General features: G+C 31.1%; 5 protein-coding genes across 11 annotated transcripts; 3 read left to right on the top strand and 2 right to left on the bottom strand.

The window, feature by feature from the left end:
* The first annotated feature begins 19152 nt into the window (after positions 1 to 19152).
* On the top strand, positions 19153 to 22254 carry LOC25481907 (wall-associated receptor kinase 5). The gene is made up of 3 exons (XM_013610317.3): positions 19153 to 20246; positions 20561 to 20737; positions 20969 to 22254. The coding sequence occupies exons 1-3, from the start codon at positions 19301 to 19303 to the stop codon at positions 22045 to 22047; spliced, it is 2202 nt and encodes a 733-aa protein (XP_013465771.2). The 5' UTR covers positions 19153 to 19300; the 3' UTR covers positions 22048 to 22254.
* A 6448-nt stretch (positions 22255 to 28702) lies between these two features.
* Positions 28703 to 31200, bottom strand: LOC25481906 (molybdate transporter 1). Its single transcript, XM_013610316.2, has 2 exons — positions 30864 to 31200; positions 28703 to 30193 (listed from the first exon to the last, which is right to left on the bottom strand). Exons 1-2 carry the CDS (start codon positions 31111 to 31113, stop codon positions 28998 to 29000), a joined length of 1446 nt encoding a protein of 481 aa, XP_013465770.1. The 5' UTR covers positions 31114 to 31200; the 3' UTR covers positions 28703 to 28997.
* A 2702-nt stretch (positions 31201 to 33902) lies between these two features.
* Positions 33903 to 36388, top strand: LOC112419297 (zinc finger MYM-type protein 1-like). Its single transcript, XM_039827214.1, has 2 exons — positions 33903 to 34382; positions 34448 to 36388. Exons 1-2 carry the CDS (start codon positions 33903 to 33905, stop codon positions 36386 to 36388), a joined length of 2421 nt encoding a protein of 806 aa, XP_039683148.1.
* A 14125-nt stretch (positions 36389 to 50513) lies between these two features.
* LOC25481902 (probable E3 ubiquitin-protein ligase RZFP34) lies at positions 50514 to 58961 on the top strand. 7 transcript variants are annotated; one of them, XM_039831921.1, is made up of 14 exons: positions 50514 to 52545; positions 52642 to 52788; positions 52995 to 53225; positions 53315 to 53402; positions 55763 to 55822; positions 55937 to 55969; positions 56046 to 56138; positions 56400 to 56477; positions 56633 to 56676; positions 57324 to 57364; positions 57474 to 57556; positions 57809 to 57900; positions 57987 to 58098; positions 58513 to 58767. In XM_039831921.1, exons 3-14 carry the CDS (start codon positions 53059 to 53061, stop codon positions 58621 to 58623), a joined length of 1002 nt encoding a protein of 333 aa, XP_039687855.1. In that variant the 5' UTR covers positions 50514 to 52545; positions 52642 to 52788; positions 52995 to 53058; the 3' UTR covers positions 58624 to 58767. The 7 variants fall into 7 exon arrangements, with proteins under 7 accessions (XP_039687855.1, XP_024630998.1, XP_024630997.1 ...); XM_024775230.2 differs by lacking the exon at positions 52642 to 52788 and having other exon boundaries at positions 50514 to 50702; XM_024775229.2 differs by lacking the exon at positions 52642 to 52788 and having other exon boundaries at positions 50514 to 50872.
* Positions 58962 to 66053: 7092 nt separating this feature from the next.
* On the bottom strand, positions 66054 to 68970 carry LOC25481901 (FCS-Like Zinc finger 10). The gene is made up of 3 exons (XM_013610311.3): positions 68815 to 68970; positions 67129 to 68043; positions 66054 to 66669 (listed from the first exon to the last, which is right to left on the bottom strand). The coding sequence occupies exons 2-3, from the start codon at positions 68013 to 68015 to the stop codon at positions 66519 to 66521; spliced, it is 1038 nt and encodes a 345-aa protein (XP_013465765.1). The 5' UTR covers positions 68016 to 68043; positions 68815 to 68970; the 3' UTR covers positions 66054 to 66518.
* Between the last annotated feature and the right edge of the window lie 3119 nt (positions 68971 to 72089).

Below are 72089 nucleotides of genomic sequence, written 5' to 3'. Positions count from 1 at the left end.
ATTATACATATTTTTCTTCAATCAGCAATAAATAACATGTTGAAAACATAAACAAACTCTCTCTCTCTCTCTTGAAGGATAATATTGTAAAAGCAATAGTAATTACAAACATATTTAAGACAAATATTCACTATCTTAATTCCCGTTATTTTTATAAAAGAGTCATATAATTAGGGACGGAGGTGGTAATACTTTAAATTGGAACATATGGAGGTCTAGGTGCACATAAGTCAATTGGTAGGGAAAATGTATTAAAATACACATAGGGCAGGACTCTTTAAGACCCTCTCATAAAAAACCTCAAGACATTGTTTAAGGAAAGTAAAAAAGATAATTTTTCATAAAAAACTGTGTAGTTATGACTTTAACAAATATTTAACTTGTATTGTTAAGACAATTTCTTTATTTAGGGCTTTTTAAACAAAATTTTAAACATTGTCATCATTACTCTAATTTTAATATATTATCATTAGATGCTAAAAATCACTTTATAAATTCACTGAATAATTGATATATTTATTCAATAATATAATATAAATTAAATATGTCAATTTGTTCAATGAATCTAAATAGTTTTTTTTCTTCTTAAAATATACAGTAACAAATACAGTTTGATATTTTTTGTCAAAAAATAAAAAATAAAGTTTGATATTTATGGCTCGATCTAGACGACATTACTTGGCATTCTGAGTGAGAAGATTAAGTTGACTTATGCTTGAAAATGACTTAATATTTTTGTCGGCCAATGGGTATATATCTACGAACATTGATCTATTTGTGACTGGTTCGGTTCTCTCATATGATAACTACTACATGAGAAGGATAAGTTGAACTATTAATTGAATCGTAAATAAATTGTGCAAAACTGATTTATTTATTTTGTCAAGTAGTCTAGTGGCTAAAACTCACACAATTAAATTGTGGAGTGTCTAGGGTTCGAATCTTGACCCCTGCATATAATATGTAATATCCCTACCAACTGAGCTAAGCTCACGGGGATTGATTTTATTGATTAGTTTTGTGAAATTATTTCTGATAATATTCGTTTGATTTTAATTTTTTCATTCGTTTGATATGTAATAAATGAACAACAATTTTACTTTAATCGATCTTCCAAATTAAGCTAAGTACAGATAAGAGACAAAAACTAAACGACAATACAAAAGTCTAGTAAAAAAAAAAAAGATAAGTCATACGTACGTACATAGTGACGAAGACTTTGAATATTTTTGCTTTAAGAAAACTTATTATTTTCAAAAGTACGACATTTTCATGTTTTCAAGTTTTTCTAAGCCATTAATTTCTTTTTAAAGAATATACATGCAATGCAACATTGTTCTTTTTTCTTTTACAATGTATAATATTTACAGGGGTTGGAGTTCGAACCCTAAGCATCTCATTTCTCTACATTTAAAATATTTGAATTTTAACCACTAGATTACTTGACAAAAATGTAATAGAAATTGCCCTTAAAAAAAAATCAAGTAATATATAGAGGTTAAATTTTTTACATGATTACACTAATTTTTCTTTTTGCAAAATGATTACACTAAAATTGTATATCCTTGGTGTGTGTAAATATATATATATAAACAATTCAGTTTTTTTTCTTGAGGGAATATATAAACAATTCACTCACTACTTACCGATCGAGACTGCACTACACTATTTGCCATTATTAGTCGGTTAGAAAAGTCACTCAACGGGTAATTTGCAAATTTCGTCCATTTTGTTTGATCATAAATTACATTGTTCACACGGTTAGAGAGACTTCGTAAGTTTTGGTCTACAACGCCCATTTTGAGACCAATAATTGAGAAAGCAAACTATGACAAAGTCAATCTGGTGAACTAGTCTCATCTCAATATGTTACCATCAACCGATTTAATAATCAATCAGTTGATCTACATTTATTTGATTTAAAATAACCTTACTATATTTTTCAGTCTTAACTTAAATTGTATTACGCTATCTTCTTCTCAATTATAAGTCGTTTTAGAAACTATGATTTTTACAGTAAAATTTTGTTGACGATTATTGTTGGATAGGAGTTTCAACGGCGGCTAAAAGGAATTTATCGGACCATCTAACTTAGTTTTATGGTTTATGTGATTTTATGAAAAATGTTCGTTTAGCTTTTACTATTATTTGACATTCAGTTGTGTGTGTAATTTGAAAAGAGAGAAATAGACGCATCTTTCAGCATAAGGAGGAACAACTTCATTCCTTAGGAAAAAAGGTTAAGCTACATGCATTTTGATGGTTTAAATCAAAATATATTATATTCGATTTTGACTACAACCTCTTGAGGCTTAATCCTAATCTTTGCCTAACTGTTCTAACTTAGTTTATCTCTTTTCTTGTTCTTGTTGGTTGGTTGTTATGTTTTCATGTTAACCTTGTAACATTTTTAAGTCTTTTTAGACAAGGCCTGTGCTGGAAGACTTTTTTCTTTGTAATATATTCTATCTTAACTTTAAAATTTTTTTTTTTTTTTTTTTACCTATTACTCCTTGTTACAAATGGGATCAAGTAATACACATTTTATTACTCCTTTATGCAAGTGGGACCAAATAGTACACGTTTTATTACTTTTTTAAACGTGGGACCCGTTAGTTACCAATGAGAGAGATGATCCTTATATAGTTGTCCGTTCCTTAACGGGGACTCGTTTTTTCTTCCTCTAATGGAGGGTCCTTAACGGGGAGTGGTCCTTGTTAAGTAAGGACTCCCCATTAGAGATGCTCTTAAAACTTTGTTGGTGGTTGATTTTAAGTACACATGCCAAGACTTTCTAAACCTTTAGGCCTACGCTGACTTTAATCCTAGTGAACCATTGAAATTCAACTCAGATAAACCATCTCATAGAAAAAAACTTAAATCAACTATATACTTCTCACATATCTCTTTCTTTTCACACTCTCGTCTTTTATCTTTTCTCAATTTTTTGTCATAATCAAACACACTATCCCAAACTTTTATCTTCTGTTCTCGTGAACTTAACTCAGTTAATATGGACAATACATAATATATGTAAAACTCTGCCAAAAAAACTTTTATCTTATGAAAAATACCTTAATGTACTTATACCCAAATACATCATGCATATGAAATTAAGTCTATTAAGTTTTAGATGGTTACATAATCATTTGTGGATGACGACTACATCGACCATAATTCTCTTTAATATAAAGGTTGTGATGTAGCTATAATCATTTGTTTCTTCTAAATATAAATTTTCCTTGCAACCTGCAAGTCAACTCAACTTATTAAATTAGCAACTAGTTTAGAACAAAAAACAATAGCAATTAGCCCTACCAATTGAAACAAGAAATACTAATTAAATTTGAAGTGTTATTATAATAAATAAAGGAAACACCCTTATGAATAAGACTCTGAAAGGAATATGCTGTTTTTTGCGCATTTTTTCTAAAAAAGAAGCAACGAAGACTCTTATGAATAAGACTCGAATGAATAAGTCATAGTTTTATTTGAAAAAAAGAAAGAAGCAACAAAGGCCAACAACCACCATTAACAATTTTGTCTTTCTAGAGGCCTGTTCTCTTTCTCTTGTTAGTTTTGTGAATGAAAGTGGTGAAGATGAAGCATGTGTATGCGTTAACTGTTGTGAATTCGGACTCAATATCACACCAATACAAACTATGATCTGTGGAGTAAAGGAAAGTCGTAACCAATTTCAAAGTAAACACAAGCAACAACAATAATAACAACACCTAGATCTAATCTAGTAATCAAAGTGAAAAGCACAAAACTACAAGCAAAAGATAAAGAGAGAAAATAAACAAACACACCAAAGATTGTTTGGTCCAATTTGACCTAATCTGGTGGAGAGATTGATCTCTCCAATCCACTATCAATGAGTTCTTACAAAGAGATACAAATGAGTTACAAGAATTTAGCTTCAATAGATTCACAAAGAACAACCCTAATTTCTACCCATTTTCCCAATCTCACCAATGAACAAGACACTCAATGATTTTCACTCACCCAAGGTGTTTACAATGTTTCCCAATCCAAGAGAACTCTAATCAAAGACCCTCAACCTTAAAGTTATCTCCTTTGATTTCCCAAGTTTCTCTCTCTTCAATCTCTCATTCAAAATCTGCAAAGAATACTTATATAGGAGTCTTCAGCTGTCAAAATCGTGTCACGTTTTCGCAAATCGTGACACGTTTGGTGCGTACAACCCAAGGTATGACCAACCTTATCTTGAAAAATGTACTCAGCAAGCCAAAAATCGTGTTATGTTTTCCCAAAATCGTGTCACCATTGGACAATCTGCAAAACAACTCACGGCATTGCGAAATCGTGACACGCTTCACAAATTTTCCTTTCATTAACCATGGTGAATTTGGTAGGAACAGTTGCAGCTGATTCAACACCATTAAATACCTGCAGTCACACTTGTGGAGATAAAGAAATTCCATATCCATTTGGCATAAACGACACTTCGTCAAATTCAGATTGTTTTGTGGGCGGAAGATTAATTCAGCTCCATTGCAATGAATCCAAAATATACATGGGTGATAACTTGGAAGTGTCAAACATAAACACCACCAAAGCTGAAATCGACGTGTTATTTTACGTCTCTGAGTACTGCAGTGTTGATAATTATACTTATACTAAAGTTGGGCTTAACAGTGGTACATATACCATTTCAAGCAAAGAAAACAAATTTGTAACCGTTGGTAACAGTTACGGTTATTTTAATAGTTACAGTGGTAACGATATTGCATATTCAACAGGGTGCTTAACAAGAACTTTTGGTGATCAAATAAATGATGGAAAATGTTCGGGTGTAGGGTGTTGCCAAATTGATATTCATCCTAAAATGAGGAATGTAAGCATACAAGCTTCTAATTTCAACACTTCATCCAAATTTTGTAGCTATTCATTTGTTGTTAGGAATGGTAGCTATGATTTTTCATCCACTCATTTATCACAAGGTTTACCTTCAAGAGATTACCGGTGGTTCTTGACTGGACCATTAGCAAGGAAAACTGCAGTACTGCTTCTTCCAAGAAGAATGGAGTCAACTATGGGTGCAAGAAGAATAGCTATTGTGATGACAAGGACACATATTTTGGTTACCGCGATGCCATTGCAATCAAGGTTTTGAAGGAAATCCTTATCATCCCAATGGCTGCACAGGTCAATTTTTTTATTCCAATTTTGGCAATTTACATTTATTTTTGTTCTTTTTTAAAAACTTGGTATCGGTTCAATGACATACTAAAGGTTCAATTCCACCGTCCGTGTGCGACGGCCTAATTTAAAACTCTCTATATGGATTAGCCCACAAAATTGGCATTGAGGGATCAAACTTGAGACCTTGAAACGTAAATATAAAGGGAAAACCTGGAAATGTGAGGGTTAATTTTAATAACGGGGTGTATCATGAAAGTTCTATTTAGTATAGTAATATAATGGTTAAATTGTATTTTTGGTCCCTTAACTATATATGTAGTATCGTTTTAGTCCTTTAATTAAAATTCGATTTATTTTCGTCTCTTAACTTTTCTCCGTTATATATTATGGTCATTTCCGTTAGTTTTAATTCAAAAACGTTAGGTTTTCTTCATTTTCTTCTGAAATTTTTTTGGGATTCTTGTTCTTGAAGGTTGGTGGAGATGATATGAAGATGAAAATTAAAGAGGAGAAGAAGATGAAGAAAACCTAACGTTTTTTAAAACTAACGGAAAGGACCAAAATGTGTAAAGAAGAGAAGTTAAGGGACCAAAATAAATCGAATTTTAATTAAAAGACCAAAGTGATACTACCTAAATAGTTAAGAGACCGAAAATTCAATTTAGCCTAATATAATTGCTTGAAAACATGGTAACTTATTTTATGGGCTTACAAACATTGACGAATGTAAAAGAAACTTACATAGATGCGATGCTAAAGCAAAATGTAAGAACACTTATGGGAATATGTGAGTGTCCAAAGTTGTATTCGGAGATGGAAAAAAGGAAGGAGGGTGCAAAAATTCAATAGTATTACCTACTGTCCTTTTATTTTATTTTTTGAGGGGAGTATTACCTACTGTCCTTGGTAAGCAATTAAGCATGACCTATTTATTTTGGAAAATTACTCTTCTCACCTATGAAATTGCCCATTCACTACACCGCTCGACATTTTTCAATAGCAAGTAACTGTCGCCGACACTTTTAAGATCGGTTTAATCGCTTTTTAAGTCGGTTCAACTGATCTTAAAAGTGCAAGCATAGTTAACTACCGCTGATGTAGCGAATGAGCAATTTCTTAAGTGAGAAAAGTAATTTTCTTTATTTTGTTAAAATTCATTTTTCTTTTCAATTTTTCAAACTCCTTTTACATTTCTTTTCATTCACTATGCTATTGTAATGTAATTTATTATAGAATTAATGTGTTGTAAAACATGCACTTCCATTTTGGGATGTTACAAAATTCACTATGCATTTTGGGATGTTACAAAATGCACTTCCATTTCATTATTTTATAAGTTTTACATGAATATTTTATTTTGCAAAAAATAATCCAATTAATTTTGTAATTGTAATGTAATTTGTTTATAGAATTAATGTGTTGCTTACTTGCTTGCATGTATCCTAGTTGTTATTTAAGATATATTAAGTAAAGGTAAAGATGGAAATGTTCTATACTTCTGTTGTAAGGAATAGTTTCTTCAAGCACGTTGATTATATGGACCTTTTAGACCAAGAAAACTGACAGGTTTTCCGTAGATAGAACCCTGGAGCGCTCTTTCATATAATTTTTTTGGTCTCCGAGCCAACCATTGGATTACTCATTTGGGGACAGGTTTCCGGTGCAATTGCTCAAATCGGTGAGTTTGGTTTTGATCGTAGAGATTGAGAAGAAGAGATTTGAAGTCAAAGATGCAAGAGCAAAGGTGGGGTGGAGTTGTAATGGAGGAGACACTGATCTAGTTGAAGACACGACCCATGCAAACAGAGGCCTAACTACCTAGCCATAAGATTATGCGTATCATAGAATCAACACATAATGCAACAGTTATGTGTATTCTATTTAAATACTCTCATTGGTATATTAATGAACCTAATATATGGACCAAAATTATTATATTAGTGCACCAAAAGCTAAATATTCTTGGACTAACATTCACAAAGGATCATGTGAATGAATCATTAAAATTGAATTATGTGTTGGCAAATGGACTGTACATTTAGAAAATTTGAAGATATAGAAATCACTAACCAGTAGCGGCAAACTATAATCACTCACTTGCTTTCATAGTTGAATGCACCACTGATACAAAAGTTTCAAATCACCTTTTAGGGACAAAAGTTTCAAACATGCAGAACCTCCTGCAAATGTAATAGGAGAAAACACAGCAGAACCTTGGTAATCAAGTCATGGTGATAGAATAAACAAGGAAGAGAAAACAAAAATGAATGACATGAAAATCCAAAAAGAAGATGAAGAAAAAGTGGGGGGACAAGGACAATTTCTAGTTGCAGTTTTTGGAATACACAAATTAATAGTCACTGGTATAGACCTTTCCTTTTGTAACTTAAACTAACAGAAATTACTTCTAATACACAAATTCACAGGTGGCACAGCAAAATCACTGCATCAATCAGTATTCATTTCTTTTATTTTTTTAATGAATGTATCAATTAATAGTCACTGGTAAATTTATTTAAAACAGATGAAATATTGTAGCAGGCTATGGTGATTGTGAGCTAAAGCAACATTGATATCAAATAGTTAATCAACACCATCTATATGAATGATAACTTATGCAAAGGATTTTGAAGTCAAAGGAAAGTATACTGAACTGAAAGAGTAGCGATATCTTCCAAAAATTAGATACTATGCTTCCTCAGTATCATTAGTCTATCTAATTAATCTGTGTAAACCTGGACAACACATGGTCGAAAAGCATATATTTGACCATATCAAAGCATAAAAAATAAATAAAAAAGTGGTTATAACAAAGATAACAACCAACCACAAGTCACCTATATATGAAGCACATACACAAACACGACACAAATAACAATTTGAGAAAATGAAATAATTCAAAGCTTGGACACCAGATATACTTTCTATAAAAAAGTGTTTGTGCCACATAGCTAAGTCATAACAGATCAACATGTTATATGAAACAACTACTATTTTAAGAATTTAAAATCTTTAACAAAGAAATAGGAATGATCAATTTCCCTAAAAAAAAAGGGATGATCATTATCAATAAGCTAATTAAAAGCAATATAAAACTGGATCATCTACTTGAATGAAAGTCTATTCTCTCCTATTACAATAAATCAATCATTTAAATACATTTAATTTGCATAGCATATGTAGGTCCTGTTTGGATAAACAACTTATTTGAAACCTATAGCATAAACACTTATCATGATAAGCGCTTATGTATAAGTCATTTTTATAACAAAAGAAAAATAGTTTAATTGTTTTAGTATAATCTATAAGTTGTTTTGATAAGTACGTATTTGAATGCATGACCAAAATTGTACGTAAATTTATTGTTGATGATTCCTTCCTAGAAGATGAGCCATGTATCATATCTATCAATGTAATAATGCAGAGAGAATGTGTAGGTAACCCTAACCTAATTCAGTGGAGTGTTACGCAAGTTATGCAAGGAGGAAATGTTCAACTGAGAAGAAAGTGAATGAGTGGTAGCATTGAATAAATTTGAAAGATCATGCAAGATGAAAAATCACTGAAGATAATAAAAGGGATGGAACAAGAGAAAATGCTGCGGGATGCACAATTTGAACTCATTTCACTGTCCATTTTCGGTGTTCAATTTTTTTCCTGAGAATTTGATGCTTTTTATTTTTTCGATGTGTAGAATGCATGTACACCCACCTAAACTAAATTCTTGAAACGATTTTGCACACACATAATTTCAATTTTCATATATGTCTTGCGTGAGTTTAGATTAGTGGAGGGTGTAACCAAATTGCGTTTTCGAAAACTGGGCACTACGCCACATTTCTTCAATTATATAACTAGTTACAAACCCGTGCGACACGGGTTGAATAACGTATTTTTTTTAAATTTAGTTGTGAAGGAGAAATCTTATAAATTACGGAAAATTGTTGTCGTTTATAAATGTGAAAATCAAAGCTGTGTAAACCAAGAATTTGTAACACAAAGTCTAAAGCACTGCATAAAAAATAACATAATAATTATTGCAATCTCTTATTCCTTAAAGTTAACCCGAACGCAAAAATTTTCCCTAGATTTAACCTAACTTCTTTGCTTAATTTTACTGTATTAACCCTATTTAATTTAATCAAAATGTTAATGTTAATTGTTAGGGAAATCAAAATAACAAATCGCTCCTAATTTTTATCCTTAATTTTACTAAACAAATTATATTAACCCTAGATTTAATTTATGCAAAATGTCAGCTCATTTATAAACGTTAACCTGTGACGCAATGTTAACCCTAGATTTAACCTAATTTTTCGTGTGACTTTACTATATTAACCTAGATTTAATTAATGCAAAATGTCATCTATTATTTCTAAATATTAACCCGTGATGCAATATTAACCCTAGATTTAACCTAATTTTTTCGTGTGACTTATATTAAACATAGATTTAATTTATGCAAAATGTCATCTCTTATTTCTAAATGTTAACCCGTGATGCAATATTAACCCTAGATTTAACCTATTTTTTCGCATGACTTTACTATATATTAACCCTAGATTTAATTTATGCAAAAAGTCATCTCTAATTTTAACCTAATTTTTCCCTCCACACTTTTGCATTTAATGTTTATCTAAAGTAAAATAAAAGTATGTTCCCAATTATATGCTGTTTTTTTGGAAAGGAATAACCATTAACCCGTCTCGCTATACTTAACTTAATCTCTTACTTATAAATGTTAACCCGTCTTGCTATACTTAACTTATTTTATTTCTTAAAGTTAACCCGAATCCAAAAAATTTCCCTAGATTTAACCTAACTTCTTTGTTTAATTTTACTGTATTAACCCTATTTAATTAACCCTGTTTAATTTAATCAAAATGTTAATGTTAATTGTTAGGGAAATCAAAATAAACAAATCGCTCCTAATTTTTCTCTTTAATTTTACTAAACAAATTATATTAACCCTATATTTAATTTATGCAAAATGACATCTCTTATTTCTAAATGTTAACATGTGACGCAATATTAACCTAGATTTAACCTAATTTTTTCGTGTGACTTTATTATATTAACCTTAGATTGAATTTAAGCAAAATGTCATCTCTTATTTCTAAATGTTAACCCATGACGCAGTATTAACCCTAGATTTAACCTATTTTTTCGCGTGACTTTACTATAGTAACTCTAAATTTAATTTATGCAAAATGTCAGCTCTAATTTTAACCTAATTTTTTCCTCCACACTTTTACATTTAATGTTTATCTAAGGTAAAATAATAACCTTAGATAATCACGGCATAAAAAAAAAATTCTTCGAAAGAATGTAGAAGCAACTGAATTTGGGAGAAAAAAAAAATTAAAAGTTATTAAAAATATAAAAATTAGAAAATAATTTAAAAAAATTGGTTAGGGGCAAAAATGGAAATTCATAGGCCATGGTTCAAAAAAAAACTTAACCAATAAATAGATTACCAAATTGCCCCTTATAGAGCCAAAATGGTAAATTCAAGGGACATTACTTTTAATATAAGTATATAGATGTCATGTATATGGTCAAACTTAATCTGAGTTCATACAGGTTTTCAGAATTTATCGGGAGCAATTGAGAGATCTATAAACTCAGAAATTTAATTCATGTAGATTTTCAAATATTTGCATATGGATTATTTGGGGATTATGATTAGAGTGGGAATAGGTTAGGCCGAACTAGGCTTTGCAAGGCTTGAGTCTGGCATACGGCCTGTCATAGGCTTACTTTTTAGGCCTGAGCCTGACCTTATGAAAGCCTCGTACGGCTTGCTAGCCTGTTTAAAAGTCTATTTTATATGAATATCTTTTAGGGTTAATATGTTTTTACCCCCCTGTAATATAGGTCACTTTTGATTTTGCCCCCTGTAAATTTTTTTTTTTTGATCCGGTCCTTGTAAAAAAATTTTGTTTTGGAAAACCCCCTTAGACCAGTTGACTGTGCATTTTTGCTGATGTGGCATGTTGTGTCACCTTTTACCGATGATGTGGCGCGCTGACTGTATAATTATTTTTATTTTTTATGGGATACACGTGGCATTTATGATTTTTTTTAAAAATTTTTTAAAAAAACGAAAAAACATTATAAAAATTCTGAAAAATATTAATAAAAAATTTAAAAAAATCTGAAAAAATTAAGAAATTCTAGTAAAATCTAGAAAATTTAATATATATCGAAATTTTCAAAAAAGTTATTAAAAAAAATCTGAAATAAATTATAAAAAATCGAAATTCTATAAAAAAAAATTAATATATATCGAAATTCTATTCTTCATGATCTAATGTTATGTTCTCTTAATTATGAATATACTTTCCAATATTTTGATTTTCTGTATAAAAAATCAAAAAACAAACTTTTTCATTTCGAAAGAAAAATCTGAACTTTCATTTTTAATTCTATTCTTATTAGATTCATAAATTTTGAAATATTTTAAGTTGATGAATTTTTTATTTTTTTATAAATTAAAACTTCTTAATTTCGAAAAAAAAAAATGATTTTTTTTTCTTTTCAGAATTTTTAAATTTTTCCTCTATTGAAAATAATATGGATATATGAATTTTTTTGAAATATATTAATTTTTTCAGATTTTATTTTAGTAAATTTTCTATATTTTTTTCATTTTACCAAATTTTTTAAATTATTCCAGAATTTTTTTACTAAATTTTCTAGATTTTTTCATTATTTTTCATTTACTAGATTTTTATTAATTTTTCCATAATTATTTTCATTTTTATTTTTCTAGAATTTTTTTTTATTTTAAAAAAAAAAAATCATAAATGCCACTTGTACCCCATAAAAAAAATAAAAAATAAAAAAAATTATACAGTCATCGCGCCATGTCATCCGAAAAAGGTGAGGAAGCATGCCACATCAGCAAAAATGCACACTCAACTGGTCTAGGGGGGTTTTCCAAAACAAATTTTTTTTACAAGGACCGAATAAAAAAAATATTTACAGGGGGCAAAACCAAAAGTGACCTATATTACAGGGGGTAAAGACCTATTAACTCATATCTTTTAATAAGCAATGTAATCAACTTTAAATAGATTAGCGAACTAATTTATCTATTAGATTAAAATCTATTTTGATAATCAACATGAATTTTTAGGAAATTTGACTATATATCGTATCATATTTCAATTCTAGTTTATAATAATACATTTAAATATATGTAAAAAATTAATGTATACTAATAACCTTAAATTACTAAAAAGGGTAACAAAATTTTATTTTAATTCAAAGTACAAAATATAATATAATAATAAATAATATTATTGATATTTACTTAAGTAAGCCGGCCTAATAGGCCTAAAAGGCTTTTTGAATGGTATGTGGCCTGACATTTTAAGCTAAATAGGCTTTTAAAAAAGCCCAGGCCTTCTCTATTTAAGAAAAAAGTATGGCCTGGCCTAACTTGTCGTAGACCGGTCTGACATATTCTCATCCCTAATTATGATAAGATATTAGTGAACTTTGGGTGTAACCGAATTTTTTATAGGTGTAATAGATGAAAACTAAATCTTTCGAATCACAGTTACCTCATTATTCAATGTAATTTTTCCTCTTTTTTTGGTGGTGGTCGGGTTCGAACCACGAACCTTGCATATATTATGTATTGTTTCTGTCAACTGAGTTAAACTCCCGAAGACGATGTTATATTTTTCCTCTAAAAAAATGTATTTTTTCCTTGCTAACCGGTGTCCCGGATCACGGTTAAGAAATCCTCAATTAAAAATTTTCGGGTTAATAGTGTTTTCACCCCTGTAATATAGGTCATTTCCGGTTTTCGCCCTTATAAAATATTCTGTTTGAATTGCATCCTCGTAAAACTTTTCTTTTCTGGAAAACACCCCCCCCCCCCCCCCCCCCCTCCCCCATCCAACTCAGCAAATTCGCTTACGTGACATTTTTTTCTTTTTTTTAATTTGCCATGTGTAAAAAATATATCCACATCAGATTTTATTTTTACAATATTTAAAAATCAATTTTAAAAAATAAAAAAATCCAAAAAAATATTAAGATTTTTTGTAAAATATAAAAAAACAAAATAATAGTCATATTTGTTTCCAAAAAATTTAAAAATCGAAAAAAAAATAGATTTTATTTTTCAAAAATTAGAAAAAAATCAGAAAATATAATCATTTTTTTTAAATTAAAAATATTTTTTAAAAATTCTGGAATTTAATTTTCAAAATAAAAAAGAAGCAAATTCAGATTTTTTATTCAAAATTTTTAATAAAATATTGGGAAAAAAATCATTTCATTCCACAAATATAAGATTTATGATTTCTACCTCCTCTAAGGAAAAGCTTAATTCTAGGAAAAATGAAATTTTCACGACTTTTTTAAAACCGTCTAAATTTGTATTCAGATTTTTAAAAATTATATTTTTTTTCCAGAATGTTTTTAAAAAATATGACCATTTTTTTAATTTTGAAAATTTACTTTTTTTGTATTTTGAAAATTAAATTCCAGAATTTTTTTAAAATCTTTTTAATCGATTTTTCCAAAAAAAAAAAGAAGACTATTTTTCTGTTTTTTTTTATATTTCGGAAAAAATCTTAATATTTTTAAAATTATTTTTCGATTTTTAAAATTTTTGAAAAAAAAAACTGAATATTTTTATGATTTTTTTATTTTTTAAAATATTTTAAAAATAAAATATGATGTGGATATTTTTTTTACACATGGCTAATTAAAAAAAAATAAAAAATGAAAAAGAAATACCAAATCAGCGCCACGTAAGAGAATTTGCTGAGTTGGATGGGGGAGGGGTGTTTTCTGGAAAAAAAAAAAGTTTTACAATGATGCAATTCAAACCGAAAATTTTATAGGGGTGAAAAACACTATTAATCCAAAATTTTATCTTAAAAATGTAAGTTTTTACCTATGATAAAGTAAAGGCTTAATTGATCTGCCGGTCCCTTAACTTATTTCTTTTATTCAATTTAGTCACATAAGTCTTAATCTCAAACATGTCGCTTAACTTATTTTTTTATTCAATTTGATCCAATTTTGATAATTTTAATCTTCTAAAAAGATAAACCGTTGGATTACGAAGGTCTATCAGATTTTATAGTGTATCACCAACACCTAATCATCTTCACCTCTTAATGTCCAGATTTTTTTTTCTCTCCAATTCTTCATCCAACCACCACCTCTATCATCATCATCAATTTTCCTCACCATCATCAATTTTCTCCACATCTTCAATACCCAATAAATTAACAAATTCAAAAAAAACAAAAATTGTTAATCTGTTCATCTTTTTCATCATAAACTTCATCTTCATCTTCATCCAATTCAAATTCAAAAATTGAAGAAAAAATTCATAAATCTTTAAGAAAAATGATGACTATTGCTTCAACAGTGATGCTCACTTTCTCTCTTCTTTTTCTTTACGATTCTATCTTAGACAACAACAATTGAATTATCTCTTCTTCAATTAATGGGTTTTAAATTATTTTTTTAAAATAAAATCCAATTTCTCAGTAAAAGAAGAATTAATGGTTTTTTTTTTATAGATGGAAGAATTACTGAGTTCTAATTTCTCACTAAAAAAATTTGAAATCAATCTATATACATACATATTTGTCTTCAATCCAACATATACAATTTTGACCAAATTTAATTTCTATCCACATTGATATAAAGCACTAAAATCAGAGAAATCAAAATCTAAAAAATCCAATTTGCAATTAATCTTCTCTGTGAAAAAAAATTACAACGAGAACAGATCTGACGGAAATATGGACGGTGGTGGTTGTAGGAAGCGGTGTGCGGCAAGATAGACAGAGTTACGGCGGCGCACGGCATACGACGGCAGGCTGAAGGAAGACAGTTGTGAGAGGTGAGATGGGGGTGAGGAAACATGTCTAATATGAGATTGATTTTTTTTGTGTTTGTTAATTGCGGATTTGGTGTGAACAGGAAAAAAAGAATTTTGCAGAACTAAAACGAGGTGTCGGGGGAAAAAAAAGTGAAGGGATCAGGTTAGTGTTAAGAGAAGAGGAAGAAGATGGAAGCTATCCATGACTTCTTCTATTGTTTTTTGAAAGTGTCAACCAACAAGAACCTTAGGGTAATGTGTGTTGTTGTTGAAATGATAGATTTTTGAAAGAAAAAAAAAAGTTGAAGATGATGAAGTTGATGAAGGTTGTATGAAGATGGAGATGAGGGAAGAAGATAAAACAAACTAAAATAAATTAGGTGTTAATGATACACTATAAAATCAGATAGACCTTCGTAACCCAACGGTCTCTTTTTTTAAAGGATTAAAATTATCAAAATTAGACTAAATTAAATAAAAAAAAATAAGTTAAGGGACGTGTTTGAGAAAGTTAAAATTTATAGGACAAAATTGAATAAAAAAAATAAATTAAGGAACCGACAGATAATTAAACATAAAGTAAATTATACTATCTTTTTGTAAAAACTTATCTATTTTAATTGGTTAACAAATGCTCCTAGAATAGTAAAGTGATCTCCGAGGTAATTTTTTATTTTTTTACGGTAAATTAGTCTACCTAACTAGTGGGGCTAATATTTAGCAAAAAGAAAAAACAATGTAACCAAAAAAAAAAAAAAAACTATTACATGTTTTTAAGAAAAACTATTACTCCCTCCGTCCGGCAATAGATGGCCTATTTGAAAATGTGCAATTTTGACCTAACTTACTTTGACCATATTTTTCCATTAATATACAAAGATAAATAATATCATATAAGATGTCGTTAGACTCGTCTCGATAAGTATTTTCAAAATATCAAATTTTCGTAATTTTTCTAATATATTATTCAAGATATTTAAGCTCAAAATTATGCATTGGTATACGTAATTGGGTCAACTGTGTCATGTATTAAGAGACGGAAGAAGTACATATTATTTTTAGATTTAATTACAATTTTAACCCTCTTGATTTTCAAATTATGCGATTATATCCTCTTAATTGCGGTTTTAACGCTCTTGCATAAAGAGATCAACTTAGTTTGCATACTTAATAGTTAATATATTCTCCGATATAGGTTTATAACTTCTCACTCGGGCTCATAATAATTGTAACATTACACTTTTACTAAATGATACTAATTTTATCATTCAAATCAACCAAATTAATTGTATTCTTAAGAACCAAAAACAATGAAAATGTGACAATAAAATTGGAGAAATGATATTTGTATCAACTTTCACTCTCATACTCACAATATATTTTTACTTTATCTCTATCGTTTTAATTTTTGTGTCAATACTTATTTTTTTTGTAAATCTATGATTGTCACATAAGTTGTCATACAAACAATTGTTCAAATCACACACCTCTTAAATTGAGGGCGATTATATTTATACATCTTACTTTTCTTACACTCATTCAACACCTTATTTTCTCTATCACATCACTCATATACAAACATTTTTTATTTTACTCTCTTTCTCTATTTAGTGGTAGAATAGATTTTGAATGTCCAACGAATCCTTTAACATTGGGGGTATTAAACAACGATAAATACCTCGTACTCATAACGCAACATAGTTATAAAAAAAAAATTGTCAAAAAAGAAACAACCCTTATACATGGACCTTGGCCAGACACCCCTTTGATCCCAGAGACAAATGGAACATGTGGCAAAAATGACGACGGCGAGGGCAGCAGTGGTGGAGGGTTATATATATATATATATATATATATATATATATATATACCGTCCCAAATTATAAGCAAATAAAAAAAAATACTCTTATTAAGAAAACTAAAACATAAGAATTTGGAATATAGTTTTATTGTGCTTTTTTTGGAAAAAGTTTTATAGGAAGATGTAAAAAAATATTCATTAGCTTTTGGTTATGAAAAAAATGAAAGAGAGAAAAAATTGAATGTAATTTGCATTTAATTTTATGAGAATAAACAAAGGTCTTTTTTGGGAAAGAGATTTTTTAAAAAAACAAAATTAAATAGGATAAAAGTTTGTCTTTTTTACTTATATTTTAGGATAAAGAAAATGAGTTTTTTTTCTTATATTATGGGACCGAATGAGTATATATAAATGAGGGGGTGATGACGATGAGTGATTCTGATGTGAAAATATTAAAATACCCCGTCGCATGGGATGTATATTAGGGGTATGGAAAAAAGAATGTCTATGGATAATCGTTCAAAAAGAAATTGTTATAATAAAATAAAAAATATTGCAAACGGTGCCAAGTTTATTTTGTTGGTTTTTGGAGAATTCCAAAAGTGGAAATAGATATTTTTGGAGAGTGATATTTTTTTCCCTCACTTTAAAGAGTTTTATTAACTAGCCATTTTTTATGAATTTATTAACTAGCTTTTAATATATATGTTTTCTACAAATTGGATTTCATGTAATTGGTGGAAGAAAGTTTGGTGGTATAGCTTGGTGTTCTCGTTGAGGTGTGCAAGGAGTCGTTTTCATTAAAAATATTGCATCTTTAAATACGTCATAAACCTCTCTATATGTGTTGAGTCGGGAGCACAAAGGTTTGATGTTGGTTTGGCGTATAGTTGTTTGGGTTATTTGGAAGACTAAAATTGATTGATTTTTTTTGGAGAAAAAATATTCGGTCGTCGAGGGGGTAGACTATATACAACATGTCTCTTGGCAATGGTTATTGGCAAAGAAGAAAAGGGCACCATGCTTGTTTTATGAGTGATTGGTGCATCCTAAAGATTGTATGTTGAGAAGTTAATTTGTGGGGTTAGGAAGAAGTGTGTCTTCCGCGGATGCTTGTGTTTCTCTCTCTTTCACAAGCATTGTGACATTGTGATTGATCAATGTCACCCAACTCTATGTCATTCAAGTGCTATCCGTCTTCCGCCCTTTTCTTTTTCTTTGTTTTTAGGGTCAAGTACCCCTTGTACTTTGTACTAAAAGGTACTCGAAGTACTCTATGTACTTTGTCTTTCCTTTTGTTAGTTAATAAATTTAGGGTTAATAGTGTTTTTCACCTCTGTAATATATGTCATTTCCGGTTTTCGCCCCTATAAAATTTTCGGTTTGATTTGTACCATCGTAAAAATTTTATTTTCCGGAAAACACCCCTAATAGGCCATTTTCAGATTTTTTTTCCTAGAAATTTTGGTTTTTGAATGGCCTATTAAGGGTGTTTCCGGAAAATTTAAATTTTACGAGGATGCAAATCAAACCGAAAATTTTATAAGGACGAAAACCGGAAAGATATATATTACAGGGGTGAAAAACACTATTAACCCATAAATTTATTTCATTTGCTGTTCAAAGTACAAGGGGTATATTTGTTTTTAAAAAATATGTATTCAAGAGCTATTATTAATCGATTTTAGAAACAAAAAATTTCATTTCGTTCTTTATATGAATTATACTAAGTTTTTCTATATTTTATCATAAAAAAATATTCAATATTTTTTTTTATAAAACTCGGTATCCGATCCAATAATTGACTAATCCGATGTGACCAATCATGTCACCTACTTGCGGGGGCCCGTTTAAAGCCAAAGCAAGCTCTGTATGGGAGGGAATCGAACCTGAAACCTCTGGAAGAGCAAACTCCAAGATCCTAAGCCAACTACCAGGCCAACCCCAAATGGGGTTAAAAAAATATTCAATATTATAAGTAGTAATAATTAAAAAAAATATTTCGTAAACATTTAAGGTGAAAAATAAAAGGGAAACTACATGGCAGAGAGTCAAAGAGAATTACTGATAAAGTTGGAACAAATTAAAATGACTTCATACTTAAAAATGACTTCATACTTTTATTGGCAACTATGAGACAGGGAATTATACATATATATCTATATATCAAATTGTCGAATATGTCATAACATTATCCGAGTAAACCATCAAGTTGGTCCTTGTTTTTGTAAGTGATTCTCAAATTAATATCTGACTCTATTAATATTTTAAAATAGTTTCTGTTTTTATTAAATGTTTCTCGATTAAGTCCCTCATCATGTGAAAAAAACATAGAAACATGGGTCTAATTGAGAAATATTTCAAAAGAGTTCATGTCATTGTCAATATTAGCTATTAGCAATATCGATTGACACAAAAGAAAAACTAATTAAATTTGAAGTGTTATTATAAATAAACGAGGCACCCTTATGCCACAAGACACTAAAAAGGCCTATCATTTTTCTTCTACTAAATTTGTGATTCAATTCAAGGCAATGCATCCATTGATAATGGTTTCATTAGCACTTTTGATAGAAACAGTTGCATCTGATCAACCTAAACAAGTCCTACCAGGCTGCAATTACACCTGTGGAGATTTAACAATTCCATATCCATTTGGCATAGGAAATTCAACAGCACAACATCATACACCATGTTACATGGATTCAAAATTTGAACTCACCTGTGTAAACAACTCAAAATTAATTCGGCCTAGGGGTATCGAAGTCCTGGACATAAATCCCCAAGGTCAAGTGGAAATGAAATTTTCAGTCTCACATCTTTGTTCGAATGGTAGTAGTAGTAGTAATAATACTGAAGAAGCAAATAGAGCTTATCTCATAGTTTCTCCTCACACAATTTCAAGTACGGAAAACAAATTCATAACCGTTGGTTGCGACAGTTACGGATATCTCAACAGTAATTTCACAGGTGGCACTTATTCAACAGGGTGCTTAACAAGATGTTATGATTTTAAACCTAAAATAGTAATTGGGAATAACACTGGAAAATGCACAGGTTTAGGGTGTTGCCAAGTGGATATTCCTTCTAGTATGAAAAATATCACAATTGAAGCATTTAAATTCCCAACTTCTACCCTATCTAAGGAAAATTCTTGTAGCTATTCCTTTATTGCAAAACAAGGATCCTATAAATTTTCTGTAGACCATATAAATAATCTACCTAATGAAACTTTCCCCTTGGTTATTAATTGGGCTATTACAAATGAATCATGTCAAATAGCTCACACTACAAATAGCTACGCCTGCAAGAAAAATAGTGAATGTGTCGATGACGATCCAGATTATGATGGTTACAGATGCAAGTGTTTACAAGGTTTTGAAGGAAATCCATACCTTCCTGGAGGCTGCACAGGTAACAAACAAAGCATAATATCGTACCACTGTTTTTGTTTTTGCAGTTTAATTAATTGATTGTGCTTCATATTTTCAATGTTTTATTGAATTTGGTTCCTCTTAATTGAGTCATTTTAAAACTCATAAGAGTGGTTGATTGCACTAATTTTTTTGGCAGTGATTCATCAGAGTGAAAACTAGATTTATTATCATAATGATTATAAAGATTTAAGATGAGAATACACACCAGAGATATTGAATTTCATTTTTGTATCAAATCACATGTATAGTAAGTAGTAAGATACTAATGACCATGGTTTTATGGTTTTTCAGACATTGACGAATGTGCAACAAAAACTCATGTATGCAAAAATAAAGCAAATTGTAATAACACTTTGGGGAGTCACACTTGTTTTTGTCCCAAGGGGCAAACCGGAAATGGAACAAAGGAAGGAGGGTGCCAGAAAGTTCATCTAAATGCAACTCGAATAGTACTTCCTACTGTCCTTGGTAAGCAACTAAGCATGCCTAATTGTATTTTACCTTCATTTTTTTCCCAAATTGGCACAGGGGAGAGTCGAACCACTAAAATTAAAAGTGGGTATATTTATAGAAACCAAAAACATATTTAACCTTTTTTTTTATTATCAAATCTTATGAGTGTTCATTAAGTATATCTATGCTACTAATATTAGTCTGGGGAACAATCCAAAAATTGGATTTAATATATTTTGAATACAGGAGCAGGAGCATTATTTATGATTTTCTTCTTAATATACCAAAGAAGGAAATTTATCAAATTGAAAGAGAAGTTCTTTAGGCAGAATGGAGGTTCTATTTTGGAACAAAAACTTCTTCAAAGAAAAGACTCGTCTCAAATAGCTCACATTTTCAAAGAAAATGAACTAAGGAAAGCTACTAACAACTTTGATGAGAGCTTAATCATAGGTAGAGGAGGTTTTGGTACAGTTTTCAAAGGGGAACTTGATGATAATAGAATTGTGGCTATCAAAAAGTCCAAAACAATAGACGAAAGCCAAATTGAACAATTCATTAACGAGGTGGATGTTGTCTCTCAAATAAATCACAGGAATGTGGTCAAACTCTTGGGGTGTTGTCTAGAAACAGAAGTTCCTTTGTTGGTTTATGAGTTTGTTAGCAATGGTACTCTTTCTGAATTTCTTCGCACACAAGGTAAGACGAACGATCTTACTTGGAAAACTCGTCTTAGGATAGCTGTTGAGGTAGCTGGAGCTCTGTCATATCTGCATTCAGCTGCCTCAATACCCATTATCCATAGAGATGTCAAGAGTGCTAACATTCTCTTAGATGGAACCAACACCGCTAAAGTGTCAGATTTTGGAGCATCAAGGTTGATTCCACTTGATCAAACTGAAGTAGCCACAATGGTGCAAGGAACTATTGGCTACTTGGATCCAGAGTATATGCAAACAAGCCAATTAACTGAGAAAAGTGATGTATATAGCTTTGGAGTAGTTCTTGTGGAGCTGCTAACGGGGGAGAAACCTTTTTGTTTTGGTAGGCCGGAAGAGAGAAGAAGTCTTGCTACGCACTTTTTATCTTGCTTGAAAAAGGATAATGTGTTTGAAGTTATTCAAGATGGTTTGTGGAATGAAGAAAACAAACAAGTGATCATGGAGGTGGCTGTTCTTGCGGCGAACTGTTTGAGACTTATAGGGGAGGAAAGACCAAGCATGAAGGAAGTGGCTATGGAATTGGAGGGAATGAGGTTAATGGATAAGCACTCTTGGATCAATGCAGACCTTAATGTAGAGGAGAGTCCACTACTTGCTTCATGAATCATCATCTAGCATTTATGAATTTGGTGATGATAGAAAAGAATATTTGTCGAAATTAGTTATAATGATTTTCCTGCAATTATGTTGTATCCTATGAATCACGGTCACTCCTCAGATTAGGCGTGTCCCGGTGTCGGACATGTGTCGTGTCGGACACCGACACTTGTAATTACACTGAATTATGTGATTTTTTAAAATAATTATTTGTGTCGGCGTGTCAGTGTCCGTATCCGTGCTTCATAGGTTGTATCATGATTAGATAGTTGACCTACATGTGTATATCTCTCTCTCTCAAACCCTCACCCACATATAGCAGCCGCCACACCCCTCCCTTGCGCCGCCACCACAGCCGCTGTGTTTTCTGCAAAAACGTTGTTTCCGCGCCCTCCTCTTTGCTCCGCTCCATTGCCATTGTGCCCTTCAAACACGCTTCCACGTCCAAACAGCCGCGAACCGACTTCCATGCGACCTTCCCTTCGTGCAGTCATCTGATCAGCCATTCACCGTCTCCTTTGTTCCTGCACTGATCTAGTTGAAGACATGACCGACGCAAACAGAGGCCGCCTAAAGGCCTAACTACCTAGCTATAAGATTATGAATATCATAGAATCAACACATAATGCAACAGTTCTATATATTCTATTTGAATACTCTCATCGGTCTATTGATGAACCAAATATAGTTTAGTCTATCATAAATGGACCAAAATTATTATATTAGTACAGTTATATATTCTTGGACTAACATTCACAATGGATCATGTGAATCAATCATTAAGATTGCATATGTTTAAAGAGCTGTGTAATGGTAGATGCAATATACATTTAGAAAATTTGAAGATATAGAAATCACTAACCAGTAGCGTCAAACGATAATCACTCACTTGCTTTCATAGTTGAATGCGCCGCTGATACAAAAGTTTCAAATCACCTTTTATGGACAAAGTTTCAAACATGCAGGAACCTCCTGCAAATGTAATGGGAGAAGACACATCAGAACCTTGGTAATCAAGTCATGGTGATAGAATAAACAAGGAAGAGAAAACAAAAATAAATAACATGTAAATCCAAAAAGAAGATGAAGAAAAAGTGAGGGGACAAGGACAATTTCTAGTTGCAGTTTATTGCTTAACTCACCAATGTTGGAATATAACAGTGGATTAGCATATAAGTGAGCATATCAAAGCACAAAAAAAAGGAGTTTATAAAAAAGATAACAACCAACCACAAGTCACCTATGAAGCGCATACACAAACATTGACCGGTCGATACTTATAACAATTTAAGAAAAGTGTATGTGCTACATAGTTAGGCACAACAAAACAAACCTGTCATATGAAAACAACTACTATTTTAAGATTTTAAAATCTATAACAAAGAAATAGGGGATGATCTGTTTCCCTTAAAAAGTTAGAGATGATCAATATCAATAAGCTAATTAAAAGCAATATAAAACTGGATCATCTACTTAAATAAAAGTCTATTCTGTCCTATTACGAAAAATCAATCATTGGAATACATTTAATTTGCAAAGACACTTATCATGATAAACGCTTATGTATAAATCAATTTTATAGTAAAAGTTAAATTGTTTTCGTATAATATAAGTTGTTTTCATAACTTATGAAATAATCTGAAAACAACTTATAAACAATCTCATAAGTTTTTAAAAACCGTCTCACAAAATTTACCCATAAACTCAAATAAGTCAACTTTAGACCTAGAAACATTGCACAGCATTTAATGCATGATCTAAAATGCAAGTGAATTAATTGTTCAATGTAATGCAGAGAAAATCTGTATGTAGGTAACCCTAACCTGCTTCAGTGGAGTGATACGCAAGTTATGCATGGAGAGACATGGAAAGCCATTTTTTTTTTTAATCCTGTCAAGAACGAATGGGAAATTGGAAATATTTAGAGCAACTAAACATGTCAAAATCAATTATGTAACTCTAAATTCAATTTTGACTCCATCACTTAAAAAAAGAAAAAAAAATTGACTTCTTTAAAAATGGAAACAAACATGCGCTAAATCATATCTTACTTTTTCATGTAATCATTGAGCCAGTTAATTTATTTCTTTTTGGTGTTTGGGGTTCGAACTCCGGACCTTTACATATATTATGCATTGTTCATAGCTAAGATCACGAGGTAGAGTCAGTTGATTAGTCTAACTATGCAAGTTTTTTTTTCTTTTGTTTCGGAGAGTAATCGTAAATTACAAACATCCTAAATCAGAGTATTACGGTGAAAAAATATAATATAATTTATTTTAGTGGCTCACCCAAATTTTTTATTGGCAGAGTAAAATTATACTCAACTAAAATATAAAATCTTACACAAAAAAAAAAAACATAAAATCTAATTTGTAATAAGCATTAAGCACAACGTTTAAGTGACGAAGTTTGAATAACATGTTAGGGAGTGTACTTTAAAAATTGAATTACATATTTTACAACTTATGTAAATTACGAAATTGTTTTGTTTTATAGTACAGCTATTAATTCGGAGAATTTTTAGTTGACATAACAAACAATATAAGGGAGGTTGAAAGCCCCTGCAAATTAGAATGTTTGTAAACCTCCTCTAACCAATCAAGTATTACCGTGAAAAAATATCACATGCCTGAGGTTTGCAATCGTGGAAAACTAAAACCGCTGCAACATTGTTTAAAAGAGGACAAATTGTACTTGGTTATATCCTAAAAGCGACCCTTCATAGAAGAAGACAAAGCTGATGTGGCTTCTAATTTCTCAGAGTCTGGAGAGCTTAGAGTCTGATGATCCAAAGTCTTGTCTTCAATAGTTTTGGGATGGATTCTTCACTTCTAATCACATTGTTGATTTCTGATTGACCTTTTTTCAAATCATCTATACGATCGTTTGCTTCTCTTGTGCTTCATATGCTCTCATATATGTTTAGACCTTGATAAATTTTAATTTATGGTCATGCACACTTAAACATATATTAGCATATTCGATTGTTTTTCGATACTTTGTTATAATCAAAATTTTAGAGACATTGTACAAATCTAATTTTGTTCCAACAAATTTTACCATTGAAATCAACCAAACTAAATCATTTTCTTAAAAACCACGTGCCGAAATGTGACTGTTAAATTGAGATGGATGAAGTCATTTATGCTACACTATACTTTCATCGTTAGTCTTTTTAACAAGTTCGTTAAAATAAAGCATGTGTGACATTTTAATGTTGAGAAAACTTACATAGACATGTGAGATATGTCTAAATCAATTCTCATCCCACTTCTTCTTTCTTGAACCTAAATTATCAAATTCAAATATTTTAAAACCAAATTATCTTATTATTCGCAACAATGTCTTCAATTAGCATGAACGGTTAAAAGTTATCAACCTAAAATAATAAGTCATTTATATCTAGTGTGAGACGTTATAAAAGGACACTAGAATGCTTGTTCATCTTTAATTGTGTAATAAAACTCTTAGTTCAAACCACACAAAAGAAATACATGGAGGATTACAATACAACAAGAAGATAACTAAAATACTTCACATTTCTAACAAAATATATCATAAATGAGTAATTCAGGAAAGTAAAACTTAAGTGACCAGTCCAAAATAAAGGTTAAATTATAAAGAACTCGGATGTAACTTTAAAAAAAAATAAAAATAAAAATCAAAGTTTACTTTATTGGTTTTTGGAGAATTCCAAAAGTGGAAATAGAGTCATGCCCCCAACACTTATTGTTGGATAAAGGCACGCCCATGTAGATTCATCTTAGAACCCAAATCGTTATTACTTTATTAATTAGAAACAAAATGAAAATGTATTCTTTTTGACCATATGTTGTTCTTTGTTCTTTCACATGGACTTCATAAAGCTTTCTCCGATCGTCATCTACATAACATAATTATAAGTATATACCGCACAGCCGAAAATAAATCACCTAAGGGATTTTTTTTCCCTCAGTTGAAAGGAATTTTGTTAACTAGCCATCTATTTTTATGAATTTGTTAAGTAGTCTTTTTTGCAAAAAAAAAAAAATTAAAAAATTGAACGGCTATTGCAAAATTGGATTTCATGTTGGTGGTAGAAAGTTTGGTGGTGGCGTGTGACAAATGATCATTCATATATAGAGTTTCTTTAAATATTTCACTAATTCATATAAGCAAAAATTCATTTTTTAGATTCATTAAATAATTGATGTATTCTTTAAAAAAAATTGATGTATCTAATCTATTTTCTAATAGGCTAAAATATGATTTTAGTCCCTGCAAATATGATTGTTTTTGGTCCTTGCAAATTTTTTTTTTTGAAAATAGTCCCTGACTCCATTTTTGTGATGATTTGCATACGTGACACATGATGACTGAACCCATTTTGTAGTTTTTGGTCCCTGCAAAATATTTTGTTTTTTAAAAAGGTCCCTGCAAAATTTTTTGTTTTTGAAAATAGTCCCTTCAAAAAAAATTGCAAGGACCAAAAACAAATTTTTTTTTGCACAGGGACTAAAACCAAAACGAGGCATATTTGCAGGGACTAAAACCATATTTTAGCCTTTATAATATAGACCAAATATATGAGTCCTTCAACTATCATAAAAAAAATTACTTATGATAATGACCGGAACCGAGGGAGTATGTATTGAGTCGGGCCGGTTTGCGGTAGTACAGAAGATAACCAAAGAAGCAAGTATAGCATAAAAAAAAAAAAATTTACTCTAAATTTGTTGGAGCCCTACGAAGCCTTCATTTGGGTTCAAATACAAACATGTATTGGTGAATTATGTCAATAGACAAATGTTTGATAAAGGCAGCCATGTTCATTTCCTTACGAAGTTGGGATAGAGTCATGCCACCACCATTTATTGTTGGATAAAGGCACATTAGATAGGTCGCAGGCCATCAATTCAAGCCCCTATCATACCAAAATTATTTAAGCACTATCTTCAATCTTTAGTTTTTTTTAGTGGTCAGGGTTTGTATCCTGGATAACTGAGTTAAGCTCACGAGGACATCTTCAATCATAAGTTGAAAAGGTTCTAATATGGACAGCATAGTCTGGCGTAAATGATATGGTACTAATCATAATTTTATTATACATTGCTAACCATAATGTGGACAATGTCATAATGTTATTTAATGGAACCAAGATTAAAAGTTGTAAACTAAGTTTGAGCTAAATTTTTTGTAAAAAAAAAAGTTTGAGCAAAATTTTATTTAGCAGGTTGAGTTTATAAAAACAATTCAACTCCTTGCTTTCGTTTTAAACTATGGGTGCATTTGATCTGCAAATTGATAGATATTGGACATAACAGTACATGACAAGTGACTGAGTTACATGACAACTTTTTGTACTCCACTGTATTCGATAGTTCATGCACATGACAAACAGTTTTGTATTGTAGCTTATTTGATATGTTTATGTACCTTATTCAAAGGAAAAACATTAAATTTCACAAATTTTGGATATAATATTTGGGCGTATAATATCTTAAATCTAAGTAATTGAATTCAAGTGTTTAATGTATTTTAAGGTCAAATTGATCATGACTCATGAACACTGAGTTCAATTTCTTTATAGCCAAAGTATGAAGACTAAAAAAAAATTGCATATCCCAAAGTTTGATTCTTTTAAGTGGCCATATCCCAAAGTGGAAACAAGTATAATGTGTATGGTAAATGTTAGGGACATAATTCCATTAGCTAATATGCCAAATCCATTCTAAATTAATGGGAAATTCAATCTGAAGTATATTATATGATTGCTGATATGCCTGTGGACTATTACTATGAGTGCAAGAATAGTTCTGTGTAACTACTCTAATCTTTTCATGTTAAAATGTTTTAGATTCTAAGATTAATTTTCTTGAACAAAAGATAGAATCTTTTGACCTACATTTAAGACTCTTTTGGACTAAAGATTGAAGACAGTGCTGGGTAGATCTTTAGCCCAAATTTTAAATACATAATTGAACTTTAGTTGAAAGTTTAGAGACAAATTATTAAATATGCATGGCTTTCTATTTCTTCATAGCACATAACCGAAATGATATCTAAGTGACATTTCATATGGATGGAAAAGCGAGTCAACCCGCCTTCCAGACGATAAGCATGTCTTAAATAAGGCGGGCTAACTTGGCAAGAAACATGAGGTAGAATTTTCGAACCAACATATTTAAGGGTGAATTTTCTGTAAACGGTTTAAAAGATATATAAAGATCATGACATAAGAGGTTGTACAACCCTACTAAACAAACATGAGCCCGTGAAGCTGGTCAACTCCAACTTTTCCGAATTCTATGGATTGATGTTCCCTAATTCACACACGGCACTCCATTTGATTTGTAGAGTTATGAAGACAAACATTCTATATATGAATAAACATTTTTTTGACTCCTCTAAAGCTAGAGACTAATTCTTCGAGGTAGAGAGATTCACTTAAGGAGTTGCACAAGTTATTTGTCAACTGTGTCACACTATGTTGGTTGTGTGGATAAACTTACTATTTATGGAACTACTATTCATGATTTTTTGACAGAATTCTTGACTAAGGTTTATCAATGAAGATTTTTACCTTAATAATTGATATCTTCCATGTGAAATTAAGTTATTAGGCCAAAGAAACTTTCATTCAACAACAAAAAGATTAACTGTAAAAACTTCCTCCAACTGATTCAAATTCTTTGTACTTTTATTGAGTGTATAAACATTAGGTACGCGATAGCATACATAAGTTACATGGAGCAAAAGCCAGAAATAGTAGTTACTACTGCTAACTATATGATCTACATTTTTTACAGTTACAATATACAGAGTCCTAGAAGTAGAACCCTAGCAAGACCTCACATGACAACAAAGAAAACCAAATTCAAGAAGAAAAAAAACTCAAACCTCACAGAAAATCAACATATTATGAAAACCATACACACTAAAAATCTTTACACATAAATAAACTCTCTTCAAATTTAGTTTGGACTTTTCTGGTTCCAAATGGTAGAAAGTGGTTTATCATTACTCCAATTCCTTAGCTTAAGTAACACATAAACAATCATTCCAACCAAAAATCCAAGAGCAGCACTTGATCCAACCAATGAAACAGCAGTGCAAATAAGTGCCACAAAAGAATCTTCTTTACTATTCATATCCCTAGCACACATAGCAAGTTCAATACCAGCAAACAAAAGTAACACACCTAAAATCCCAACTGGAAATTGTTGCAAAATGTGTGCCAAAGAAGTTCCTAAAACCAATCCCAATACCAATTTTGCAAAACCAAGAAGTGCAACACACCCTCCACTCCTTCCTCCAAATTTATACTGTCCTGCTAGTCCTCCAGCACCATGACAAGTTGGCACAGCACCAAACCAAGAACCAACTAAATTCATTAGTCCAACTGTCACTGAAATTGATGTAACTGAAAATTCCCTTTCAGGGAAAAGATCTGTTGATAATTTACAAACAGCTATCACTGAGTTCAACATTGACAATGGAAGTTGTGGAATTGCACCTTTAATAAAACCTTTCTTCCAATTTTCTTTAGTGAATTTCATTACTTCTATTTTAGAGGGTCCAAATTTAATTTCATGCACAACTTCACTTCTTCTTATAAAAACCAAAACTATTCCCAATACAAAGACTATAAAAGCAGAAGGAAGTGAAAAAATAATCTTTCTTAGTTTATTCATCTTAGTCTTTCTTCCACCTTCATCACTTCTTTGAATTTGGCCATCCAGATTACCATCTTCGGGAGCACCGCAACAACCGCTATTTTTCTGGCCAGCTCCATTCACAATCACAATAAAACAAGCACAAACAATGGCTAGAACCAAACCATCTAACCCAAACCAAGGTCTTTGGCCTAAAGATTTAGACTTTGGAAGATCTTGCACTTTTCTCACATATTTAACAGCTGTTAAAGCAAATGACAAACCTTGTGCTAGTTGAATTCCCCTCACAACAGATAAAGGAACTAACTTGTACACCAGCTGCATCAATCCTGTGATACCAAGAACGAAGAGCACGCCACCGGTCAAGATTCCGGCTGTCATTATCTCTGGTACACCGAAATCTTTGTCTGATAAAGCCGCGGCAGCGATTGATTTCATGGGCTGGACAGGCATAGGCACCCCATACATGACACCAGTGATGATGTTGTAGACACCTGTAAGATTCCAGACACGGATTACATGAGAAAAAGAGATTATTTGTGTGCATGCATGATGCATCATATATACATAGATACTGTATATGAAGTACTCTTGACGTAGAGTAGTTTTGGATTTAGAAAGAAAAATAAGGGTGTTATCGGAATATTAATATGTGACTTTTGTTACTTAAATGAAAGCAAATCTGAGTTTATTTTTTAAAAGACAAATGTTAATTAGTGGTTGGATTAATATTTACTCGTTTGTCCATATTTAAAATAGAATCAACAACATCTTAAACCTTAGCTCAAACCAGTCGAGCTTCTTGGAGGATATATGTAATGACTTTGTTTATATAATATCTTTACTATCGTATTTACAGTCACATCAGTCATGTTTGATGTTATAATTGTGATCGTAACATCAAGATTTTTTATGTCTCCGCAATCATACTTACAGTAATATCAATTGTATTTAACCTTTTTTTGTTGTTGTAAGATCAATGATTATCACTCAACTACGACTGCAATGTAAAATCTTGAAAAAACTCATCGTAGCCTCGGTAACAAAATATATACTAATAAAAAGTACATGTATATAATCTAAACTTTGAACCAGATATTTTGCTATTCATGGAGTATGTTTTAATTTGTTATTCATATAAACAAAACATAGAATAGAATATACCTGTGAAAATCAATGTGGTGCCAAGGTTGAGGTCCTTAGCTAGAGTGAGAGCCAAGACTATAGGTATATATGTACCAAGGTCACCCATGGCACCATTAAGTTCGGCCCATTTCGAACGGAAAACTAAGTTCTTCTTCAGTGTCTGAACTGCATCTTTGGGTTTAAAACTTGTGGCTGAATGGTTTGTTGGAGTGATTTCATGAGCTTCTGGATCTGATGTTTGAATTGAAGGAGGGTTTTGGTATGCCATATTGAGTATGATGGTTTAGTCTCAATTGTTTAGAGTATATAGTGGCTAAAAGAGAGGCTTCTTAACCAATTAGAGAAAAGAATGTGAACTGGAATGTGAATTGTTTGGTTTATTTATAGATTTTCTAAAGTCAATGTTGGCAACAACTTGTCATTTAAAATTACTAAATGAAAAAATAATGCAAAGGAAAACGTAGAAAACTTAACCATTGACAAATAACTTGTCATTTTAATATTTACACGAAAGAAACGTAGGCTAGCAAACAAAAGTACCAAACTTTTTACATTTCACTTTTTTAATTTAATGATTGAGTCATCATTATTTTTACTCTTTTTTGTTTTGTTAAATAGTTTAGGAGTTAGAATCCAATTTTTTTAAAGTAAAAAAGTGAGGTGTTCAGAGTTCGAAATTCGACCTCTATATAATAATATATTGTCCATGAGTTATATACATGAACCTCTATTTTGTTTTTATTACTATTACTTTTACAAATTTTTTTCTCTATCTCTTTTGTTTATGACATATGTTAAAGTCATTCCATATTTATCATTATGTTCTTGGAAGTGATTTTTTTTTGTATGAAATCTTGTAAGCTTTGTACCCATTATAAGTGGATATTGGAACTTTTGTCTAGTAAATCATTACTTTTCTGATCATGTAATTATTTCACCATCTTTCTGGAAGAAAAAAAAAATAATTGTTTTGGATGCTTAACCAATATCTCTTGGCATTGTTAAGCATTCTCCTTAGGTTTTTAACAATTTTAAAAAAATTGTCATTAAATGTGTGTTTGCTTCAGTTTTTAACAACTTTTGTCGCACGTTTAAAACACTTTTTGCCGTTGTTTTGAGAAGCTATTGTTTGTAGCTTCTGTGTAAACGTGAATTCCTACTATGCTTTGCAAGACGAGAAAATTGTACAGCCCACCCAAACAAAGGTTAAAAAAGAGCACGACTCTATTTTTGTTTTTTATATGACAACGTATGGACAATTTTACATGATTAACAAATAATACAGCTAGCAGATTACAAGTATTGATGAATCTGAATTAGAATTTGGAATAAATATATATATATATATATATATATATATATATATATATATATATATATATGTATGTATATGTATATATATATATATATATAGGGATTTGCTAGAACACACTCACTAGTTTTTATGTTGGAGTGTTTTAGCAAATTATAACTAAAAAGTTAATAAATACACCTTAAGGTGTAAGTTGCTATAACACACCTTTTAAAAAAACAAGTGGGTGTGTTCTAGCAAATCCTATAGGCATTTGCTAGAATACACCCACTTATCTTTTAGAAGGAGTATTTTAGCAAATCAATAACTAAAAAGTGGTTAAATACATCCTAAGGTGTAGCTTTGCTAAAACACTCCCACATAAAAATTAATGGGTGTGTTCTAGCAAACCTCATATATATATATATATATTATCTGCGCCAAGTGTACAAGTATAGGCAGTTTTTATTAATGTAAAACTCTTAATGTCGAAAAATAATTAAATCAACAAGTCGCAAATAATTTTATATTATAGATGCATATGTAGTGTACTATGTTGTATAAAAATATGAACGAATCTCGTATTGCTAGTTGGTTGTTGTTGAATCTTCTTACAAGAATATGAAAAATGATAAAGTATAAACGAATTATACTATTTCTTCTGTTCTAAATTATACACGCTTTGGTCATTTCACACAAACTAAAAAATGTAATTAATGTTGCATGAGAAAGAGAAATTATAAGTAATTTTATAAAATTATTCTTCATCAACGAATTAAAAAAGTGAAAATAATAAATAGTTGAAGGTATAGTAGAAAAAGTAGTTTTTAATTCTTCATTTGTATTGTAAAATGATTTATAACTTTTCACAAATTTTTTCTCCAAAATAACTTATAATTTGAGACGAAGAGTATTACTTAAGTACCCTATTATTTTAAATTCTAATTACTTAAATAATATTTTTTTAAGGATACTTAAATAATAGTTGTAACCACAACAATAAAATTCCCAGCATACGAATGACAAAAATTATACTGTAGTATTTAAACCAGGGCCGGCCCATAGCCCGTTGGGACTAGGCGACGACACTGGGCCTCAAATTTTTGGGGGCCCATATATTTTTTTTATATGTAAGGTCCTATTGTAAGTATTATATAGAGGTGAAAGCGAAAATTTGACAAACTGTTAACAATACTTCAGTGGTTGAGCGTTATGTGCAAGACTGCATGGCCAAGGGTTCAACTCCTGCTTGGTGTTTTTCTTATATTTTTTTTCCTTTACAGTTCTTCTTTTTCGTGGGGCCCAATATATTTTAATTTTAATCATTTTTTTGCTCAAACTAATTCCTTTTGTTTAATTAAAAATGAAAACCCTTTATTTAATCTATGAATTATCTGTCACAACTAGAATTAGAAGTTAGAAACTCATAAACCACCACACCCACCCATATCCTCACCGCCGCCGCTTCTCCGCCACCCAATCGCCGCTGCTTCTCTCCTTCTTTCCACCGCCACCAAAAAGGTAAAAACTAAAACCCTTTTTATTTTTTATTGAATTTTCTTTGTTAAATTCATGGAATTTGAATGTTATTAGGTATTATGTTTACTTTTATCTTTGTTTGAAAATTGGAATTGGAAAACACTAATGAGCAGAGAGTTGAAATTCCAGGTTTTTTTTTTGGAGAACAACAAGCTATTGAACTTGGACAGAAGCATTGCTGACTGATCATAAGCTAACAAAACAGTGAGAAATTCCAGGTTTTTACTATGCCTCCTAAAAAGTATGAATCTGGATGTGAAAAGCGTAAGAGAAAGAAAAGAATTGAAAAGTTAATTCAATCTCAAAAAGGAGCTCTTAATAAGTTTTTGATAAAAAATCCGCAACAAATTCCTATTGAAAATGAAAATGTTGATAATGTTGATGTTGGAGTTCTTGAAAATGTGGTTGCTGTTCAAGATATTGAGAATGAAAGTGTTGATCCGGAAAATAGAGATGATGTGCCCATTGTTGATGATGTTAATTTGAATAATTTCCTTGATATATTTGATCCAAGAAATTGGGATGCTCTTGACTCTAAAATGATTGACTTATTAGCTATGAATGGTCCTAAAAGAGATTTGTCCGTTGTAAAGGGTCCTAGAGATAAACTTTCTAGACGTTTTACGGCTAATTTGTATACTAGAGTTTTACCAAATGGAGAGAAGTGTGATAGAGATTGGCTTGTTTATTCCAAAGAGCTTGATAGAGTATTTTTTTTTTTTGTTGTAAAGTTTATAAAAGATGGGTTGGTAATGGTCAATTAACAAATGAGGGTTTTAGTGATTGGTCACATGTTAGTGAAAGACTTAGAGAGCATGAGACAAGCATGGAACATGTTAAGAACATGACTACTTGGTATGAGTTGCGTCAAAGGATGCAGAAGAATCAAACTATTGATAAAACATCTCAAAGACTACTCCAGAAAGAAAAGGATCATTGGATAAATGTTTTGAAAAGAATTATTTCAATAGTGAAATTCCTTGCTAAATATAATTTGGCCTTTCGTGGTTCTAAGGAGAAATTGTACGAAAGTAGCAATGGTAATTTTTTGGGCTTAATTGAAATGTTAGCTGAATTTGACCCAATTGTCCAAGAACATGTTAGACGTATTACAGATGATGATCTCCACTTTCATTATCTTGGGCATAACATCCAAAACGAGTTAATACTCTTGCTTTCTTCTGGAATTAAAACTGAAATCATTAGAAGAATCAAACAAGCAAAGTATTTCTCAGTGATACTTGATTGTACGCCTGATGTTAGTCACCAAGAGCAAATGTCTTTGATAATAAGATATGTGGATGTTTCTTCAAATTCTGTAAGCATTGAGGAATCTTTTTTAGGATTTTTGAATGTTAATGATACAACTGGTCAAGGGCTTTTTGATGTTTTACAAAATAAATTGAAAAATCTTAATCTTGACATATTTGATGTACGAGGACAAGGTTATGATAATGGGTCAAATATGAAAGGAAAACATCAAGGTGTACAAAAGAAATTTTTAGACATTAATTCGAGAGCCTTTTATACTCCTTGTGGTTGCCACAGTCTTAATTTGGCATTGTGTGATATGGCTAACTCTTGTACCAAAGCTAAAGATTTTTTTGGAGTTGTTCAACGCATTTATACAATTTTTGCCAATTCTATTAAGAGATGGCAAATTCTAAAAGATAATGTAAAAGGGTTGACTCCAAAATCACTCTCATCCACTCGGTGGGAAAGTCATGTAGAGAGTGTCAAAGCTATAAGGGCTCAAATGTCAGATTTTAGAGAAGCTTTACTTGAAGTATCAGAAAAGGATCCTGATTCTAAATTATGTTCTGAAGCTAAGTCCTTAGCAACAAATGAGCTTGGTGATTTTGAGTTTTTGATGGCTATAATTATTTGGTTTGAAATATTATCGGCAATTAATTCGGTTAGCAAGCTTTTACAATCAAAGGATATGCTTATTGATGTTGCTCTTGAAAAAATAAAGGGGTTGATTTATTTTTTTGAGGGATATAGAGATAATGGTTTTCATAATGCATTGGCTAATGCTACGGAAATCGCTATTGAATTGAATATCGACCCAACATTTCCTCAAAGACGTATAATTCGAAGAAAGAGACATTTTGATGAGGATTTGAATACCCCATCAGTTGAGCTATCTGGAGAGGAAGCTTTTAGGATTAATTATTTTAATTACCTTGTTGATCAAGCTGTTGTTTCTCTTAATAAGAGATTTGAGCAATACAAAGAGTATGAAACTATTTTTGGTTTCTTGTTTACTTCTCACAAGTTACAATCGTTGGACAATGCAACTTTGAAGTCTTGTTGTAGTCATTTTGAACAGGTGTTGAAACATAATGAGGAATCTGATATTGATGGGAATGCATTATATGTGGAGTTGCAGTTACTAAGACAAATGTTGCCTGGAGAAAAAAAAGGACCTGTTGATATATTAAGATTCTTGACTGACATGGATTGTTTTCCTAATACAATCATCGCATATAGAATTTTATTGACTATTCCTGTGACAGTTGCTTCAGCAGAAAGAAGTTTTTTAAAATTGAAGTTGTTGAAGTCTTACTTGCGATCTACCATGTCACAAGAAAGACTTAATGGATTAGCATTGATAGCAATTGAGAATGATATTTTGGAGAAAATACAATATGAAGACTTGGTTGATGAATTTGCTTCAAAAAATGCTGCAAGAGTGGCTCGTTTTAAGTAGCCAGAAGAATGATAGTAGCTTAAAGTTGTATTTTGATGTTAGTGATTTGAACATAAAGTAGCTTAAAGTTGTATCCGGGGGCCAATTTATAAGATTAAAATGGGGCCAACGAATTGTTTAAGACGGCCCTGATTTAAACATGTCCCATGTATTCATAGTCAAATATTCTGTTTTATATATTATCAGAAAAAGATCTGTTTTTATATATAGATATCAATTATGAATCACCTTTCTAAAAGGAACACAAAATTCATTGACACTACTGCTCCACTTGAAAGCATGACATAGCCTCCAAGTTATCACAAAAGTCAACTATAAAAATAAATTAGTTATCACTAACAGAGATAGATTAAATATGTCTGCAAGTCCTAGCTCAACTGATAAAATGTTAAAATTGTTAGACCGGACGTCGTGACTGGTGTTCGAACCCCAATACATTCATTTGCATGTGTAAATTTATAAATGTCTTATCATTTCGTCAATCTACCAATAAAAAATAAAAAATAAAGATAGATTGAATGTAGTGGAACTGTGGAAGGGGTTAAATTCAGACGTACCTATTTAAGGTGTGTTTGTAAGTTAAATATTTGCAAAGATATATTTTAGAAGTTTAAACTATATATTTTAATATTTCAAAGAAAAAAATACATGATACACGAACATATAGTAACGTGTTATTCTTTTAATTTTTTTTAATATATCAAAATATAAACTCAACGCTTCAAAATTCTTTAAAAACCAACTACTAGAATGAGATTATCTTATGTGAAGTGAATGGAATCTGTGAAAAAATTGAAAAGTTGGCATTGATAGAGCCATTGTTTGGATCCATGTTTAAGTCTCATATTCCCGCTTCCCTATGTAAAATGGTCGTGGTTTTATGAAGCTATAAGTTGCAGCTTCTATGCAAACGTGGGTTGGAAAAGTGAAAATGGAATTTTCCAAACACACACAGAGACTGTCTTAGCAACCCATTTGCAACTGAATAAACTAGTTTTGTTCCCTGTCTGAAAGCATTCACGTTCACGGCACCAAATTCATGATTATTTCATTATTTTAATATAGATCGATAGATAAACTTCTTTGGCTGATAATAAATTTTAGTCTCTTTAGATTATATGGTAGAATATTGTATAATATATTCGAGGGTCGAGTTCGAAATTAAATATTCCATTTATTCATTTTTTTCTAAGAGATGAATTTTTTAATCTTCATGTTACCTAAAAAAATATATGAGTAAATAGTCAATTACCCCCTTGAAATTGTAAGTTTCGTCAATTACCCTTCTGAAATTGCACAACGTTGATCAATTTACCCCCTCCGTCAAATTTTTCTGTTAGTTAACATGACGTTTTGCAAATACCCCCTGAAGTTTTGTACTTATGTGCAAAATGCCCCCTGAACTTGAAAATTTATATATTTTTTTCTTATCCTTAAAAGTGAGTGCATTATCACTGAATTGTGGAGCATATTAGCTAAGTTTTGACGGTATACAACCATATTTGTTCCTTTAAACGATCAAACATTAACCATGTACTAGAGTCTAACGATATGAAAGTCAGCATAGTAAAGTACAACCACACTTGTCAGATGGAAAACTAATACATGTCATACATAATGAAGCACATAAATAATATATGATTGGCATAATCAAGAATTACCAAGATGTCAAAGGATGTCAAAGTATATGGCTTTCCTATTGCTAATTTTAACCACACCAAAAATTTCCACTTCCTTTATAATGAAATTTCAACACACTTCTCTCACTTTCAAGAAAAAATATATAAACTTGTTACTTCTCTCACTTTATAAAGGATCTTGAAGAAATCATGGTCTTCTTCCCCGTTAGGATTCAAAGGAAAGGTAATAATATTATATTATGTATATTTTATTATGTTTTTTTAAGAGAATAAAAAAAACATGGTAGCCACCATCCTTGTGATCTCTAATGGGGTTAAGGACAACTTATTGTAGGGTTTTGAACATTATTGTAGGGTTTACCAAATATTGCCAATTTGTTCTACAATACTGTCAATATATGGTTGTATATCGTCAAAACTTAGCTAATATGCTCCACAATTCAGTGATAATGCAATCACTTTTAAGGATAAGAAAACAAAATATAAATTTTCAAATTTATGGGGTATTTTGCACATAAGTGCAAAACTTCATGGGGTATTTGCAAAACGTTATGTTGACTAACAGAAATATTTGACGTATGAGGTAAATTGATTAACGTTGTGCAATTGTAGGGGGGTAATTGAAGTTTTGTTAATTTCAAAAGGTAATTGACGAAACTTACAATTTCAGGGGGTAATTGACTATTTACTCAAAAATATATATGAAGGAAAAAAATAATAATTTAAATCTTAGTAATAATGAAAGAATAAATTATTCCTTCAAAAAATGAAAGAATAAATCATTCTTTAGTTGTATCAGAATAATTACACGGGGTCATCATGAAAAATATTCATGGTCCCATCTCCCATCATTAGTTATTCCCTAATTCGGTCCTTCAAAAAAAAAAAAGTTATTCCCTAATTCGGTAAAATTATAATCATATTTTGACAATTCAAAGTTTTTCTTTTTACTTACTTTTTCCTAATCTGGCATTCTATTTTGTGAAACATAATCTAGAAAATTTAAGAAGGAAAGGCTATATAACCTCAAACAGCAATTATTCATGTTTTTAATGTCTAGTTGATTCAATCTTCCATGCGATTAAAACATGACACGTTAATCTTGTGAGTTTAATTCAATTGATATGGACATTACATTTATATATGCATATTCAAACCTTAAACTTCTCACTTATTCATCTTTAAAATAAGAATTTTTAACTACTAAATTATTTGACTAAAAAAACATGACACGTTAGATTGTATAGTTAAAACTCTACGCCCCTTGCCGAAAATATTTTTTGCAGAAATCAAACCAAAATCTCTAGATTAGAAACTATAACACTATGTCGTGCAAGTACAACTAGATAAATTCACATTCATTCTTCAAGGTAATTTGGCTTGCTTGTGTGTGGGTAATTTGGAAAGAAAGGAATGACTGTGTTTTCAACAATGTGGCTTCCAATCCTTTTGCTCTCATTGATAAAGTTAAGCTGAATTCGTTTCTATGGTTGAAATCAAATAATGCTTTGTTCACTTTTAGCTATCATGAATGGTAACGTCACCTACTTCATTGTATGGGTGTTATTATGTAATTTCTTCTATTTTGCTATGCCGGTATCATTTGTTGTAGGCACCCGCTTCATTGTAACTTTGTAATTTTTGAGGGGTTCACTCTCAGCACGCCTTATGTGAGGTGAATCGTCTTTAATTTTAGTAATATATCTCATTTTGACTTATTAAAAAAAAAAAAAACTAGATAAAACAATGTTCCATAAACAATTGATATATTGTGGGATTGAACTAATGAGTAAACTATATGCTTTTCAACCATACACAACCATCTAAGTCACAAATATGGATCTTACTATCACCCTGGTAGCCAATTGCCAAAGCAATAAAACCACTTATAATACATTATCTTGTGTCGATGATCAACATTATTGTGCCAACATTCAACCCCATTCTATAATTGCTTGATCCATCAATGTCTAATCATCATCAAGCACAAAATATTGTCTGTTTCCACTGGCACCAGGAAACACTTTTTATGGTAATTATTGTTCCAATTTAGATCCATAAATGAATTCAACAATCATCTTGCTCATTGACCCCATTTGTTCCAACTAGCCCACGCCCTCCACTAACTACCACAATTCATCATACATATTATAGCAATTTTGTCAATAAAAGAGGTCTGGTAAATCGGAATTCAGTTGAAAAGTAAATAAATCATGACTAATGATTGTTCTACTCAAGATTTACTATCTTGCTTTTTTATATAGTGCATAGTTAAAAAGTTTAATTCCATCAAAAATTGTAATAAAGTATTTGGACTAATTTCGTAAAAAAAAAAAAAAAAAAAAAAAAAAACATTTTCATTCATTTAATTATTTTGCATCGTTTGTCAAAGACACTATATATAGGAATGATAGTAACTCTAATGGACCTAAAGACTTAAATTAAAGGTCCAACTAGCAACAATTAAAAGGAAATACAACTAATATATATAATTTTACTCTAAACTAAATAGTTAAATCATTTATTTGAGTCTAATATCACTCTCTAACATTGAATATCCTTTTTTCCCACCAATTTTATAGTAGTAAAACTGATGTAAAAAGTTGGTCAATTGTGTAAAGCTAGCAGATTTTATAGTGTTACTGTACGTACTTTTTACATTAGGGTTTGTAAAATCAATGTAATAACGGGCTTATACGCTGGATATTAACTGGTGTTACAACTCAAAAATATATTAGATTAGGAATTTGATTATAACATTTTTATTTTATGGATCGGATATTATATTTAAAATTTTCAAATCTGTGTTGGGTATACAAAAAAGCTTTCATCAGATAAATATTAAATAATCAAACTTTATTTACCAAAAAATAAAAGTGATTGGGATAGATGCAAACCTTTTAACCGATTTTTTATTCTGCAGAATTTTATGTTCTACGAAACTATATCTCAAACATGACTCACTCATGAAAGAGAAAAGTTACATTTAACAAATTTAATAACAATACAAAAGTATATAAAATATAGCAATATTTTTAGTGAAAGGTAGCTATTGCATTTCATTACAAATAAAACAAAATGGGCAAATACAAATAACTATTTATAAGATGCCAACCTTATTCACTGACTTTATCATATAATGTTGATATTTATACGTTGCTTTCATTCCATTAATTTAAATTGTTTCTAAACCATTTTTAATGAAGCTCTATTCATAGAAATGCTAGCTTGTCTTTCAATTCGTGTCAGCAACTTATTTCATTTTGAAAGGCACTTCAACAAAAGAACACGGTTATTCCTTCCGATTAATTAATTAGGTTTTTTTATATTAGATAATGTATAAGGGTAATGCTAACTTGTTCTCTTAGAAAACATATTAAGGAACTTGAAAATAAAAATATTTTCTCAAGTTTTATGCGTTTTGTTTATTACATATCAAAAAAGTAAATTCAATGCACATGTTCCAATAAAAAAGAATAGGGTATTGCTAACAAGTGCCCAAAGGTATTGTTTAACTTTAAAGAATCCACAGAAAGAAATTAAGTCTTGAAAATACAAGTCAAACACATCTTAAAGTCATAACCGTACAATTTTCAAGGTAAAAGTTGTTATTTTTAAATCCTTAAACAATGCTCTTAAGACACTTGTTAGTATTTTTCAAAAAAAATATTATATCTGATTCACTTACTTTTGTACCTTAACGGCACAGGTTAGCTTTTCGCAAGTATAATTCTATTGGTGGAATCCATTTATTGTTTGTCTATATCTTAAATAGACAATAAATAAACCAAATTACAACTCAATTTGAGTTTGGTTTGCTCTATTTACTTTCCTCGGTTTATCTTTATAAATTCTAAATAAAAACAACTCATCTGTACAAAATTTGTTTCTAACTTAGTGTAGTTCTTTATAAACTTTAATCAAGTATTAACTCTATTAAGTCCACGTGAAATTTAGATTTTCCTCAAATAATTCCTCCTATCAATAACTTTTTTAAAATATTTTCTTTGCAATATATGACAAAAAAAACTTTGAAACCTAAATGCCTCTTTATGTTGTTTCGAATCCATTGCTCCTAATTTGTTCGGAGAGGGCATAATAGATTATTAAAAATACACTATAAATAAATGGATTGGTTCAAGTGGTGAGATATTTAAACCCTTGAACCAATTTTAGTCAGGAGTTTGATTCATGGTTCTTGCATATAGAGAAAATGTGGTTAAAAGTCGTCGTTAAACGTGGTGGAAACTTTTGTTGTGTAACAAGTGTGAGTTAAAAGGTCCACATTACTTAGAAAAATGAAGGTTTGATACTTTATAAGTGGAGGGAACCCATAAACATAATGTCTTAAGGTTGATCTTCTGGGCTCCCCTCGTGAACCTACGATGGTATCAAAGCTGAGATTTGACAAGGGTTTGACCAATTGTTGTGTCCAAAGTCATCTTGGCAAGGTGTTCAAAAAGGGCAAGAAAAGAGATATATGTGATAATCTTCTTAAAAAAATATGTGATAATCATTTATTTAAATAAAAGAGCGAGAAAAGAAAAACTAATTAGATGGATAATTTAGCGGGGAAAGAATGGTCTTAAACCACCCCTTATCAAGTGGTTGAAGAAGGTGAAGAGGAAAAGAGAAAAGAAGGGTGCGGCTACGATACTATTTATTGTTTTGGTGATTCCATTTCCATGTAATGGGTTCATGCCATGGAGACTTGTTTTATGAGAGCTTGAGCATATATCTTCTGAGAATTGTATGTTCCCTTTTCTTAAGAAGACGATTTTTTTTTTGTGGTGGTCGAGGTTTGAACCCCGGATCTTGCATATATTATGCATTGTCCATACTAACTGAGCTAAGCTCACGAGGACAAGAAAACGAATTTAGAAACATTCAATGAATCTATTATATGTTTCCATACTTTTCTTGTAAACAACACAATAGAAATTCATAGATATTTGTCTCTTTTTTTTATGAATTGAAAATGAACTAAGTATCCCGAAATTTACATGATTCACATACATTGTAGAATAACCAAAGTAACATTTGTCTATAGAAAAACAACTGAAGTCATGAAAGGTGACCATTCTTTATTCTTGGTTCATTAATATAAAGAGACAAATGGTAATATGCATTTAAGAGTTGAATAAAAAACATTATGACGAGACTTCCACATCATAAATCACTTCAGCTTGTCCTGAGGCCCTCTTGAACTGCAATAATTTTAACACCACCTCTGATCCGACGTATGAAACAGGCTTCACAGTCATATGTTCTAGGACAGGAGAATATAGAAGTAGAAATCTGATAAAATCTAATTCAGATATCTTCCCAACACAAGTCGCACTCCGAAAAGATATCTTCCCAACAATAGGAATCGCTTGTTAAAGGGACAATTTCCTCCTCAAGCCGTGCCTACATGCAATTGTTACAAATTCATGGATCAAAGGAGGAAAGATAGTATGCATAAGAGAGACATAGAGCATATTAAAACTCGACAGACTACTTCACATGTCGTGCCTACACACAATTGTTACAAATCCAAAAATCAAAGGGGGGAGGTTCGTACAAAAAGGACAGATAAAAAGTATATTGATTGATAAAAGATGAAAAAGAAGGTACATGAGTCTCTCATTAAAGGACTCTACTACACTAAATTGAGCCTGACTCATAAGTTCTATTTGTAACTCAAGTGTACAAGTTTTAGAATCAAACTTCCAATACTAGATTGACAACTTGAAAGGCACTAGACAAATACTTTAAGCCAGACAAAGTTTGCAAATTCTAGAACTGAAAAACATGACACAAAAGCATAAACAAAGTCAAGCCAAACTAAATGAGCACTCACTAATATATGTAGTTCTTTAAGATTAGGCGAGCTTCTAAACACGCATAGAGCAGCTGAAATTTCCTTCAAGTCATTGAAGTTTATGCTTAACCAAAGATATGTTATATTGATACAAGGTGTAGGAAGCATTGTTGGCACAACACCTGCAGATAAATACTGAAGTAGAAAAGAAAAATTGCTATAAATCAGAATATAATGTTTATAATACTTGCAGATCAAGAGTTGCATACTCATTATTGTAGTTCATTTCAAATTGGTAGGGAATTGGAGGTGTGGGAAACTAAACAATATTAGGGTTGTCAATTCAAGCATTATACCTTTAGAAAATAGTCGTCAATATCCAAGTATTTTACTTGATGTAGATGAGCAAAAAAATTAAGCAAGTTGTTGGAGCTTCCATGCAAGTTGTTTGAATACAAATTTAAATCAACGTATGCAAATTTAAATCAACTTATGGGTCACAACCTCTTCTAATGTTGCTGCATTATTCTTTAATATTTGGTATTACTCATTTTATGCTCTAAATTGTTAATCGTTCACTTTATAAGTTTTATATTAACTTTTTAAAAAATGAATAATTCAAAGTAAAAACTTTTTTTTGAAGGAAAACAAATTAAAAACTTATAAAACATGCATTTAGGCTAATCATTTTTTAAAAATAAAATGTATATAAGAGACAATATTTGAAAAAGTTGTCCCAAAATTCATAAAGTCGAGTATATAATGATGAAAAGGATGTTGTGTACGTTCATGAATAGCAAGAAAAAATAGAAAACAAGATGCTATCTAGAAATTGATTGAAAACCTAAACATTGGGAGGCAACTCTTGAAGATAGTCCTCTCTTACATTTTTTACCAGCATTAGGGATAAAAGCCAAAATAAAGTGATGAATTAAGACACAAGAATGCCCCACTGCCCATGAGACCAGTCTTGGCAGTAGGACAAGCTGGCATGGTAGAAGCAGAAACATTTGCAGGATGGAAATTGTGTCTCCAATGATGTTGCTCTGTCACTGTTGGCCATAATGTCATTACACCAGCCAATGCACTGCAAGCTCTGAAATAAATAAATAAGATGATTGAGTTTCAATAAAGAAAAAAAGTTAAAATTTTTCTATTTTGAATAGATATACGAAATGACAATAATCACTTGAAAAGTCACGCACGTACGTGAAGAAATCAGAGATTTGAACCAGATCACGACGTTCGACCTAACGATTTCGACATTTTGATTATTTGAGTTGGGACTCGTGAACTTAAAATATTTTTTAATTAAGGCTTTACTTGTGCACTTAAAATAGGAAATAATGACCTTTATAGATAGATACAAAACAATGATAAGAGTCTTGGATTTGAGAAACTTACAAAGCTATGATGAAGAAGACAGATAAAGTTGTGTATTTGAACAAGGCTGAAGGAGGAACCGATGTACCATTGTATGAGTAAAATATAGATATCAAACCCATTAAAGATGATGCCACTAAAAATCCTATAGAAGAATATCCAAATACCACTGTTGGATCACTTGGGTAATTGCATATCATAGCATCCAGGGTTTAATGGTCTAAGAAAAATTTAAGATATTGGCCCCTTAGAGTTAGAGACCCTGTTATAATTTAAGATATTGGCCCCAAAAAAAAAAAAGAACACAAAAATTTAATGGTCTAAGAAAAATTGGGGTACAAAATACAAAGGGTTTGGATTAGGTTAAATGTTGAAAATAAATTAATTAAGACTAAATTTATTAAAAGGGCCCTAGCAGGTTTGAACCCAAGTCAAGGAAGTTGCAAACCAAGGAGAAAACTGCTAGACCAATGCACTTTTTTTTTGTTTTTTACACAACACTCAACTTATATAACTCTTTTTTTATGGCCATGAATAAAGAAAAAGTATTTTGGACCCCCAAAAAATTGAGGCCCGGTGTCATAGCCCAGCTTCGACGGACTATGGGCCGTCCCTGATAGCATCTTTTCCTTGTACAAGGACTACCATTGAAGGCTAAAAGATATAAGAGTGATATTAAAAAACAACTCATGTAACAAAATCGATTTCGTAGAAATTTATAAAGCTAAAATAGTTTTCTAAACCGTATGAAATATACAATAGTACCTTTTTATTTTCACCAACAATGCGAAGAATAAAAGAAATTAGTCCAAACATTATCACAATGAGAGACATCTTTGTCATGGTGAGTCTCATGATGCTGCAAAGAAGATTTGCTATTAGAGTGATATAAAGCTATAAAGCAGTAACTAAAATAGGGTTTGCATGAATGTATAAGTTCCAATAAGTTTATTATCGATGGCAATATGAATATATTAGAAGATAAACTTTAGGCAAATCACTAGATTAATAAATATATGAATGTATTGTTCAAAAAAACGTAAAAAATCACTTGATATTCAAACCATGTTCACCTTTTGTTTTTGGCAAATCAAGCCTTTTTTTTTTATTTCATCGCATGATTCTAAACAGCCAAATCAAGTTAAAGAACAATTTTTCCTTCAAAAATAAAAGTTAAAGAATAATTTTGTTTTTTATCACCTAATCCTATTTATTTTACCTTTCCAGTTCAATTTTTTTTCTTTTTTAATAGTAACTTTTTTTTACTCAATTCAATACTGTGTTTTAGAACTAAGGGTATGCAGAGGACTAATTCATGAATCATGTAGGAAAAAAAAAGTGTAACAAGCATTATAAAATAAATAAATTAAACACCGCATCATTCATATTTAAAATTGCATAAACATTATGAAACCGTAATCTTACTTGTGATCTGAAAGCTTTTTCCACTCTTGCACCTCCTATTCTCTTCAACTTCTGAAAGTACTTAGTACTCTCTCTCTCTCTCTTTCTATATTTATTCTTATACTTTTTTTCAATATTTGTTTTGAATTTATATATCTCCTATTTCTCTCCAGATGAGTGTTATTTGAATAACTAATTTGGTGACAACTTATTTGACAACCATATTTTACAAAGAAAAAAATGATATTGGCACGGAAACCTTATCAATAGAGGGATAAAGTAAAAAGTAATTTGAGTATGAGAGAGAAAGTTGTTGCAAAAGTTGTCACCAAATGAATGTTCAAATATCATTTCTCTTCTCATAACCAACCCCTGTCACAATTCTCGCAGATTTGTTACTAAAAAACTAACGAAATTTTGTTATCTAATTTTTAACAAACTTTACATAAAACTTTTGATTTTTTTTTTTTATATAAAACTTTTGAATGTAACACTATAAAATAAAAGAGTTAAATATAATGTTGCTATTATAGTGGAGTTGTTCCTATTGATAGATCCATTGGGCAAAGCATTTCACTTATCTTTTTCTTTTTCTTTTTTATCATTAATTTTAACTTAAGTGTTTACGATTATTCCTCTCCCATTTTTTTTGTTTTATTCATATTATATTTGTATTCTTCTCCTTATTCTTTTTTTATATTTTTTTTTTTTACAATCTTTTTTTATGTATAGTTCTTTTTTCCATTCCATTGAGTATTAATACATAAACTCTAACATGACATCAAGGTCACTAATCAAATAATAAACATAAATTAGGAACTCTAGTTAGAGCTTCTTTCTCGTTGAGAGATTTTTTTAAGGGGATAAAAAAGGTGCTACACACGGACTCGTGTGACAAGTTCTATATTTAGACAATATGAATTTAAGATAGTTTTACTAATTTACTAACAAGCACAAATATTTGCGAGTATCAATATCATTGTAGCCACTATTGTAACCAACAATGTAAAACTCTTAAAATATCAATTTATTCGAGTGTACTTGTTAAGCCATGTGCTCACGAAAGATTTTATAGGTGAATTTCAATATATATAATGAAATTAATAATATATATACACATACATATATATACACACATATACAACCAGGCATAAATCATTTGTTATTTTTTTATTTTATATGATTTATTTTTCAAATATTATCCTTTATTTATATTCAAACTATTTATTGGTTGTCCTCGTGAGCTTAGTTTAGTTGGTATTGACAATACATACAATATGCAAGGTCCAGGGTTCAAACTCTGGCCACCACAAAAAAAAACTATTTATTTGTTTTTTGAATTTTCTTCTTCATTGAATTTAATTCAACATAAATTTGGTCAAATTTATTATATAATTCATTTTTAAATGATAAATCTATATAGAATTTTTTTAATTATTTATTTTAATCAAATTTTTTATATCTATAAAAAAATACATTTGAATTTTCTTCTTCATTAAATTTAATTCAACATAAAGTTGGTCAAATTTATTATATAATTCATTTTTAAATGATAAATCTATATAGAATTTTTTTAATTATTTATTTTAATTAAATTTTTTATATCTATAAGAAAATACATTTGACTTTTCTTCTTCATTACATTTAATTCAGCATAGATTTGGTCAAATTTATTATATAATTAATTTTAAATTTTAAATTTACATATAGAATTATTTTTAATTATTTATTTCAATCAAAAAATTTATATCTATAAGAAAATACATTTTATTCTCACATGTACTAGTTTTGTTCCTTCTAGACATGCACTTTTGATTTATATTTCAACTTGGCGGGTAGCTAATAGCTTGTATTTGATAGCTGATGACTGATAACTTATAGTTGAGTTAATTATTTGATAAATGTAAAATGACATAAAAAGATATTCTTAATTTATAATAAGATTTATATCAATTAATGTTTAAGATATTTGAAATTTAGTAAAAATGATAAGGGTAAAAATAGAACAAAATTATAAGCTCGTGTAGAAAAGGTTGTTATCAAACAAGTCTTTTTATGTCATACAAACTTATAAGCTGTAAGCTATAAACGAGTTTGCTGACCTTACCAAACAGTGCCTTAGACAACTAAGATTGATTCATTATATACTTTATTTATACAATAAAATGCGGGATTTTCCTTTCGTTATTTATGAGATATACATATTTTTAATAAGTATTATGCATAATACCAACAATAATCTTATAAATATGTCTAATCATAGGAAAAATACACATCTTAATTTATTTTATTTATGCTCACTACACATCTTGAAATCAATCCATTGAAATCCAAGTTTTTACGGCTTATTTAGTGACACGACAACGATTGTTTTAACGGCATAAAGAGTGCCCCGATTCTTGCCCTTCCTGTGAGATTGATATGGAAGATGATTTCCATTTCTTTTTTTAGAAATGATATGTGTACAACCATTTACTAACAATTTTTTGACAATTTTATCTCTCATACTCACATTATCTTCTTATTCTCTCTCTTCCTTTTTTTTCTTTCTATTATTTTTGACCAATCAAAGAAGAGAAAATCAAAATTGTCAATAGAGTTGTACCAAAGAGATGTACAAATATCGCTACTCTTCTTTTTTGGGTGTGAACTAATCCAAAAACAACTGGAGTAATGCATAATTAGGTTTGATTATGCATTGTTGTCGTGTATGGTTCCATAGTGATGCAGACATCATTCATAACATTTATGTAGAAGAAGACCGAACTACTACAAGTCATGATGCCATGTTTTTTTTTACCATAGAGGAATCAATGATGCGACATACTGCTTCTGAGGCAACATTGGATAGTTTATTTCAGCATAAAGTCGTTGGCAACGAGCGATATTGACATCAAACGAGGGCAAAGCAATTTCATTACAATCGATGATTTCATAAAGATCTTGATTGAATTGTCTTTAAAAGTGATTCACACGTCTTTGTAAACGTTATTTATTCTAAACATTTAGGTGTCTATGGATTTGGCACCATTATTTCTAATATTGTTGCTATATTGTCAATCCATTTTACCTTTGAAGGTAAATTTACTATACGACAAACAAATATGATTGTCATACATACCTTTGCAAGGGCAAACATTTCATATACAAGTCACCATAGTTTTGATAATATATTCTCATTAGTATTCAATTTGCTTTGATTAATTGATATGAACTACAACTAAGCTTGTGTTTGCTTTGGTAGTTGGAATTCCACGTTACGCCAAAATCAATATATATATTAAATAGTTTAAAAAAAATGTACAAGGTAATATTGCTTGACTGATACATGGGGCTGTTGGTTCAAATCTCACCAGGTCCTTTTAGGGGATCGAACGTGTGACCTTTAATGTAGGGGATCGAACGCGTGATCTTCAATTTACTGAGGGAGCGCATAACCACTTCAACGACAATGCATTAATGGAAATATCATGCATAATATGAAATTTATATATAAACTGAGGGGTGCAGTGACCTGGAGTCTCTGAAGAGATCCGCCCCTGACTACAATTACCAACTTCTTCAAAATCAAGTTGAACTATAGAAACATGAGAATGTATCACCAAACGCCGATCCAAAGACACAAATTTGCTTTAATTAAAGAGAACTCAAAAACTCTAATTTCATAATATCTCTCCCATGTATTCCATCTTTCACTTCCACAAGCTAAATGAAATCTAGCCAACCATCTGCACAAAAATCAAGAGCAGATCTATTTCCACGTCATCCAAATTATCTGGCACGAAACACCAGATAGATATTTTTCTCTCCCTGTCACCATTAACGGATAATCATTCAATTCCTCTGTCGCTTTCACTTAAACTTTTTCATTTTCGTACACACAACACTAACTCATTTTCTAACGAACCCTCTCGAATTTCACTTCGTATATATAAACTTCTCTTATAATCGCTTTATTCTTCAATCAACATTTCTAAATCAGAAAAAGCGCGTTTCCGTAAAAAAGTGCGTTTCCTTGAAGATTGGAGATTCGTAATTAGAACAACGATCGCTCGCTGATTACGTCCGTCGTGAAGAGTTGAAAGTTCGTTGTTCCGTTACAATTCAATTTAATTTCCGTTTGTTCGTTTTTTACACTTTCTTGATTTGGACTGTGAAATCGTTTGATATTGACTGAGTGCGTGCGATTTTATATGATCATTGCGTTTTCTGTGAGTTTCAGCTTCTTTGGATTCGGTTCTGTTGTGAGATTAGGTAACGTAGTTTGGTTTTATTATTAACATTGTTATTATGATTTAGATTAGAAGCTGTTTTTGGTTGAATTTTTATTGAAGTTTTGCATATTCTGATGTGTTGATGTTGTTCTTTGTGAATTCTGTGCAATTTTGAAATTTACCTGTTTGTTGAAGTTTTGTTTTGTTTTGTTTGCTGTGGTTTTTGTTTGTTTTACTTCATATCATGTTATGTTTACGAGGTGTTTGAGGGTGTTTACTATAAAGCACCGACACAGACACCAGACACGGCACGGATCAGTGATCAGAAGTGTATAACATGGTTCATTGCTATAAGGGTATCAAGAGGTCTTGGTTTGGAGGCAATGAGTTTTTGTCTTTTAGTAGTGATCGATGGTGTCATTGATTAGCTTGTATTGAAAATTGAAATAAGAGTCCGCTCTGGAAAAGAAGTACTAAGGTTAAGCATTTAATTATGACCCAGATGGGATAAACAACTTAATTAAGCCCTTACCATGATAAGCGATTATCTTATAAAGTACAAGTTATTTCTATAACAAAAGATGATATGAAGTTGAAAGTTGAATCATATTGAACACATGATTTTAAATTGTTGCGGAGTTGAATCATATTGAACTCATGGTTTCAAATTGTTGCGGTTTAGACTTTAGAGCCCGTAATTGTGATACGAAGACATCGAAAACCTTGATGTCTCACAGTCACTGCGGTTTTTGCAAGAATTCTGTCAAGTTATGACTCAAAATTCTAGACCTGGTCCTGTTCCTATCACAGGCCTCTAGTGGTTTGTGTTGTAAAGTAATTACATATTTGCACACAATTTTTCCAGTTACATAGATGAATAACGTTAGGGAAATAATATTAATTGATATGTGAGAGCAAAATTTTTGGGAGACTCAAGGGAGATTAATTATTATATCAGTTTAGGTTATAGGTAGATAAGTCTTTCACAGGGCATCTGAAGTGGAACTACCCAGTTGTAGAATGCTTATGCTGCAGAGATATGAGTCTGTAATTTTTGGAGGGAAGCATGACCAAACAGCACCAGCAATTTTGTTTCAGATTTTGATCCATCTCCAACCGCAGGAAGCAAAAAAAAAAAAATTCCTCCTTTTAATGCCTTCCCCATCTGTATTTCTGCAGTTGCATCAAAAAGAATCTCAACAACATAGACAGCTATGTTTTTTGTCCATGCTGTCTTATTTCGTCAAGCTTGGACTAAGAGTTTGAAGCCAATTTTGAAGTTGTTGGAGCTTCGTATGGGTGGGATATCTTTTTTGCATAATTCATAGAAACTATCCATTTGTTTTTATTTGTCGGACAGCAAGAGGAATGGATTTGATGCTAGTTTGGATCGCATATAATTATTCTCTAGTCTCTTGTATACATGCCGGTTTTTGCTTCCTGCTTCCAACAGTCGTTTTCTCTACATTGGAAGACAACCCTGCTGCAAACCTTCTATGACATAAGGATTCTTTTAACCTAGTCCCTGAAGTAGTGCGAATGTTCAATTTGTTAGTGAACACAGTTCACTTTGAAGTGACTTAGCTATTAATAAGAAAAGTGTTATAGTGTCCCAAGCGATTTTACCATGGTACAGACTATATGGAGTGACAATATATATGCTTTTGGTAAGTTTCGGTCTCTGGAGGAATCAACGCTGAACTGCATTTTAAGGTAGGTTCGCCCTTTGTGGATAATAAAATAAACACAAATACTATGTTTTGTTATCTGAGATGCATTTGATTGAGTGATTTATTGCTTTCAAAATAGGTTGAAGTTTCTAATGGTTTGGTCCACTATAGTTGGATTTTGTTCTGGGAGTTCTTCAAGGAATCAAGTGGTCGTTCAATGCTAATTGTATTTACTGCCGAAGGCTGTGAAAAACCCCACTGCTACATTCTAATATGTGGAATTCTTGTATGTACACTTGTCTTGTTGTGTTCCTCTCTTGGGGTAGTGGTGATCGGAGCCTCATAATACGATTTTGTGTTGCTGATTACAATTGGCCTGCGGCAGTATGCAAGAAATCAACAATGTGTTTGGTGTTTACCTGGCTTGATGGGGTGACTAAATATGACTTGTAGATGTTTTAGGATTATTTCTAAATTTGTTCGTACATGCAGGTCCTTAAGCTTACTGCCTATTTCTAGATCTAGTTGATAATCTTATTTGAGGATAGCTTGTATCATGGGCGAGGTGGCAGTGTTGCATTCTGAGCCTCTGCAATTTGAATGCAATGACAAGAAACATATGACCGAAGAAGGCGTTTATCCTCCAAAATCAAATCCGGAATCCTTGCCTGGAGAAGAATCAAGTACATATGATTTGCAGGAGAAGGGATATATGGAACATGGGTAATTTCTTGTTCGTATGCTCTTTTCTGCTTTTCAAATTTTTGCATTTCTTGCTCTCTTTTTTCCATAAAATTAGACTTTATTTGCAGATGCCAACACTACCGGAGAAGATGCCGAATCAGGGCCCCCTGTTGCAATGAGATTTTTGATTGCCGCCATTGTCACAATGAGGCAAAAGTGAGTATATGCCCAATATATTTTTTATAATAATATGTTACATATTTTAAATCTATGATTGTTGCTTAAATGATATGGTTCCATCTTATTTCATATTTATATATAGCCAATCCTTTCCTCAATTGTCACTGTCATTCATTGGTTTTATGTGGCATAGACGGTATGTATATGAACACACCGGTGTTTTCAATCGCAGAGAGAGAAATGAGATCTATGAAATCTAATATTTGAAATAAAAACTATGTGAGTATCATAAAATGAATAATCATTATGAAAAGACAAAATTATACTTTCATATTGTTAAATTTGTTACGAACCTTGCAATTTATCCCTAAAATCATCTTTCATTGGAAACTAGTTCATGAACTTAGTCGTAAAATTTGATTCTTAATTTAAGAAATTTGCTTGCGCATGTTTGGACAAATGAATAATCATTACGAAATGACAGTGGTAATCTATCTACTTGAAAAATAAGTCTGCTTATAAAGGAGACATATATTTTATTCTTTCATGAAACAAAGTACATAAAGATATGCGGAAAATAATTAAAAACTAAAACAACAAAACAACAACAAGGACATTAAATCATAGAGTGACCATGAAAACATGATGTCATGTCACAAAATGTGCCTTATATGAGACATAAATCTTAAAGGGGGAGATTCAAGTTGAGTTCCTCCGAGGTTGATTGAGTTGATGATGAGGGCACATTGGGATTTGCCTGAATTATGCCTTCTCCAGTAGGATCACGAGATAATAATGGAAGAGCATGAGAATGAATTTGATTGATGAAAGTTCTCGCTGCACCCTCAGCCAATGGAGGAGTTTGATTAGCTTGAGCAAAAAGTCCCAAACCCGAAGTGTTTGACTTTTTTGGAATTGGCAATTCAGCATTTTGACCTACACGCCAAAAATTAGTCATCCCAAATTGTGGTGTTGCGAGGGGTGAATTTGGCATATGCATCCCTCCATAGCCACCAGAAGGTGAACCAAGCCAAGAAGGCAAGGTATTGTTCACATGGGCGCCAAGTGGGTTTGGCAAGTTAGCACTACAGAAATTTGGATGCCCCTGATAGGGAGTAGGACTTGAAAATGGACGAGGGTATAGTTGATTAGTAGATACCATCCTTCGGAGTAAATCTATCTCTTTCCTTTTGTCTTCCTGTTTTTTTAAGATCCGGTCACGCGTATGACCGTTTTGGTGTCCTCCAAGAGCCTGATAAGTGGAGAATTTCCTGTCACAGTACTGACAGGGGAATTCCTTCACGTCTTTCTCAGGTAAAGGTTCATCAGCAGCATTCTGAAATGAACGTGAAGGTTCGCCCTTCTCCAAGGCTTTGGAAGTGGGCATTGGGTGGAAGCCAAGCCTTAGGGTCAGCAAATCCTCAACCTCTGATTCAGAGGTTGGTGGTATTGCCTTTGGCTCCTTCTCTGATTTTGACTCTGGCTCCGGCTTCTCCATCATTTTGCGCTTGAGGTTTTTGTCCCCAGCATTTCCGATGGAAATTCTCTCAGCCATTTTTGAAAGACCAAAAAATAGAGATTTGAAAGTTTTACTGTGAAAACAAACTTGTGTGGTTTCATGATTTGCTCAAGGGGGGCATTTATTATTGGAATAAGACCGTTGAATGTGCTATACAAGGAAAAAAAAAATCTAAGTAAAAGCATATTTTATTGTCAATCTAGAAGCGTGCTTGTAAGGAAATATACACGGCACGAGCGATCACGTGACCTGAGATTATTTTAACTTTTATATACTAAGTTATATCTTAAATACATGTATTAAGATTATTATATATTAAAAATAATTACAGCTTTTAAGGAAGGTATACACCATTTGTTAAGGTCGGTCAAACATGCAACAATGCGTCGTGAGAATATTTTAACTATTATATATTAAATATATGTATTAAGATTATTATATATTAATTAAAAAAAATATTGTCAAAGATAAGTTAGTATAGTTTTTCTTGTTCATTCTATTGGTTTTCCGCTACTACAGTGCTATAGCACCCCTATAGCCGCTATTTGACAATATATTCTGCTAAATAGCACATTGTGGAAAAATTATGATTTGTATGAACTTTGCTATACTATAACCGCTACTTAACAACACTAACAACTTCTAAATTAGTCATAGTGAAAATTTAATTGTAATTGGTTTCTATTTGACTTGACCTTGTTATTATGGCAGTCCATTGTTTTTCCGATTTTCATCATGAAGTGATCTGTCACTTTCTACTTGAGTTTTACTTTCACTTTAGAAGTATGGCTTCAGAGTGTCCCATGACGGCTAATTCTTGCGTTGGCAGTATTCTTAATTTTGGGGTACTTAATTTTGTTATAATGCTTTTTTGCAGAATGATATCAACGTAGATTATAAGCATAGACACGACATGCCTCGACACCAAGTCAAACAGGTATTCTTATTTACTTGGACGTCCTTAATTTGAATATCCACAATTTTTTTAACCTTTTCCTGTTTTGTGCTCAATGCCCTCCGTAATGCTAATAAAAAAATTTGATGCATACAGGTGATATGTTCACTTTGTGGTGCTGAACAAGAGGTGGGTTAGAGTTTTTTTTTTTCAATATTTTTGCTATTTTAGTGTTGTGACACTGATATAGAATTTATTTATAAAGGTCGATGTAAATATCGGTTTGAGAAGAGTTGAATCTTTATTATCTGCAATCTGTAATGAAGAAAGAAAATCTCTCTGCATAGATTATATACATGTAAGCACATGCATAAAGAAAATAATATGGTGCATTTGTTAAGCTTATTACTGTCAGGAGGTTCTTCCAGGTGTTGTGGTTGTGAGATATTTCCTAGAGCAATAGATCTTATGCTGCTTGAAACTGTTTTTGATGATTTTGTTTGTTCAATAAATCAATGTATCAGCTACAATGATATATGGAATTTTACCGTATGCACTCTGCTTTGAACGTCTGAAGCTAAGTTCTTTTCTTGTGCTGATTTTTACTACTTAATTTCAGGCACAGCAAAATTGCGTTAATTGTGGTGTTTGCATGGGCAAGTACTTTTGTGATACATGCAAGCTCTACGACGATGATGTGAGTATTGATTCTAGGAACAAGATTCCTTTTTCCTTTGATATTGTGCTCTAGATATACTCTCTCTTAAATGATTGCTTGTGAAGCATAGACCAGTGAGTCTATAACTGCAATTTTAGATTAGTAAACTATCTTATTCCTTTTAAATGATGCAGATATCTAAGCAGCAGTACCATTGTAATGGCTGTGGAATTTGCAGGTATGAATTGATAACCTGGTTTTGTAGTCTGGAACATAACAAATTGCATCATTATGAGGGATGGCAACATGTTTCAACGGGGGCTCACTTTTTTTCATTTTGTTTTTCAGTCTACTTTATTATAGGAAAATGCTAACACATGCCCTAAGGGCATATGTTAACGAACTTAATATAGTAAAGTTGTCTTAAAAATCTTGCATTCAATATTTTATAAGTCAAAAAATTGTTTTTACCAATACAAAATTTCTCCTTTTGGAATCTTTAACATGTGCCCTTAGGGCACAAGTTAGCAAGACCCTTTTCTCTTTTTGGAATCCTTAACATGCACCCTTAGGGCACAAGTTAGCAAGACCCTTTATTATAAAATTTACATGTCATATTGGCACTTCCACATCCACCCAAAATAGTTTCTCATTTGGACCTTAACTAAACTAGCCTAGCACTTAGCTTTATCCTGATTTAATGGATCTTTTGGAAAAATGAAAATGCAATGCCGTATCTGTTCTTGTACAATTTTTAACTATTTGCATATAACTTTGATTGCATTTTTGTTAGATACATTTTGAAGCTTTAGTGTACTTTACTTTTTATTGCCTTGGTTTTGTGTCAGAACTCAAACTGATTGATTTTGTTATATCTTTGCGCAGAACTGGCGGACAAGAGAATTTCTTCCATTGTAATAAGTGTGGTAAGTGATATCACTTTTTTTCCTATGTTTTTTGCTTAGTTCTTTAAGTAGCAATGCGGTAATTATGAAATGTAGTACTTATTTGACATCCATGGTTTTTTTGGCATAGGTTGTTGCTACTCAACTCTGCTGAGAGACAGTCACCCCTGTGTGGAAGGAGCAATGCATCATGATTGCCCTGTTTGTTTTGAGGTAACATTTACAACTTTCATGGTTTAGAACCAATTAAATAAACTTCGAATAAGTACTTACAAGAAAAGACTTATTCAAAGAATCCTGTAATAGTTATGAATTGTGTTAACTTTCTTCTGCTTGTAAGGATTATTAGATTATTATATCAGTCAGTGAAGAGTTGTAAATATTTTAATTAGAGCTAATATCATTATAACTGCTTTTTAAATTGCTGGAATCTGATACATGTGGTGCCAACATTGATGAATGCAGTATTTGTTTGAATCAAGAAATGATGTCATTGTTATGCCGTGCGGACATACAATCCATAAAAGCTGTCTGAATGAAATGAGAGAACATTTCCAGTGAGTGCTCACAGAGCTCCAAGTCTACTTTTTTCTTCATCTCTTTCTGAATATTGTCTTTATTCTTGTATTTGATTGTGTATCAGGTTCACATGCCCTCTCTGTTCAAAGTCGGTCTGTGATATGTCAAAGGTTTGGGAGAAATTGGACATGGAGATTTCCGCTACACCAATGCCTGAGCCATATCAAAACAAAATGGTCAGTTCTTTTTCTTTTTTTTCCCCTATCTGATGGTTGTTTATGGGTATGCTTACGGGTATCTGCACAGAATAAGTAGTTGTTGTATGTTTAATGTTGCCTGTACGCATATGAAGTTGGTCTGTTGGTTTCTTAATCTTTGGCAAATGAATTTGGTTTGTTGGTTTCTCAATTTTTGGCGAATTAAAAGGACTCTACATGTTATTCATACTGAAGTATTATGTAATACGTGTTTGTATCAAGGATGTCTTATTGGTGCTATGGAGGTATATATGGTGATTGATGAAATAGTGGTTACTAGAGTCTGATTTAGCCTTCTCCTCCTTCAGTATGCACCTAGAAGCATAGACTTGCGGTTTATTTTATTGGCATCTTAAATCCAAGGACACTAATAGCATTATCCTTTACACGCAGGTTTGGATCCTGTGCAATGATTGTGGAAAAACCTCTAATGTCCGGTTCCATTTTGTAGCGCAAAAATGCCTCAACTGCAATTCCTACAACACACGACAAACACGAGGCTGAACGCATGACACTAATTATGTATTGGTTCAATGAAATGGAAGTTTCCATTTCATCTCATTTTATTTGTCATGAAGGCAGTGGTACTTGATGCTGTTGTCTCTTGGCTACAAGGATGATGTACACTTGGAATTTCAACGCGCCTAGACACATTGGAATAGTGATTGTTCAGTTTGATTTTAGGTTGGGGAGTAATCTGTTGTTTGATGGATTCGGGTTAGGGCAAGTAGTTGAAATTTCGTGGCTTTCATTAATGTATTAATGTGAAATATTTTCAATTATTTGAACTATATGCAATTATACAGTATCTTTGCACTTTCAACTATATGCAAATTTGCTGCCTATCCATTTCATGTTGACGCGTTAGCCTTTTCTTGTTGGTTTTTGCACTTTGATTTATAATAATTTCTAGTTGTTGTGTGAACAAATGGCATCCTTTGCCTGAACAGGTTTGAACTGCAAACCTGTCGGTTTTGACAGATTCACTGTTTTAGGGTGGTTCTGCCTGTTCGTATGGGGTTCTTGCCATTTCGGTTGCAAGGGCTTCAGTATTGCAGCAACATCGTTGCTGGTTGGTCCGGTAGTCTTAGAACCATGTCCGGTTATCACCAACATGTATTTTGCACTTATTCACTGGGGTACAAAAATGAAGGATCTCGTAAAAAAATTATTATTATCTTAATTCCTAAGCCACCATCTAATATAACATCACAAACCTTATCTTGATTTTTGACTGCATAGTTTGCCATATACACTTATTTCTATTTTTTTTATGTACCTAAATATTCTTGTTTGGAGTTGTACCCAAAATTTCTAAATTGTTTCAATTTTTTTAAAATTTATTTGGTATAAATATCTCAACAAACATATTACTTTCATATATCCAATAAATAAATATTCCATTTCGTTTTTTAATTAACTTTTTATTATTTTTTCTGTGGAATTAATTGATGTCTAAATTAAAATAACATTTTATTTATTTACTGGAAAAATTATTTAATTCTGTATTTATTTCATTATGCACATACTCTACTTTTACTATGCAGCATAAATATTAGTTTCATTACATTTAATCTTTTTTAAATTGTTTTCGCAAAATTAGCAAATTTTGTATTTTATAATTATGTGCCTCTACTACTTACATTTTAACAATTTGTTTTGGTTAAAACCCAAGTTTTATGTATCATAGTATCTCAAATTACATATAACTTTCTATCATATCTAAATATTTTTTTAAATTTCTAATTTAACATATAATCTATAATTAACTTTTTATTTCTTATTCTTTTTTTTAAGGAATTATTTTTTTATTCTGTTTCTCATATTCTTTTAATCTAGACAACTACCTCAAGAAAGTTCCTATGTTATTTTGATATTATTCATCAAAATTTTCACTTAATTTTTTAGTCAACAAAATGTCCGTGAATTAATTAATTTTAAAGTTGCAAAGTTTATATGTTCTTAATTTTATTTTCCTATTTAATTTTTTAAAATTTATGTTTTGACATAATTATGTTCATATTTGTATTCCATTTAAAAGTTAATCAAAATTCGACAAATCCCCTTGATTTACTCTGTTTTTAACCAAATTTCTTCACATAATATAAACAAGGTGTCAAATCATGCAACTATATGTCTCTGAATGTATAGTTGTATTATTTGAACATCCATTTTATGATAACTTTTGATACAATTAAAATTGTAGGGTGAGAGAAACTTATGCAAATAAACTTATTGGTTATATGTCTTAAAATTCATACATTCCAATTATTTTGATATCACCATTTGGCTAAGTTTAAATTAATTACTTATTTTAAAATATTCTTTGAAATGAAATAATTTCAATCCAATATACTTAATATGTGAGTATTCACGCACTTATTTAATATAAAAGATGAAATTAAAACTTCAACAAATTAATATATATTTTAGCGTTCACACACTTATTTAATATAGAAGATGAAATTAAAACTTCAAAAATTAATCTATATATATGAGCGTTCACACTATTATTTAATATAAAAAATGAAATTAAAACTTCAAAAATTAATATACATGTGAGTGTTCACACACTATTTAATATAAAAAAATGAAATTAATATTTCAAAAATTAATATACATATGAGCGTTCACAGACTTATTTAATATAAAAGATGAAATTAAAACTTCATATATATATATATATATATATATATATATATATATATATATATATATATATTTATATTTATATATGAGCGTTCACACACACATTTAAAATATATATGCGAGTGTTCACACACTTATTTAATATAAAAGATGAAGTTAAAAATTCAAAAAATAATATATATGTGAGCGTTCACACACTTATTTAATATAAAATATGACATTAAAACTTCAAAAATTAATATATATGTGAGCGTTCGCACACTTATTTAATATAAAAGAAGAAATTAAAAATTCAAAGTTAATATATGTTTAACCTGAACAATGTCGGATGTCTACACCTAGACTAAGCAAAAGCAATGGTACAACATCACCCAACATATCCTTTTATATGATCTCTAATTATTATAAAAAGCAGAAATGATAAACAAACACATAATTTTGGACACAAATACAACACCATGGGTGATTTCGTAATTTTCTTTAAAAAACAAGGACAAATTTGAATTTTCAATAGAAAATGAAGAGTAATTTTGTAAATTTTCTCTCCTCTTTTCAATGTTCCCTCCTCTCAATCGCATTCTCCTCTTCTCTTTCCATCTTCTCTTTTTTGTCACCGCCGCTAACCTCCCATCTTTCCGGTCAATGTTTCCATCTCCACCTCCCGCCATTTTTCGTTCTATTTCTCCTATTCATATGTCTTCGTCTGATTTGCGTTCACTTCTCGGCGACGGTGAGTTTAACGACGACAGCAGTGAAAGGAGCTGCGATATATGGTTGATAGAGCCACGCTGCAAGAGAGATGATGGTCAGTAAGATCAACAGGCGCAGACGGCGAGTTTAACGACGGCGAGGTTAACGATCATTGATGGCAGAGAAAGCGATGACGGGGAGATGCGAGAAAGGAGGTGTGAAATCTGGTATTGAAGCCGACAGAGACGAGGAGGGGTGACTGAGGTGGAAGGCGAATGAAGGAGGGGCGACTGGAGGTGATCTGTCTCGCTGCCGACAAAGGTGGATGATGAGATTGGCTTAGTTCGGTTACAAGGAAGGAGGAGAAGGAAAGAAAAAAAATTGAACGATGTCGTATTTTAGTCCAAAATGGTGTGTCCAGTTATCATTGTTGTATAAAAAGTGGTGACTATTGCCAACCACGGGGTGATTAGTCTTATATGATAGTATCTAATTATGATAAAAATATAAATATGTAATTGTTGTTTTTTATGTGATTAAATTGAATTGAATAATTATATATAATAAAATAAAAATTTAGATAAAAATAATCGTATAAATAATTATGTGAAAATAAGCAGAATTAACTTGACATACTTATAACATTTTAAAAAAAAAAATTGAGACATTGAAAAATATGCAAGAGGGAGATATTTTGGCAGTTTGCTTGATTAAATTTACATTTTAACCATATTTTTAATTATTATCCCCTCTCTTTTTTTCCGTGTCACTTTTATCACGTAAAAAAAAACCGTCGCATTTGTAGAGAAAATTTGTTCCGAGTCATTTGTCATTTTTAAATTATTTCAATACAATATTAATTATTACTTTATCAACAATCTTAATTATTTTCTATAGTTATATTTTTTTAGTTAACTAAATAAATGATTGTTGTAAAGCATCCACGACCCTCACATTTGAGGTCTTAAACGGGTCACACATGGAAACATCACTTTTTTATTATTTTTTAATAATAGTATCTAATAGGTACTCAACCACTCCAATGTAAATCCACTATCAAAAGGTCTAAATGGGGGTCCCACCAGTAACTATTTATTAATGAAAAGCAACAAAAGCAATTAATTTATTGAAAAGTGGGGTGGGGTCAACTTAAGATTGGGGGTCTTACGTGAGACCCTGGGTCTTAAGAGAGCCCCACTTTTTTTCCCACATTAGGGGTACCTATTAGGTACCGGATCTTAATCGGTAAAGACCCTACCAATGTGGATGCTAAACCCACTTGAGTTGTCATGGTGGTGTTGGCTTAAGACCATTGAATGTGTTCCTCCTCTAGATATTGGGTCTCTAGTTCGGTTCTTTTCGGTGTTAATTTGAGTGGGTTAATAATTGCGATCACAAAAAAAATGATCGTTATATCATTTAATATTGAATGTAGGAAACTGAATCCTCTCCTGTATTTTATCTACTTTGTCTTGTCTTGTCAAATTTTTTATGTTGTCCTATGGATCCAACAGTTAAAATAAAAAAGATAAAATAATATAAAGCAATATTAAAAGATCGGGATCAAATAATGTGAGACTACTTATATATCCAACAAAGAAATGTGAGACGGTTTCGGCCACTCTGTTGGCCGATCAAGCCGATTGTGTGGCCTTCGATCGACGGCAGGGAGAGGGAAAAATCCACAACATGACCTTTTCTCTAGTTGTTGTGTCACCAAAGCTCTTGTGGATGCTCTTTTACCAATTTTTTTGTAGTTGTGGTTCTAGGTTCTTATTTTCCCTTTCAACTTGTGTGATTACCGATGAAGGTTGTAAGATTATTGACGACTTAATAATTGTTTATAAATCAATGAAGGTTGGCTCAATTAATAAAGAGTTGATTTAGTGAACACATAGATAATTTGTAAGTACCTTTGCTAACACTCATTGAACCTTGAGATATGTCCTGATCTTGATGAACACTTAAAAGTTCGCCTCATCTATATTTTTTTTATAAAAAAAAAAAAAAAAAAAAAGTAATTGTATGCTTGTAAAAATTCTAGAGACAGCTAAAAAATATAGAGAAACCAAGTATGAGCAAATTTTAACATCATTGTTACCAAAAAAAATTCAACATCCCCCAAAATGCAATGACCAACAATAGCATAGTCATGTTATTGAGAAGTACAATTGAAATGAGATATTACAATTTATACATGTTTCACTCTTTTAACAATAAGTCTTCTTTACATATTAATTCCATAGTAGTTTGAAATGGAGCAAGAGTTATGCAAGCTTGGATTTCACAACGTAGGGGAACCTTGACGCACGGACGGGCGATAAAGGTGTGGAACAGAACCAATGTTGTGTGCCAATAAACATCTACCTTTCGTCTGTATTGTGCATTTATTTATTTATTTAATGGATCTTCGAACTTGATTGAAAGCCAATATTAATGCGTTTTTCGAAAGGGGTCTTTTGTGTGGGACGAATCCTATTAGGCAAAACTCATCTATGGTTGAACATCTTTTCATGATTTCCGAGATAATCGTAGTCTTTCGCAAGGTTAACAATCATCAAATTATGAAAATGGAGGCAGGAGTTCAAAGCTGAGAAGATTGTTCCACTGCCAAAAGAGCAAAAAAAAGATCAATATTACTTCAAACACAAATAATTAGAGTTTGAAATACTATACTACTAATCTTGTACTACTTTAGAAACATGTTTTTGCAGTATGATTATTCATTGTTTAAGTTCCTTGCGTTTCATCATTTTTTTATATGCTCTCTATGCCTGCATTTTACGTTAGATTATTAAGATTCAATAAAAAAATCCTTGTAAGCCCTCGTTGCTTCTCTGCATTTATTCTTGTATTCCTTTGAGAACTATCTATGATTAAAGTTTACCGTTTTTTAGTCTTCTTGAGTATTACTGCTAAACTGTGGACTTCAAAAGACAAGTGAAAATGTAGCTTGGTTGACAAATTGAACTTTATAGTACAAAATGACAAATTGATGTAATGTAACCCTAGCCTTGCATATTGGAAACACCGCTACTAATAGAGTTGAATCTGCTCATGGTAGGTTGAAAAAAACAATTGACGGATAGTTAAGTGAGATTTGGTCAGAGGTTGAGAAGTGATGAACAATATGATGAAATTGCAGTTCACGAAGATATAGGCCTCTTTGAAAGGAGTTTACCTATTTTGGCACATAGATACCGTACCGAGATAATTTCTTATACTCGAGTTTTGTGTATAAGATTTCTAGAGCTGACATGAATTTACAGTTTTTACCATTCTATTATCTCACCCCATTTCAAGCATGGCTCCTCTCCAAACTTTTGTGAAATTCAAGTATTGCAGACAACTCAAACTGATGTTGAGCTGAAGAGTACTTTTAACCATTTCTTTCATTTAGCTCATGACGATCAGACAGTGTCCTTGATTGCACATCGTCCCTTACATAACTCTTACGCATCAAAACGACAAGGGTTTCGTACATCATTACGGTGATGGTGATGTAGTACGATCCATGTTTTCGACCAATGAGGGTGAAGAATGATTGATCTATTTGTACGTCCATTAAACATGAGCTCTTGTAATTTCATTCCATTATGTTATGTTTTGATGTAGTGTTTCTTTAACTTGTTGTGTTGTGATCACTGTCATATATTGTCTGACCGCATTGGAGAATGAAAACCACAAGGATCAAATGGTCAAGAGGCTAAAAAGATAAAACGAATTATAGAAACTCATGGTTATGTTATGTTTCTTAGATGAGAGTTGAGAAATTGTGTTAATGATGGTTCTTCTTGCATTGCATGTACACCAACCCTTAATTAGGCACAGATCAAGTGTTTTTAGAAATATTGGGTACTGGAAAGAAGGTATGAGATGATTAAAAAATTGAATGAATAGGGGGACCCAGCTAAGCCAAAAAGGTCAACTTGGTCGGACCACTTTAATTTGTTTTTGGAAATTGTTCTTTAGGCATATAGCAATTGTTCACAAGCACCGCCTCTCAACAATAGTTAACTATCATTCGCTCTTAAACGGTAGAGTACTTAACTCTCGTTATTATAAAATTATAGGGGAAAAGCTGGAAAAACTAAGCAAAAGGTGCTTAAATAACAATTTTCTTTGTTGTTGCAACCAAGGTCTGGAATACTTTTCAAAAACTATTTACATTGTTTTTCTTTCCTTTTACTTTTCATCATTACCAAACATAAAAGAATAAAATATTCGTTGACACTATTTTTCACTTCAGTTTGAACTTTGAATTTGCCTTCTATTCAAAATCTCTTTCTGTATATTGATCAAAATGAAATACTACCAACTGGTCTCCACTTACACAATGATAAACTGAAAACTCTTAGCAAAAGATAAACTGAAAACTAATTTCTACCAATACACCTAAGTTAGGTACAACTGACTTGTCCATCATTAATAATTCGAGAAAATAATAAATTTACAACTATTTGAATAGTGCACCAAGGTCACTTGTTAGTATTTTCCATATAACTAATCAAATATATTGGACACAGTTTTAATCTGAGGCGTCGGTCCTATATAGGTTTGTGAAAGCTCAATCAATCCAGGCCAAGAGGACCAAATCAATTAATATTCCGATTTACACTCCAAAAATCATTGGAAACAGTTTCAGATACATTACAATAGTCATATATAAGATCCAAGTCAAAAACTTGTTAAGGTTGCATACATAGATTCTTACACACATAAAGTAGTAAAGAAACTAGAACAAAAGGGTAAGCCAAGAAAAATGAGCTTAAACCCTTTAATTTATGCATTTTCAAAAAGCATACATAACCTATCATATAATTTCATAACATAACATATAGTATCATAAAGTCATATAACAAAACCAAATCTAGCTGAAGAGAGTCACCATCCACCGAGACCATGAAAGCCAAAATAAAAAAACAATGGCAAACGCAATGATGTACAAAAAAAAAATCATCCATGGCTGCTAAAGTTCATAAAAACAGCTCTTTCTCAACAGATGATTTTATGCGTCTACTTATTTCATGGACTCGGTGATAATGGAAGAAAAAACCTCTCTATACAGCAGTGAAGATGCCAGATCCAAAATGTTCTTCACCAGATTCCAACTCTATAGAGTTTTCAGGTGGTTCATTGGATTTCTCTAGCTCCTCATCAATCATAATCTCAAAAGCACGGCAAGCTAAACTGCAAAATGACTTTTCACCTCTGCAAGATGTCAAAGAAGCCTATCTTAGTATCAAAGTTTGATATATCAAATATACATTTAAAACCAAGATCGCAATCTGAGCTTCGACATCAATGTTATTAATGTCATCACAGCCAATGAAGGCCATTTTAAACCGCAATTCTCAAGGATGGAGGCTGCAACAGATGCATTTCTCTGCAGTTTTGACTGTGATACTTAAGGATCACAATGCGACGGCAATTGTTATCACAATTTAAAGAATAAACCACCTATAGAAATATAAAAAATAGTCCCTAAATTATTTCTAATCCATCAAACCTGAGCTATCAATAATAGTTTATGGAGTATTTATTATATTTCTATAGTTCACGGACCAAACTGTAGAGAGAGTAATAATTTAGTGAGTGACCAAATTGATGGTTACACCGGTTTAAAACATTAGTCAAAAAGGAAGAGTTGCAACAATGTTAATAATTTACCTGTATATGTAAATATCTTTCCCCTCATCCAATTTCTTGTTGCAATGATTGCAGAAAGTTAAAAACTCAGCAGACGGAAATTGGTTCGGGGTCTCTAATCTGCCAACCACAGGAGAAGACGAACCCTCCTCTTCATTCTTATTTTGATGTTTTTTAACATCATCATCAGCATGAACTTCTAAGATGCAGTCACAGAAAATATGTGTTTTCTTCGGATTAGGACCGTGTGAAATCACACATGTATAGTCCTCAGAGTTTTCAATCTCACTTGCAGATAGCGACACAGGTAACAATGTGTTTGGAAAACTCACTGGTTTCAAACAAAAATTCTCACATTTTGAATCAAACTTAGAATTTTTAATTGGACTATATAAGTCCAATGAACAAGACATTGATTTTCCAAAGGGCAACTCATGTTCAAGCAATGGTTCACCAATTTCAAAAACAACATTAGACTCACCCTTATGGAAAACAGAATTATTTTTAGTATAAGGAAGCTTAAAAAAATCTTTAGGTAAGGATTTAGAAGCCATAACAGAATCCAAACAGTGATTACAATTAGTGACTTTGGTAATCATTTGAGGACTAGGATTAGGACTGAAACTACCCTTGTTAAACTCAGATGACAAAAGAACATTCCTAGAAAATTTAGAACAATCTTCCAAAGAATCTATGATACTTAAACCAACTTTGGTACAGTTCCAACCCCTTTTTTGTCCTTGATTAGGTGGTGATGTTCTTAAAGTGTTACCTCTATTTGAAAGCAAAGTAACATCATCTAGTGGTGAAGTGGGGCTTCTAAGGGAATCAGAATCCATTCCAAGTCCCACATACAGAAGAGGAGCTTTGAAAATTGATTTTCTTTTCTCATTGCTTCCTAAAGCCATTTCACAAGTGTCTTCTTTCTCACAACACCTAATCAAAACACCACATTTTTGTTCATACAAAGGACATTATAAATTAAAATCAAAGTATAATGCTACATGCATGTGCATATTGGTATGAGTAATATCAAAGGTAAAGATTTTTAGACTTTGAATGCAAAACAAAAATTAGGTATCAAAGGTAAAGTCTTATAAAGTATACAATTTGGGAAAAACTTAATTAGGAAGAAAAACAAAACAAAATCAAATCAAAAAAACAAAAACAGACATAAAAACAAAACTTTATCTGATTAAACAAAATATTTCATTCCACTGCATCAAACCCACAAATGCAAGAAGAAAAATACAAAGGAAATTAATTTATCATTATTCATATAAACAACCTCAAAAAAAACATTTTTTTAAAAACCCAAATGAGGAATCATAAAAAGGATAAAATAAGGAATTTAATTTATCATTATTCATACAAACAACCTAAAAAAACATTTTTTGAAAAAACCCAAATAAAAATAGAATAAAAAACAGTTTTTTTTTTTTTTACAAAACAAAAAAAAAAATACTATAAGTTGAAAATAAAGCAATGCTATGAATAATAAAATAAAAAGGATAAAATGAAGAATCTGAGAGATAGGTAAAGAAAAACACTCCAAATTTTTTAAAAAATCAAAAATAAACATTAATTAAAAATGTTGTACAATGCATTAAATTATAGAACAAAGGAAATTAATATAATATGAATAGTGATAATAATGAAAATGAAGAAAAAAAAGGCCTGGGAAAAATGGATGAAGAACCAACTAACCTGGGTTTTCTCTCTAGAAGCTTTGAGAGAAATGAAATTGAAATGCAGTAATAATAAAATGTGAAAGTTGTGAAGTGGAGAGAGACAACAATAGTGTACTATCACTATGAATTTTGTTTGGTACAATTTCACTTTCTTTGCGCGTTACTACATAGTACTTTTGTTTGCCGTGTAACATACAAAAATGGTCTTAACTTTCACTTTGATGCTGACATATGTTGAATTCTTGTGTCATCATGCCACGTAACCATAAAGTTCATTTTATTTTTCAACTTATTTTTTAATAATAGTTTTTTTTTTTGACAAAATAAATATATTCATTCATTCAAATTGAAATATTACATCGATATAATGTCGCTAAAAACAAAAAGGATGAATATGTGGACAGCTCACAACATCCATGTTAATAGCATAAAACGGCAAAGTACAAATGCCTACAAATATGACTATGTTTAAATCTCCTGAATAACCATGTTTACGGATCTGCAATGTGGATAACGTCAAAGTCATTGATTAGATATACACTGGATTAGAAAACAAGAAAAACAAACAATGTCGCACAAAGACGACGAACAACCAACGTCACACGAAGACGACGAAATCACAAAATAAAAAACGAAATAGATGTGAAAATCATTTATTTCAATAAAAGGGAAAGAGAAAAACGAATTAGAGGAGTGATTTAGCCCTAAATCACCCCTCTTTGATGGATAAAAGAGAAGAAACTATGGTTTATGTCACGGCTAACAAAAGAGAGAAAGAAAAAAAGTAATACTACCTTCGTCCCTAATTATAAGACCCTTTTGAAAAAAAATTGTCCCTTTTTATAAGACCCCTTTGCTATTTTCAACTACATTAATTATTTCTTTACATACATGCCCCTATTAATTATACATCTTTTTCTTCAATCAACAATAAATAACATATTGAAAACATAAACCATTTCTCTCTTAAATGATAAAATTGTAAAAACAATGCTAATTACAAACATATATAATGCAAATATTCACTATCTTAATTCCCGTTATTTTTTCAAAAGGGTCTAGTTATAATTATGGATGGAGGTAGTAATAGTTATTGTTGTGATTAAATGCTAGGATTACTAGTAGTATTATTTTGACCAGAGACATTATTGAGTAACGGTGTCGAGTTTATTTAGCTGCTTAACTTACATTCCATAGTTGCTGAGCTTACACGAAATCCACAACATGCAAAATGACACTTATCATGCAACAAAGTTGTTAACCTTACCATGGTTAACATGTTTTACCCATGATTGACCGGGGTTGTAGAGAGTGTAACAAATGAATATAATCAAAAGAGAATGTGAGATCAAGAGAGATAGAGAGTTGTAACAAGAGAGAGAGAGAGAGAGAGAGAGAGAGAGAAAGAGAGAGAGAGAGAGAGTTAGTTATGAGAAAAGGTGAGGAAGAGAATCCAACTTAATAACAAATTTGTTTTATTTGGTTTAAAAAAATCATCAAAATCAGTAAAAAAAATAGTTGGTTAGTATGGTTCAGGTTATAAAATTTTGTCTCTTGTAAAATGATGAAGAATATGTTTTTTGGTTTGGTTTGGTTTGATTGGATTAAAAAGTTTAAAATTATGAAAAAACTTATTTTAAAAAATCTAAGTAAAAAAAGCTAAAAAAATAATTTAAACTTATTTTAATATAATGTAAATTTTTTGTACTATTGATACAAGTAGAAAAAGCTAAAAAAAAATATAAATATTAGACATTACATGATCACAATATATATTTTAAGATAAACTATCTTAATTGGTTTGGATTGACTTTCAAACACCCGCGACTTGACTTTGTAATTTTTTTTTGTAGTTCTCTTTTGTATATCTTGTGCGAGATAAATTATTGGTGTTAATTAAATCTCATTTTAATTTATTAAAAAAAATATTGATTTGGATTAAATCTACTTATTATCCTGCGTTTGATTCTCATACCTCCGAAGGCAATTTTTTTTTTTTTTTGGTCGAATCTCCGAAGGCAACTTTACGATCAACCAATATAAGAATATAAAATACATTTAACACCTATTTAACAAAAATCAAATGATTTAGTCCTTGTAAAAATAAAAGTATATTTTAATCTCTAAAAAAAATTAATCGGGACAATAACCATCACTTTTTTAATTCTTTCAAAAAAAAAAACATCACTTTTTTAACTATTACTTGTCATTGATCAAATCTAATCTAATCTTCTAATTCATATAAAAAATAAATTGTTCTAGTTCTCCCACTAACTGAAATGTGTTGTTTTAGGTTAAATAGAGGTTCCATAATACCAGCGGCTCAAATGTGAGCCATAAAGAAAGAACATAGCACGTGTAAGCATAAAACTAGATCTTCATAATACCAATGGCTCAGATGTGAAGATTCATTTTCATATTTTCAAACTAAACTTTTTTTCCCTATTTTTTTATCTTCTAGCCTTGCGGTTAACCGACCACAATTAACTTTTATATGTATTATTTCTTTGTTTGGATAAATAAACTTTTCTCTCAAAATGGTTCTAAAAAGAATAGTTTTCTCTCACAATGCCTTTGAAGGTTTCTCATGTTGAAAAATTATCGGTATATATTATTTTGGCCAAATACCACTTTTAATTTTTTAATTTGACAGAATTCTCAAGTTAGTCTTTTAAATTTCAAAAGTTTAAATTATGTCATTTTAGTTTGACAGAAATCTCATGTTAGTCCTTTAAGCTTCAAAAGTTTCAAATAAGTCATTTTAGTTTGACAGAATTTCCAAGTTACTCCTTTAAGTTTCAAACTAAAAGGAGATATTTGAAACTTTTGAATCGGTGACGGTGAAATAGTTTATCAACTAAAAGGATCTATTTAAAACTTTTGAAACTTAAAGGACTAATTTAGAAATTATGTCAAACTAACATGACCTGATTAAAATTTTCGAAACTTAAAAACTAACTTAGGAATTCGTTCAAACTAAAAGGACTAAAAGTGGTATTTGACCTATTATTTTATGTTGAGAGTTTTAAAATGTAACACAGACTTTTTAGGAGGTCATCCATTTTACAAAAAATTAATTGATGTGTCAATATTAAATGTTTTGATTGATTGTGTGTGCAAAATTGTTTTGATTTGTCTCATCGTCGTTAAACTCTTATTAATAAGCTAATTTTAGTATAAAAAAATGTCATGTTTTTTACAACTTTATTGTATTTTTTAATTTGCGGGTAAAAAAAGTTAATCGAGACTTTTTTAGGAGAAATTAATTAACACTTAATTTTGAACAAATTG

Source organism: Medicago truncatula, chromosome 1 (assembly GCF_003473485.1).
Source record: "Medicago truncatula cultivar Jemalong A17 chromosome 1, MtrunA17r5.0-ANR, whole genome shotgun sequence".
Taxonomy (NCBI): domain Eukaryota; kingdom Viridiplantae; phylum Streptophyta; class Magnoliopsida; order Fabales; family Fabaceae; genus Medicago; species Medicago truncatula.
The sequence above is the reverse complement of the archived record's forward strand: the minus strand, read 5'-3'. Positions and strand labels throughout refer to the sequence as shown.

Excerpts from the sequence above, each read along its gene's own strand:
- LOC25481907 (XM_013610317.3), top strand. The coding sequence starts at position 19,301 with ATGCCACAAGACACTAAAAAGGCCTATCATTTTTCTTCTACTAAATTT. Across the intron at positions 20,247-20,560 it reads CCTTCCTGGAGGCTGCACAG|ACATTGACGAATGTGCAACA; the intron begins GTAACAAACAAA and ends ATGGTTTTTCAG. Across the intron at positions 20,738-20,968 it reads AGTACTTCCTACTGTCCTTG|GAGCAGGAGCATTATTTATG; the intron begins GTAAGCAACTAA and ends TTTTGAATACAG.
- LOC25481906 (XM_013610316.2), bottom strand. The coding sequence starts at position 31,113 with ATGGCATACCAAAACCCTCCTTCAATTCAAACATCAGATCCAGAAGCT. Across the intron at positions 30,194-30,863 it reads CACCACATTGATTTTCACAG|GTGTCTACAACATCATCACT; the intron begins GTATATTCTATT and ends GGAATCTTACAG.
- LOC112419297 (XM_039827214.1), top strand. The coding sequence starts at position 33,903 with ATGCCTCCTAAAAAGTATGAATCTGGATGTGAAAAGCGTAAGAGAAAG. Across the intron at positions 34,383-34,447 it reads ATTCCAAAGAGCTTGATAGA|GGTTTTAGTGATTGGTCACA; the intron begins GTATTTTTTTTT and ends TTAACAAATGAG.
- LOC25481902 (XM_024775228.2), top strand. The coding sequence starts at position 53,059 with ATGGGCGAGGTGGCAGTGTTGCATTCTGAGCCTCTGCAATTTGAATGC. Across the intron at positions 53,226-53,314 it reads AAGGGATATATGGAACATGG|ATGCCAACACTACCGGAGAA; the intron begins GTAATTTCTTGT and ends CTTTATTTGCAG. Across the intron at positions 58,099-58,512 it reads AGCCATATCAAAACAAAATG|GTTTGGATCCTGTGCAATGA; the intron begins GTCAGTTCTTTT and ends CTTTACACGCAG.
- LOC25481901 (XM_013610311.3), bottom strand. The coding sequence starts at position 68,015 with ATGGCTTTAGGAAGCAATGAGAAAAGAAAATCAATTTTCAAAGCTCCT. Across the intron at positions 66,670-67,128 it reads AAAGATATTTACATATACAG|AGGTGAAAAGTCATTTTGCA; the intron begins GTAAATTATTAA and ends GACATCTTGCAG.